General features: G+C 41.7%; 3 protein-coding genes and 1 long non-coding RNA gene across 4 annotated transcripts; 2 read left to right on the forward strand and 2 right to left on the reverse strand.

Annotated features, from left to right (window-relative positions):
- Positions 1–607: 607 nt before the first annotated feature.
- Positions 608–1,264, reverse strand: LOC139778460 (uncharacterized). The gene has a single exon (XM_071716393.1). The coding sequence runs from the start codon at positions 1,262–1,264 to the stop codon at positions 608–610; it is 657 nt and encodes a 218-aa protein (XP_071572494.1).
- A 1,039-nt stretch (positions 1,265–2,303) lies between these two features.
- Positions 2,304–6,025, reverse strand: LOC139778461 (uncharacterized). The gene is made up of 3 exons (XM_071716394.1): positions 5,770–6,025; positions 4,568–5,653; positions 2,304–4,321 (listed from the first exon to the last, which is right to left on the reverse strand). The coding sequence occupies exons 1-3, from the start codon at positions 6,023–6,025 to the stop codon at positions 2,304–2,306; spliced, it is 3,360 nt and encodes a 1,119-aa protein (XP_071572495.1).
- Positions 6,026–44,708: 38,683 nt separating this feature from the next.
- On the forward strand, positions 44,709–47,367 carry LOC139778462 (uncharacterized). Its single transcript, XM_071716396.1, has 3 exons — positions 44,709–44,857; positions 45,566–47,258; positions 47,350–47,367. The coding sequence occupies exons 1-3, from the start codon at positions 44,709–44,711 to the stop codon at positions 47,365–47,367; spliced, it is 1,860 nt and encodes a 619-aa protein (XP_071572497.1).
- A 13,096-nt stretch (positions 47,368–60,463) lies between these two features.
- On the forward strand, positions 60,464–63,314 carry LOC139778455 (uncharacterized). Its single transcript, XR_011719570.1, has 2 exons — positions 60,464–60,712; positions 62,906–63,314. It is a non-coding gene; the product is annotated as an uncharacterized lncRNA (long non-coding RNA).
- Positions 63,315–65,305: the final 1,991 nt, after the last annotated feature.

A 65,305-nucleotide genomic window follows, 5' to 3' on the forward strand; every position in this document is an offset into this window, starting at 1 on the left:
TATGAGGACATTAGGACCTTGGACGAATGGGGAGTCAGGGTGAGTGAAGATGGTAGAGTGGATGTGAGAGAAGTACTAGAGCGAAAGGAAAGATACGAGAGTCTGAGCAGGTTTGCGGCATGTGTGTTTCAGAGAAGAATGAATGCGAATGCGTGAGGTGGGTGAGTGCGGCCTACCAGTGCCGGGTCTGCAGGAGGCCCAACTGGGAGCAGCTTCGGCTGCGAAGATCCGACCAGTGATCCAGACTGGTACCACGGGGACCGGTGGCCCAGGGAGCTTGCTCCCGCCGGTCGCGGGTAGGACCATCGTGGTGGCAGTGGTTCACAGCCAAATGCTGGCTAGGATACCCGAGTCTTGTACTTGGGTGTCCGACGGGTGAGCTGCGTCCCAACAGCTCGGGTGCCAGCCTGCTTAGCTGGTAGAGCGGGGATAGTCGCTCGCCCCGACCAGTGGGGCTGCGGGATCCTGTAATCCCGCGGCATACTGGCAGTATCGACCTCGGTCGGTACGCGCTGATTGGGCGTATCCCAATCCCGCGCCCATGGGGGCCGTGTGGATAAGGCTCAACGAGCAGGTGCCGCACGTTAAACTCGCGACATTTATGTCCCTATCTACGTAGGTTAAGTTTAGTTGCTGAACACCATCCTAAGCAACACTGTTGCTGCAAAGCAGTTACTCTTGCGAGTGGCCATTTGCACGGTGGAGAGCGTTCGTCGGTGATCAGCACGATAGAACCCACCTTGATGTTGTTGTTAGGATGATGCCACTTGGATATCGCCTGCTGGCGTTGCAGATAATGAGCCGACCACTGTGCCCAAAAATGTTGAACATGCTGCTGGATGAGCTGCCACCGAGATAGTCGCGAGGTTGCCAGGTCGATCAGAGATGGCTCGGGTATGGTAGTGAGTGGACCTCCAATGAGAAAATGACCTGGGGTGAGCGCTGAGACGTCTTCAGGGTCGTCGCTCAACGGTTCCAAAGGCCTTGAGTTGAGAATGGCTTCTATTTGCGTAAGCAACGTTGTTAGTTCTTCCGTCGTGAGTGGAGCCTCCCTGATGGTCCGTCTCAAATGAAACTTCACGGACTTTACAACCGCCTCCCACTTGCCCCCCATGTGTGGAGCACCTGGTGGGTTGAACTCCCATTTCGTGCCGTCAAGTTGCAAGACTTGAGCAATCCGTTGATGTTCTTGAGCGCCTTGGACGAACATTTTCTTGAGCGCGGCGTCTGCTCCAATGAAAGTTGTCCCGCAGTCCGAGTACATGGTCTGAGCAATTCCCCTTCTCGCTGAAAATCTTCGGAAGGCTGCTAGGAATCCTTCTGATGAGTAGTCACTGACTACTTCGAGGTGAATTGCGGAGGTGGAGAAGCAGACGAACACACAGATCCATCCCTTGTATGTTTTGGCACCTCGTCCCTTCCATGTCTTGATGGTGAGCGGTCCGGCATAGTCGACTCCTGTATGAGCAAACGGACGTGACGGCGTAACCCGAGAGAGAGGTAGTTGGCCCATCAGTTGATGAGCACGGATCCCCCTCTGCCGAGCACACACGACACACCGTAAGATATGAGACTTCACCGGAGCCCGTGATCCAATATTGTTGCCTGACATGAGCCAATGTCAGCTGTGTTCCTCCATGTAGAGTACGCAAATGGGCGTGGGCGATGATTAAAGTTGAGAACCGTGAGTGGCGAGGTAGAATCGCCTGATGTTTGTTGTCTTGAGCTAGTGCTGAGTGGTTGAGGCGGCCGCCAACTCGGATAACCCCTTGAGCGTCTATGTACGCAGTCAATCGACTGAACGCGTGAGTAGGTGGTAGTCTCGAATTGGCCGTGAGCATCTTGATCTCATGCGTAAAGTATGCCGCTTGAGTAGCCTTAATCCAGAATAGTCTGGCCTTCTCCAAAGCTGAGTGCAAGTCCAGTGACTTGGCTCGGCGCTTTCTCAAGAGAGAGATAAACCTGAAACAGAGAGCTGTTACTTTCAATAATTTATTGAGGGTTGAGTACCTATATATGAGGTCCCAGTGGTAGTCCGACTGAGATGCCGCTGCATACAGCGCAATGCCAGGACGAGCCTCATGAGTGCTCAACTCGTTCGACAGCGCGGGTTGTGATGGCCATGCGTCAGGTGTGAGTATCCACGGTGGTCCCGTCCACCATAATGAGTGGCTTTGAAGTTGAGAAGTAGTCAATCCTCGTGATGCGCAATCGGCCGGATTGGATGTACCAGGTACGTATCTCCAGTGTGCCTTTGCAGTGAGATCTTGAATCTGAGAAACTCGGTTTCTCACAAAATCCTTTCAGCGCGATGCATGAGATTTGATCCACGTGAGTGTCACAACAGAGTCCGTCCACAGGTGAATTGCTGTAACGTTCAACTTCAAGGTGGCTTGAACGTATCGCATGAGCCTTGAGAGCAGCAGTGCTGCGGTGAGTTCAAGTTTCGGGATGGTGAGCCGTTTGAGCGGTGCTACCTTAGTTTTGGAGCACACCAATGAAATCGTGGCGCCGTTAGAGCTGCGGACGGTGATATATACGACTGCAGCCATTGCTAGTTGAGAAGCATCAGAAAAGCCGTGAAATTCCACTGACGAGGTACTCCATGTGTTATACCATCGAGGTATTGAGATTCTGCTTAAGCTGGTGAGTTCTTTTCTGATAGTGAGCCACCGTGATGAGAGCTGGGATGGCAGTGGTTCATCCCATCGGAGCTTATGAAGCCATAGCTCCTGCAAGAGCATCTTCGCCTTGATCACTACTGGTGATGCAAAGCCTAGTGGATCGAATATCTGAGCCACTTCAGACAAAACGAGGCGTTTGGTGAAATGATTGGTGTGCGATGAGATCCTTGTTGAGAATGTGAATGAATCTTCGTAAGGAAGCCATTTTAATCCGAGAATTTTGGTTGTGCAATCGTCAAATGCAATTTGTGAGCCCTGGTCCCTTTCTGCTTGAACCGCAGTGAGCACATCTTGATGAGTCGCGTGCCACTTTGATAATGGAAAACCGCCCGCCATGCACAAACTCTTTAGTTGCAATGCAATTTGTATCACCTGCTGAACTGTGTCGGCGCCTTCAAAAGTGTCGTCAACATATCGACCCTTAGTGAGTGGCGGCACTGCAAGGGGATACTTGTGGCCTTCATCCTTCACCAGTTGCAGCAGTGTTCGCACTGCTAAGAACGGGGCACCCTTGGTACCATACGTGACCGTTGTTAGATAATTTTCCACTTCCTTGAGTTGTTTGTCTATCCAGAGAACCCGTTGTAAATTCCAGTCATCCTTGTGTACGTTGATTTGCCTGTACATTTTGGTGATGTCAGTGGCCACTAAATGCCGAAATTGTCGAATCCAGAGCAAAACGTCTGTGACGTCTAAATGCAACTTGGCTCCAGTATACATGATATCATTGAGTGAGCGACCGGAAGTAGATGCACTCGAGCCATTAAACACCACACGTAATTTTGTGGTTGCACTGTCTGGTTTGAGCACGCCGTGATGTGGCAAGTAATATTGTGCGTGCTGGCTGGAAACGGGTGAAGCCTCCGTCATGTGATTGAGCTCTCGATATTCTGTCATGAACTGATGATACAGGCGTCGATAGTTGTCATCTCGTGCGAATCTTCTTAGTAAGCCCTGCAGGCATCGATGCGCAGTGTGATACGAATCCCCAAGAGTATCAGGTGATGATTTTAACGGAAGTCGAACCGTGTATCGACCTGTTGAGTCCCGCGAAACAGTGTTCTTGTAATATTCTTCACATCTTTGCTCGTCAGGCGTAAGATCATGAGTATTACTTGCAGGCACTTCTTCTTGTGTCCAGAATTTCGCCAGCAACTCGTCGAGAGCATCTTCTTTCTCCTGAATCGAGGCATGATACACTGCAGCAGATGCCGATGATGATGTGTCGACAGGTCCGAGAACGAGCCATCCAAAAATTGAGAGCTGCGCAATTGGCATCAATGGATCTTGTTTGATGATGTTGGGCTTGATGATCTGCCCATATGAATCAGCTCCAATGATGATATCCACTGGCCGTGGTGTAAGGAAATCTGGATCGGCCAAGGTTAACTTGGTGAGATGCGGCCATTCCTGTGGTGCAGCGTTGAATGATGGCAAGATGTTGGTTAACGTCTGCAGAATGTGAGCTTGAATGATGACGTCTGATCTTGAGTGAAGTGAGCGGAGCTGGAGTGAGGCAACTCCTCGAGTTTGAGTTGACTTTTCGCCCCCAATTCCAGTAATGATGATGACAGAATGATGACGAGGAATGTTGAGCTGACGAATGAGTGATTCAGAAACGAAGGTGAGTTCTGAACCTGAATCGATGAGAAGCCGTACGCGCTGAGTAGTCACAAATGAATTTATCTGAGCCAGGGCCGTAGCTAATAATGTTGAGTGTGATGAGCGGGCCAACGAGGAGTGAGCGACGATTGCACCATCTTCCTATTGAGCTGACGCAGCTGAGCTGGTGCTCGGCTTCGCTGATGAGTTCGCCTGATGAGCTTCATGCAGCATCGTGTGGTGTCGGCTGGTGCACTTCTTGCACCCCCGTGAGCTCTTACATGAGCGGACGTTGTGGCGGCCGAGGCAATTGAAACAGAGCCTCCGTGAGATGACGAGTTTCTGTCGGTCGACCGGTGAGAGATCCCTGAATTTGGTGCACGTCACAACGAAATGCGTGCCGTTGCAGCAGTCACACGGGTACACCGTGGAGCCGTCTGATGATTCCGTGCGGGCCGGTTGAACTGCCGCATGGTGAGCTGTCGAAGGGCGCCTGGATGCTGAGGCGACCGTGCTCCCTGAGCTGGCCGTGGACTCTATCCTCTCGAGTGCTCGTGCTCGAGAGGTGAGAAACCGCTCGAGCTGCTCGAATCGCGGATATTCGCGCGTGGCTCCTAGGGACGTCTCCCACTGCTCCTTCGTCTGGCGATCCAGCTGCCTGGACAGCTGGTACACCAGGATGCTATCTCCCAGATCCTGTGAGACGCCCAAGGCTTGCAGGCCCTTGATTCCTTCCTTGAAGGTGTTGAGCAGCTTGTCCAGTGATGCGGCGTTTCTCTGCACTGGTGTTGAGCTGGCAAAGAGTTGGTCCAGATACGACTGAATGAGCAGGCGTTTGTTTTCGTAGCGCTCGACGAGCATCTCCCATGACGGGTTGAGAGAATCTCCGGTGAGGGGCAGTCCGGAGATGAGCTGAGCAGGTGTACCTTCAAGCGAGAGTCGCAGATAGTGAAGTTTTTCCACGTCAGTGATTTGTCGGCTATCAAGGATAACGGCCTTGAATAGGTCGCGATACGTGGGCCATGCAGCGTAATCGCCCTTGAAGGACGGGATGTTTATGTCCGGCAGTCTCTGTTGAGACTGTGAGGGCTGCGCCGTTTCAATCACCGCCTTCGGAGCAAGCCTCTCCGCTAATGCGCCCTTGAGCTTCGCCAGAGAGCGACGAGCCGCCATGCACTCCTGTGCCTCCACGGCGAAGGCGTTCTTGGAGAAGTACTCATGAGTGATGAGCGCCGCCGGCCATGAGACTTCGAAATAGGCATGTTCCTTAAGGAACGCCTTGTGCACTTCCTCGAGCTGGATCGAGATCCGGTGGGAGTAGATATGACTATCGGAAGCACTTTGCAGGACGGTGCTCGCGTGTTTATCTGGAAAGCGCTAAGAAAGCGCTCAAGAGCGAAGGAGAAGGAGTCTCCGCGTGGCGGAGGGTTGTTGAGTACTGGGGCGGTACTCGGGTGACCGGATATGGTTGGTTGGCACTCGCCTGTGCCCCAATCATGCCGGTTCACCCGTGAACTACGGGCCGTCTCTAGGCGCGCTCGCATGTCTGTCCGGAGTTCCCGAAACGGGTAATCTGGGCTCAGAGTGGCTTCTGGGTGTCTCTCTTTGAGACGTGGCGTACCCGGTTGAGCTAGCTGGCCCGTCCCGACAGATGTTGCGAGTGAGAGGCGGTCCAAGGGCGTTCTGCTCTCCTGCTGTGTTGCGCCACGCGCGGCGGGAGAGTAGGGCGTTAGCGACATCTTGAGATGTTAATTTAGGCGTCAAAATAGACAGGTGGGTGATAACCCTCGACGCGTTTTTAGAAGCAACACGCCGCGAATATCTTGGCATCATAGGTCGTCGGTCTCGGGGTGACGCGCCGCGAGCGAACTTGGTCTCTCGTGGGTGTTGCCCTCGGCGGAAGCAACACGCGGCGTGAGTGCCCGCAAAGCAACACGTCGCTGAGCAGCACGCCGAGATAAGCAGCACGCCGCAGAAGACTTTAAGTTTAGTTGCTGAACACCATCCAAAGCAACACGCGGCGTTGATCTTCTGAGGTCGACCCCTAGTTTTTAATAAAAGTCATGATCTACAGGGCTGTTGAAGCGCAACACATGCTGTACCGCAGCACTCAGCCTATCACAGTCAAGTCAAACTCCACCTCCAGCGCTGGTTCCCACTGTAAACTACGAACAGGCTTTGCATTAAGTAGGCCAACGGAGTTAAGGCGATACGCGAGTTCCCTCGGCTCGCGGGCCTTCGGGCTGCTACCGGCTTTTTCCGGAGGGGGTGCGGGGGTCTTGGGGTGTGTGAGTGTGTGCGTGTCCATGTTTGTGATCGTCGGGTGATAGAGATGCGGTCGGGTGTCGATGGATATTTCTCGAAGACTAACCAAGCGGGGAGTAGTAGCCCCGCGACCGTAGGACGCGGATATGTTAGTACCTGACCTCTGCGGCGTAATAAATGGTAAGTTCTGGCCTAGCGCCAGTAAAGTCCATGTGAAACCGCATGTTTAATGTGGGAGAACCGCTGTCCGTGTCTGGGCGGAGCCTATTCGGGAGTTGAAGTCGGCTACCCGGGCGCATGTGTGGAGGATTAGCTGATCACTATTTCCTCATATCCTGCTAGTGGGAAGATACACTGGCAACGTCTAGCCTGAACTTTGAGTGAACGGTGCTCTCGGGGCATACGTGCTCATTTAGTAGGGGTGACGTTAAACCTTTAGCATCAAATACATAACCTTTTTATAGAGTCACGTCTGCATGGATAGGGCAGATCACCCGATAAGCTGCTTCTCAGCTTCCATGCAGTTTAACTAGGGCTTTGAAACGGCGGGGATAGATGCCCATACGCGTATGGGCTGCCATGATGGCCGAACCGTCGTAACAATAAAAAGACTGCCATATGAAGAACACAAAAACCCCAAACCCGGACAGCCATAAGAATGACAACAAGGCTAAATCTGAAACGGACAAAACGAGCACGGATACGGATAAAGTAGACGGACAAAAGACTGGGACGAAAACGGTGACAAACGTGGGCGACGGACACAAGGTGGTCACGAAGGCGGTGACAGTGACGCTGACTAAGATCAGCCAGAAGGGTTCGGAGAAGCCTGCTTCACAGGAAAGCCTGAAAAAGTTAGCTATTAAACAGGCCCTACGTGACACAAAAACGGACGATGATAGTTCGATCGGTGATCCATTCGAACGTAGTTTGAAGTTGGTTAGAAGCCCACTTAACCCCAGGACTCTTGCGAGGGATGAAAGGCTTGACTCGTGTGAGATAGCTGGGGAGAGTCTTGCCAGGGGGACTGATCAGCGGCGGGCGGCTTCAGAGCGGCCGCAGACAAGTGGTGGCCAAAATGAGGCCAATGTGAATAATGAGTCAGAGGATGAGGAGGTGTTCGAGAGTGACGATGCGACGACTCGAGAGGAGTCGGCCGCTGCAGCAATGCACATTGTTAGGTTGAAGTTGGATGGTATCCTCTCTGACCCGAATGCCAAGTTTACCAAGACGGCCGGGCAGAAAATTGCGGCGTTGTTTAGCGAAGCAAGCAAAATAATTATGCAGCTAGGTTGCGACAACGCATTTTTGAAGGGTCGTCTGGCGGAAAGGGTGGAGGTGAATCGCCCACCACCGACGGCACTGACGCCACCTGTAACCTTCGCGAAAGTGGTTGGAAGGCGAGAACCTGATCGTGGGACCGGTTTGGGAGTTGCTGCGGTATCGGCAACGAAAAGTAGAAACGTACCGCGAGATAGGGACTGTGCAGTCGTTGTGGCGAGCGGCGCCGATAAGAGGTCTGTCGAAGAGGTCAAAAAGACGCTACTGAGGGTGATAGACCCAGTAGCGTCAAACATTAGAGTCAGAAACCTAAGGAAAGCTAGGGATGGAAGGGTAATAATCCAGGCGCATTCGAAGGCGGATGCGGATAAATTAGTCGCCAACAAGGCAATTAGGAAAAAGGGTCTCACGGTGGCCCGTCTGGCTGCTAGGAGGCCGCGTCTAATTTTGTATGACGTGCCCAAGGACATAGATATCGATGGTGTCAAGCGGGCCATAGAAGTACAGAATCCCGAACTCTTGGTAGGGGTAGAAAAGAAAGCGTTCGAGGAAGAATGTGTGTGCCGTTTTAAGTTGGGAAAAGGAAACGAGGACACAGTAAATTGGGTGATTGAGGTGTCGCACGGTATGAGGGACAGATTGAAAAAGGTATCGAGAGTCTATATTGGTTGGAGAAGCTGTAGGGTTGCCGACTTCACATCGGTGACAAGATGCTTTAGATGTTTGGGTCTGGGCCACGTTGCGAGGCACTGTGGGGCGGCCGAGGAGGTTTGCGCCCACTGTGGCCTGCAGGGCCATCGGCGGGACAAATGCCCGAATACGGCTGGGCCGACTGTATGTGTGTTATGTAAGAGACGTGGTCTTTCGTTTAATCACGCGGTGAGCGATAAGGGATGTCCCTCATACGTGTTAGCCAGGAATAGGTACGCGGACGCCATCGATAATGGTTAGGCAGGATACACAGGGTGTCTCGGGTATGAATGTGGTACAGTGCAATTGTCAAAGAGCGTATGCGGTTATGTGTGATTTGGGTGAAATGTTGTGTGAACGTCGAGTGAGTGTGGCACTGCTGCAGGAACCGTGTGTGAAGGATGGAAGAGTAGTTGGACTCCCACTAAGAATGGATGTGATCGTGAGCGAGGGTGAATGCATTAAAGCAGCAGTGGTGGTGAATGATCCCAATCTCGATGTGCTGTGTGTAAGGGAGTGCTCGGACGAGTATGGCGTGTGTGTGTGGCTGAAGGGAGACTTCGGCGAAATGTATGTGGTGTCTGTGTACTGCCGGTTCGGTGAGGACATCGAGCCGTATCTGGCGTACATGGACAGGGTACGAATGGCAACTAGAGGAAAGCGTGTGCTGGTGGGTATGAATGCGAATGCCGTCTCTCCCTTATGGTACAGTAAGGGTAGAGGCGGCAGTAGAAAAAGTGAAATGCGTGGCAGAGTGCTTGAGGAGTGAATCGTTGCGAATGGTATGATTGTGTTGAATGAGCCGAGCGAGAGTTACACGTTTAGCGGACCCAATGGGGAAAGCGACATTGATGTGACTCTCGTGAGCGATGTATCTGAGGGATGCCGGTATGAATGGGAAGTCAAGAGTGACTGGGGTATCAGCGACCATAACGTGTTGCTGATACGTATGACCTATGGTGAGAATGTTGAGCAAATGGAAGGTAAATGGCCTAGATGGGTGTGTAAAAACGTGGACTGGGAGGGTTACGAGAGCGATCTGGTGGAGTATGCGTCTGAAGATGCTGTGAATGCGATGGATGACTGGAACGCCGATAGCTTGGCGGAGCGCGTCACATTATGGATCCTGAGGGCGAATGATAATAGAATGAAGAGGCAAACGTGTAGAGTTGCGAGGAAGCTTGTGTGGTGGACGAATGAACTTGAGTGAATGAAGAAGGATGTGAGGAAGCGTAGGCGTGCCTACCAGCGAATGAGAGGGAGAGATAGGGGACGCGTGGAAGGATGTCTGAATGCGTACAAACGTACTTTGAGTGAGTACAAGAGAATGATATGGAGAGTGAAAGAGGAGAACTGGAGACAGTTTGTGAGTGACAAGGGAAATCGGGATCCGTGGGGTGACGTGTACAAAGTGTGTATGGGAAAGTACGGACGAGACAGACTGAGTGCCATGAAGGTGGGTGACAGGACAACGAGTACGTGGAAAGAGAGTGCGAATGTGCTGCTAGATCGCTTCTTCCCGGACACGGGGATGGAAGATGTACGATTGGCAGAGAGAGAGAGATGACTGAAAGGACGTTCGAGTGGAAGGAAGTGGATGTGGTTGTGAAAGCAATGAAAGTGGGTAAGGCACCCGGGTTGGATGGAGTGACTGCGGAAATGTTGCGTGCCGTCTGGCGCGCAATTCCGGGATGGTTGAAGAGAGTGTACGATGTGTGCTTGAGCACCAATCGTTTTCCTTGGGCATGGAAGACAGCGAGAGTGGTTGTATTGTTGAAGTCTCCGGAGAAAGTGCGGTCGGACCCCGGGTCGTACAGACCGATCAGCCTGTTGTCTGTGCTTGGGAAAGTGTTGGAGCGATTGATGGTAAACAGGATTGAGCGATTGATGGATGGTAGAATGTGTGGGGCACAGCACGGGTTTGTGAAGGGACGTTCGACCGAGAGTGCGTGGAACAGCGTGCGTGAGTGCGTGAGTGGGTCCGAACACAAGTATGTATTGGGAATCTTTGTGGACTTCCAGGGTGCTTTCGACAACCTGGAATGGCCATGTGTGCTTGAGAAATTGCGTGAGGAAGGGTGTGACGAGATTGGGTTGTGGGAGAGTTACTTTGACGAAAGACAGGCATGTATGATGGGAATGAATGATGAAGTATGGAAGAGAGTCCGGCGGGGTGCACCGCAGGGGTCCATCGGCGGCCCAACTATTTGGGATCTGCAGATGGATAAGCTCCTGTGGGAGCTCCGCCGGCGAGGATGTGAGGCAACAGCGTATGCTGACGATCTGTTCGTGCCTGTCGAAGGAGAGAGCCGAGCAGATCTGGAGAGAAAGGGGAACGAGTGGATGAGGATAGTGAGCGAATGGGGTGCGAGTGTCGGTGTGAAAGTTTCAGAGAGCAAAACTGTAATGATGCTCCTGAAAGGGAATATGTCGGAAACGAGACACCCGAGTGTTAATGTGAATGAAAAGCATGTGAGGTACGTGAAGTGTGTGAGATATCTGGGTGTATGGGTGGGCGAGCGAATGAGTTTTAAGCCGCACCTGGAGTGTATGAGGCAAAAGTGTGTGAACGTGGTTGGGAAACTGAGACGGGTCCTAAGGAGCGAATGGGGATTGCGAAAGAAAGCATGGCGTGTGATCTACAAGGGACTGTTTGCTGCGTGTGTCATGTATGGTGCGAGCGTGTGGTACGAAGCCATGAAGTATGGGTACGCGCGTGACGCGATCAACAGGTGCCAAAGAGTGGCGATGGGCGCCTGTTTGAATGTCTGTAGAACGGTCTCCACGGAAGCCATGCAGGTAATAATGGGTGGTCTTCCGTGGGACCTGGAATCAGTGATGTGATACCGGCCCGGTTTTTGGCGCATGCGCCCCCCTCCACTACGCACACAGAGTGACGCTCGGTCTATCGGTGTGTTGGCAGCGCTCGGCAGTGCCGAGTGAGAGGGAGAATATTACTCCCTCCTTGTCGCTCTCACTTAGCTCGCGCGCTCGACTGTCTACAATGCGACCGTTGGGCGCAAAAGTCTCGGGTCTTGGCGCGAAAGTGACGGGTTCGTCGAAGGAGGTTAGAGACCAACAATACCTACACAAGGTAAGTTAATAAGTATAACACTTATTTATATATTTGTGCAAGCTGCATGATGGATTCTGTTAGTCAAGGAGCTATTAAGAAACGTAGAAGTAGAGAATTTCAAAATGCCTGGCTAGAGGAAGATATCTTTAAAGGATGGTTAGCTCCTCATCCTGCAGAAAATAAAGCATTTTGTATTGCATGCAATAAAACTATCAGATGTTGCAGAACAAATTTAGTTGAACATTCACAAACGGTCAGACATATCGATAACATAAAATCTTGTAATTATAAGACTGCTGATAATATTGATACCGAAAATAGCTTGTCACATAAAGATAACGTTAAACGCACAGAAATTAAATTATCAACTTTTTTTTCCGAGCATAATATAGCCTTTCAATTCGCGGATCATTTATCACCTTTGATAAAAGATATTTTTAAAGATCCCAAAGTTGTGCAAGATTTTTCACTAGGTCGAAATAAGTGCGCAAGTATTGCTAAAAATGTCACTGCAAAACGGGAAATTGAGACAATAGTAAAATATTTAAAAACTTGTAAATTTTCTATTCTAATAGATGAGAGTACGGATATCTCAGATACTAAATTAATGTGCCTTCTTGTTCGATATGTATCACCTTCGAATAAAAAAATTACAACTCAATTGTTAGAATTATTATCTTTAGATGCAAGAGATTGTTCCGCGAATAAAATTTTTGAAATATTTAAAAAATGCTTAGAAGAAAAACATATTCCTATAAAAAATATTGTTGGAATGGCATCCGATAATGCGTCAGTTATGATTGGACGTAAAAATTCTTTTATGAGTCGTCTTAAAGTAGAAGTTCCAAATTTAGTAACACTGAATTGTATTTGCCATTCATCCGCGATTGTAGCCAGTAAAGCTTGCAAAAAGTTACCTTCTTCTTGCGAAGATTTGATTAGAGGAGTTGCCACTTACATTTCGGGCAGTGCGAAGAGATGTGCAATATTGGGTGAATTCCAAGATTTTTTTGAACTTGAACGAAAAAAAATATTAAAATTGTCAGAAACTAGATGGCTTTGTTTACAAAAGTGCGTTGTTAGACTCTTAGAAAATTGGGAAGTCTTGAAAAATTATTTTTTGTTAGCAACAGTAGAAGATAAATTAAAATCCGCGGAAAATATATTACAATATTTAAATGATAATTCCATTAAAGCATATTTGTTGTTTCTCAAATACGCATTAAATTATTTTAATAATTTTAACGCACTATTTCAATCGCGTAACATTTTAATCCATAAATTATACGAAAGCAGTCAACAAGTAATTCGTCAATTAGCCGACAATTTTTTAAAGTACGATAATGTAGAAAATATTTCAATTTCAGAGTTAGATAATAATGTACAACATATAGATAACATACGTATAGGACCGGAATGTGAAAGTTTTTTAGAAACATTATCTTTGGAATGCGCGCAAGAAATTAAATTAAAATGTTTGGACTTCTATGTTACGGCAGTTCGAGAAATGCTAAAGCGTCTACCTTATAACGATGAATTTTTTAAACAGTTAAGTTTTCTAGATCCTAAAATTGCTCTTTATAAAGAAGGTAGAAATAAAATTAAATATCTAACTCATATTGCTAAGCAAGTAGAACATGTTAACATATCAGATTTAGCTTTCGAGTGGGACATATTACCATCAAGTTTTGACGAACAACAAAAAATACAGTTAGCTTCTTTACAAATAGATGAAATGTGGAATAATATATTACAATGTAAAAATTTTGACGGGATAAAGTTGTTTCCAAATTTAGAATTATTAATTGAAGTAGTCCTTTGTTATCCTCATTCCAATGCCGAGGCTGAAAGAATATTTTCTATTGTTACAGATGTAAAAAGTAAGAAAAGAAATCGATTGTGTAATAATACTCTTTCTTCAATTTGTGTAATTCGATCAAGTCTTCAAGCTAAAAACATTAATTGTATTAACTTTCAACCTGACGCGAGGCATTTTGAACTGCATAATGCGCAAAATTTATATAAAAATCAATGCACATCTGATAATGCTTAATATTTTTTGTATTATTTTGCACAATACTTTTGAATTTTTACATCTAGCCCATCTAGCCTATATTTTCTTTCTGCATGCTGCACATTATTATTAATTTTTATTTTATTTTTCAGCGTTTAATTACTATATACATATTAAATGTTTATTTTGTTTTTCAGAGTTTATTTTTCATATATTATCTATATATTTTTAATAAAATATGTGATAAAAATGTGATATAAAATAGTAATAAGTATGTGATTAAAAGCCAAAGATGCAATATTGTGTTTTGTAAATTATTCTTTATTTCTGTTATTAAACATGTTTTAAAAATTTATTGTAACATGTTGATTACAAATAATTTTTATTTTATTACTAAATGTGCTATTTCTCTGTATTAATTTGCAAATTTTTCTACTTATATTAATTTATGACAATATTTATAAAATATGTTTATTTTGTACAAGTAGTAGAAATGTATTTTTTTTTTATGAAAACTGGTAAGGTTTTTGGCAGTTTTCCTTACCCTTGCAACGAATGTTGGTTTTCTTTAATAATTCTGCCAAATTAAATATCCTATTTTGAGTCATTATTTGTTTTCTTGAAATTATTTCAGCTCCCTTTCCCTTCTTTCAGCGTATCTTTAAGTCTATTATTATTAAATATACATTATAATTTATAATAAAATATAAGTTGCAAATATATTAAAATTTTTGCTTTCGTGAAAAAAATTTGTTTTCAGGTATCTTTGGCAAAGTGTTTAGAATGTTCTAATCTAAAACGTCGAAAAATCACTTATGTACAAAATGTCCGTGTGTATGTATGTATGTGTGTGTGTGTGTGTGTGTGTGTGTGTGTGTGTGTGTGTGTGTGTGTGTGTGTGTGTGTGTGTGTGTGTGTGTGTGTGTGTGTGTGTGTGTGTGTGTGTGTGTGTGTGTGTGTGTGTGTGTGTGTGTGTGTGTGTGTGTGTGTGTGTGACGCTTTTGTTGTCCGTTTATGCTCTAACTTTCGTAATTTTTTAGATATCGGGATGCATTTTTTTTAATCGATAGAGTATCATGTAAGGAAGGTTGGGATTGAATTTGGCGATGATTGGTAAAACTGTTCTTTTCTAATAAAATTTAGAATTTTTGTTGAAATGTTTGTGGTTGCTCTAACTTCCGCAAATTTTAAGATATTGGGCTGTTTCTAATTTTATTATATTCTTCAGTCTTTTCTACCTCTATTTTATATACAATTTAAGATTTATATCAATTAGAAAAAAAGCCATGCGATCCAAGCCTAGGTCTTTTTGGCAGCCTTATATTAGTTTGTGTATACATATATACTAAATACTATATATATATATACACATAAATTTTCCAAACTACTGCGCGCCGATTAAATTTTCGGACTTAAAACACAGTAATTGTTAGAATTAAAAACCCTTCCCTCCCCGGAATTAAATCGACTCGATTTAATTAATCGGCGCGCAGTAGTTTGGAAAATTTATATGTGTATATATATAGTATATATGTATTCACAAACTAATATAAGGCTGCCAAAAAGACCTAGGCTTGGATCGCATGGCTTTATTTCTAATTGATATTATCGTTACGATCCTATTTTTCTTATTATAATTTAAGATTTAGTTGATTAGATTAAGTTTTATACGCCATCAAAAAGGTCCATATGCAAAAGTCCATATATGGACCATGTATCCTGAACTCCCAAAGTTAATATCGATTTAACATTGCGTCAATTGTTAAATTCCACTTGTGCTACTAAGCTGACCTTTTTTCAATTCATAAAAAGGTTAAATTTAAAATGAAAAAGAAATTGTGCAAATTAGAAATTTGCACTTTGCTTCTTCAACAAATTGAAGTGTGCGATTTGGAAATTTGCACATAGCAAAGTCACAATTTTGAAGTGAGAGAATAGGAAATTAGCAAATTGAATTCAATGTATTGTTACGCGTTTAAAGCTTCTTTCTGAGGAACCTTGTATTTTATTAGATGCATAATTTTTAGTTTGGCTTCCTCATAGAGGAACCTTTTTGCGCGTAACAATACGTTGTGGATTGAATTTGCTAATTTCCTACTCTCTCACTTCAAAATTGTGACTTTGCTATGTGCAAATTTCCAAATCGCACACCTCAATTTGTTGAGGAAGCAAAGTGCAAATTTCTAATTTGCACAATTTCTTTTTTAAAGTTTTTCATAAAGTTTACAGGCTGCATCTTCTTCTTGCTGTCTTCCTGTAAGTCTATCTGCCCCTGTCCTTCCTTAACTTTTTTTAATTATATTTTTTCGTTTATATTAATTTTATTCCGGAATAAACTAAATTTGACGAATTTTTTGCAATCATTTCTAATCAACCAAATCTTACAGAATTATATATGAAATAGGGGTAAAAAAGACTAAAGAATATAATAAAATTAGAAATACCCCCCGCGAATGCGCTGTTAGTTCGTTCCGGCCATCCATGTGAAGACACTGCGCTCTGCAAGATTTTCTGCTTATTCACTGTAATTTTGCTGGTAGTTTCGATAAGAGGTGAGTAATATAATATTTACATTACATAATTAAATTTGACGCATTTGATAGGCTAAAACACTATAAAATTAGATTGCAAAATGATTTTAGAAACACACGTTTCTTTTCTATATATTTTAAGGTTGTAAAGTGAAATGATTGAGTTTGATAATTTCGCGCCCAAAGTTGAAATTTTGAAACTGATTGAATTTTGGAGACTGATAAAATTTTAAAGTTGTTTTTGTAATTCATAGACAATAGGTATAACGATAACTGTGTGTTAAGAGTTACCAAGACTGTTTAGTTTACAATGTAAGGTGCTTGCAGAAAAAATCGTTGCTTAAGTTTTGATTTGAATTTATAATGATCGTTATTTGTTAACACATTCACTTATTTTTATATGTGGGTACTTACTAGAGTCTAGTAATTGCATTTGTCGGTAACTGTTACTTTTAAGTTAATTAATATCTTGCAAATATTTAATTTTATATATACGTATATATCAGGTTATTCGACATAAATAAATATATAAAATATAGTTTTTATATAAATATATTTGTTAACGAAAATACCTCATACGTATATATAAAATTAAATATTTGCAAGATATTAATTAACTTAAAAGTAACAGTTACCGACAAATGCAATTTCTTACAAATATTACACTCGGAAATATTAATTGTAGGCCAAACAAAAAAATACGTGTCTTCTCTTTTACGGAATTTTTTTCGGAAAGGAATTGTCAAAATAATAGGATCGTATAGGTCAAAGCATGAAAATTTCTGCAAGAGGGATCAACATAATTTTTTACTACAATTTTTTTTTGTTTATTAATTATTTTTACATCTTTACATTATTCCAAAGATCGTTCTTTGATTATCGTGCAACGGCAACTCAGATTCACGCCGAGATACCGAGGAAGCATTTCCAGCGTAAAAACATCGTCGATCGCGCGAGCTAAGTGAGAGCGACAAGGAGGGAGTAATATTCTCCCTCTCGCTCGGCACTGCCGAGCGCTGCCGACACACCGATAGACCGAGCGTCACTCTGTGTGCGTAGTAGAGGGGGGCGCATGCGCCAAAAACCGGGCCGGTATCACATCACTGCCTGGAATGCGTCAGAAGAGGTGTGAGTGCGAGAATGAAGAATGGTTGGAGATTGAGTGAGAGTGATATTATGAGCGAAGAGGAAGTGAGTGCAAAAGATATGGTTGAAAGTATGGAACTGGTGAGTGATAGGCTGTATGAAAGATGGCAGAGTAGATGGGATAATAGCGCGAATGAACGAGTGACGTATGGCTTCGTACAGAATGTGAGGTTTGCCGAGAACTGTTTGGGATTTGAGCCGAGCTTATGGCTCGGCTATATCCTGACAGGGCACGGTAGTTTGAATGAGTTCTTGTATAAAAGGGGATTGTCTGAGACCGAAAGATGTGCGTGTGGTGCTGAGTGCGAGGATTGGAAGCATGTGATGATTGAGTGCGAAATGTATGAGGACATTAGGACCTTGGACGAATGGGGAGTCAGGGTGAGTGAAGATGGTAGAGTGGATGTGAGCGAAGTACTAGAGCGAAAGGAAAGATACGAGAGTCTGAGCAGGTTTGCGGCATGTGTGTTTCAGAGAAGAATGAATGCGAATGCGTGAGGTGTGTGAGTGCGGCCTACCAGTGCCGGGTCTGCAGGAGGCCCAACTGGGAGCAGCTTCGGCTGCGAAGATCCGACCAGTGATCCAGACTGGTACCACGGGGACCGGTGGCCCAGGGAGCTTGCTCCCGCCGGTCGCGGGTAGGACCATCGTGGTGGCAGTGGTTTACAGCCAAATGCTGGCTAGGATACCCGAGTCTTGTACTTGGGTGTCCGACGGGTGAGCTGCGTCCCAACAGCTCGGGTGCCAGCCTGCTTAGCTGGTAGAGCGTGGATAGTCGCTCGCCCCGACCGGTGGGGCTGCGGGATCCTGTAATCCCGCGGCATACTGGCAGTATCGACCTCTGTCGGTACGCGCTGATTGGGCGTATCCCAATCCCGCGCCCATGGGGGCCGTGTGGATAAGGCTCTACGAGCAGGTGCCGCACGTTAAATAAAACGACAATTATTGTCCCTATCTACGTAGGTTAAGTTTAGTTGCTGAACACCATCCTAAGCAACACGCGGCGTTGATCTTTTGGGGCCGACCCCCTTCTCTTTTAAATAAAGTCATGATCTACAGCGCTGTTGAAGCGCAACACATGCTGTACCGCAGCACTTAGCCTATCACAGTCAAGTCGAACTCTACCTCCAGCGTGGTTCCCACTGGAAGCTACGAACAGGCTTAGCCTACGTAGGCTAACAGAGTTAAGGCGATACGCGGGTTCCCCCGGCTCGCGGGCCTTCGGGCTGCTACCGGCTTCTTCCGGAGGGGGTGCGGGGGTCTTGGGGGGTGTGTGAGTGTGTGCGTGTCCATGTCTGTGTTCGTCGGGTGATAGAGATGCGGTCGGGTGTCGATGGATATTTCTCGAAAACTAACCAAGCGGGGAGTAGTAGCCGCGCGACCGTAGGACGCGGATATGTTAGTACCTGACCTCTGCGGCGTAATAAATGGTAAGTTCTGGCCTAGCGCCAGTAAAGTCCATGTGAAACCGCATGTTTAATGTGGGAGAACCACTGTCCGTGTCTGGGCGGAGCCTATTCGGGAGTTGAAGTCGGCCCCCCGGGCGCATGTGTGGAGGATTAGCTGATCACTATTTCCTTATATCCTTCTAGTGGGAAAATACACTGGCAACGTCTAGCCTGAACTTTGAGTGAACGGTGCTCTCGGGGCATACGTGCTCATTTAGTAGGGGTGACGTTAAACCTTTAGCATCAAGTTACATAACATTTTTATAGAGTCACGTCTGCATGAATAGGGCGAATCACCCGACAAGCTGCTTCTCAGCTTTCATGCAGTTTAACTAGGGCTTTAAAACGGCGGGGATAGATGCCCATATGCGTATGGGCTGCCATGATGGCCGAACCGTCGTAACAATTACATCGACTACATATGAAAACCTCTAAAAACCCCCAAAAGAACCCGGACGGACAAAAGGCTGACGGAAAGGCGAAAACGGAAACGGACAAAGCGAATTCGGATGCGGACAAAACTGCGACTAAGACGGTGACAAGCGGTGACAAAGGGGACGGGCAAAAGGCGATCACTAAAATAGTGACGGTGGCATTGACCAAGATAAACCAGAAAGGCTCGGAGATGCCGTCCACGCAGGATGGACTGAAGAAGTGGGCGACAAAACAGATGTTGGACGATACAGGGACAGAACTGACGGACGAAGAGGGCTTGGTGGGTGATCCGCTTCAGCGTACGTTCCCACGTAGTGGGAAGTTGGCTAGGAGCCCGCCTGGCTCCCAAACACCCGCAAGGGACGCACAGAGTGAGTCGGGTGGGGCAGTAGGAGGGGATATGGCCCGGGGGACCAATCTGCTGCGGGCGAAATCGGTCCTGCCCCTGCTGGGCGATCATGAGGGCGAGGTCGATAGTGAATCTAGCGATGATGAGGTGTTCGTGCGGGATGGGGCGGCTAATAGAGAGGAGTTGGCTGCTGCCGCGATGCACGACATCCGGCTTAAGCTAGAGGGCATTTTGTCTGATCCCAATGCCAAAATTAATAAGTCGGCGGCGCAGAAGGTGGCTGCATTATTCAGCAAGACCAGTAAGCTGATGATGCAGCTTGGTTGCGAGAACTCGTTTCTGAGGGGCCGTCTGGCGGAGAGGGCAAAAATGAGCCGTGCACCACCGGTGACACTGCCCCCGCCTGCAACTTTTGCGAGGGCGGTCGGTAGGCGTGAACCTGGTTATGGAACCGGTTCGGGAGTTGCTGCGACATCGGCAACTAAGAAGGGAAACGGACCGCGAGATAGGGATTGCTCGGTCGTTGTGGCAAGCGGTGCTGATAAGGCTAAATCAGTTGATAAGATCAAAAGGACGCTACTGAAGGTAATAGACCCAGTAGCGTCAAATATAAGAGTTAGGAATGTAAGGAAAGCTGGGGATGGTAGGGTGATGATGCAAGCGCACTCGAAGGCGGATGCGGACAAAATAGTTGCCAATCAGGCAATCAAGGAAAAGTGTCTCACGGCGGCCCGTCCGGCTGCAAGGAGACCGCGTATAATACTGTACTATGTGCCTAGTGATATGGGAGTCGATGGTGTCAGACGTGCAATATCTAGACAGAACCCTGAACTCTTGCATGGGGTAGAAGCAAAGGCCTGTGATGAGGAATGCGTATTCCGATTTAAGCTAGGTAAAGGGAATGAGGAAACTGTTAACTGGGTGTTGGAGGTGACACCCGATATGCGTGGGAGGTTTATGAAAGCGTCAAGAATATATGTGGGTTGGCGAAGCTGCAGGGTCGCCGCATTTACAGCACCGACCAGGTGCTTTAGGTGCCTTGACTTAGGTCACGTTGCGAGGCACTGTAGGGCAACGGAAGAAGTATGCTCCCACTGTGGTCAGGGGGGTCATCGGCGGGATAGATGCCCAAATACAGCTGGGCCGAAAGTGTGTGCCGTCTGTAAAAGGCGAGGGCGGCCGGCTAGCCATATGGTGCGAGCGTGTGGTACGAGGCCATGAAGTATGGGTATGCGCGAGAGGCAATAAACAGGTGCCAGAGAGTGGCGATGAGCGCCTGTTTGAATGTCTGCAGAACGGTCTTCACGGAGGCCATGCAAGTGTTGGTGGGTGGCCTTCCGTGGGACCTGGAATGTGTGAGAAGAGGACTGAATGCGAGGATAAAGAATGGATGGGAACTGGGCGTGAACGATGTTATGAGTGAGCAGGAAATGAGTGAGAGAGGTATGGAAGAAAGCATGGAACTGGTGAGTGATAGGCTGTATGAAAGATGGCAGAGTAGATGGGACAACAGTGCGAAAGGACGTGTGACACATGGCTTCGTACAGAGTGTGAGGTTTGCCGAGGCGTGCCTGGGATTTGAGCCGAGCTTATGGCTCGGCTATATCCTGACGGGTCATGGCAGTCTAAATGAGTTCTTGTATAAAAGGGGATTGTCCGAGACTGAAAGTTGTGCGTGTGGAGCTGAGTGCGAGGATTGGAAGCACGTGCTGGTTGAATGTGAAATGTATGAGGATGTTAGGAACCTGGACGAATGAGGAGTCAGTGTGAGTGAGGACGGTAGAGTGGATGTGAGCGGAGTGTTGGAGCGCAAGGAAAAATACGAGAGTCTGAGCAGGTTTGCGGCATGTGTGTTTCAGAGAAGAATGAGTGGGAATGTGTGAAGTGTGCGTGATGAGTGTGGCTTACCAGTGCCAGGGTTTGCAGGAGACCCAACTGGGAGTAGTCTCGGCTACGAAGATCCGACCAGTGATCCAGTGTTGTTCCTCGGGCCGCTTTTTCTCGCGCATGCGCGCTGAGGCGCTGGCAGCTGATGCTTCAGTGCAGTAGAAATTCATGAAAATACGAGGTCCCGTTAGTAGTCCGTACGCCAGGTCGATTGAGCATTTTTATCGAGGTTGATGGCTTAATGTTTTTTTATGTTTTTTGGGTCGTAGAACAAGAATCTGTAAATAGTTTTTTCGTAAGTCGATGTAATAAAAAGTTATTAACAATTTATTTGTTTAAATTGCCCTAGCGATCAAACTATACATCCTATAAAAAAATGAACTAGAGAAAATTTGTTCCTCTTTTCACGACGAACAAAATGGCGTTTGAATTTTTCCAAAATCTTGATTATTGACAGAAATATGTCAATTTTTAGGTAATTACTGCCTACGCGTCGCGGAGTGCCCTAGGCGTGCGCGCTCGCGCTCAATTGTACCCCACGAGTTTTGCTCCTTTAATTTTAATTTAATTTATCTTTTTTGCTCCTTTTTTATTCCTTTTTGCTCCTAGAATACTCCGCGACGTGTAGGCAGTAATTACCTATAAATTGACATATTTCCGTCAATAATCAAGATTTTGGAACAGACAAAATATTATTCAAACCTATAGCAAATTAACACATTATTGAAAACAATTAAAAGAATAATTAAAAGAACGATTATCTCTTCCAAAAAAAGAGCAGACATGGTTAGATCGGTAAATAGGGATAGGGAGTTGACCGTGATTGTGGCCAGTAACGCTGATAAAACAAAGTCGGTGGATGAAATTAAAAGGACGTTGCTGGAGGCGATGGACCCGGTTGCGTCCAAAATAAGAATAAGGAACGTGCGAAAGGCTAGGGACGGCAAAGTCGTAGTACAGGCGTACTCTAAATCAGACGCTGACAAAATAGTTGCCAGTGAGGCGATCAAAAAGAAGGGTCTTACGGCGGCACTGCCGGCTGCCAAGAGACCACGTATAATCTTGTACGACGTGCCCAAGGGGTTGGAGGTCGATGGTGTCTGCCAAGCTATAGCTAGGCAAAACCCGGAGCTCCTCCAGGGGATGGAGGAGAGAGCCTATCTGGAAAAATTCGTATTTCGATTCAGGTTGGGTAAAGGGGACGAAGAGACGGTCAACTGGGTAATAGAGGTGACGCCTGGTATGCGGAATAGGTTTAAAGAGGCGTCGCGGATCTACATAGGCTGGAGGAGCTGTAGGGTCGCGGATTTTACGTCGCTGACCAGGTGCTTCAGATGTTTAGACCTGGGTCATGTCGCGAAGTACTGCAAGGCGACGGAGGAGACCTGCTCCCATTGCGGTCTCGGCGGTCATCGGCAGGATAAGTGCCCGAGCAAAGCTGGGCCGAAAATATGCGCGGTCTGTAAAAGACGAGGACGGCCGGCAAATCATGCGGTTAACGAAGGGGGGTGTCCCTCGTATAGAATAGCTAGGGATAGATATGCGGGCACCATCGACAATGGCTAGACAAAATGCGCAGGGTGTCTCGAGTATGAATGTGGTGCAGTGTAACTGTCAAAGAGCGTATGCGGTTATGTGTGATTTGGGTGAAATGTTGTGTGAACGTCGAGTGAGTGTGGCACTGCTGCAGGAACCGTGCGTGAAGAATGGAAGAGTAGTTGGACTCCCGCTAAGGATGGATGTGATCGTGAGTGAGAATGAATGTATCAAAGCAGCAGTGGTGGTGAATGATCCCAGTCTCGATGTGATGTGCGTCAGGGAGTGCTCGGACGAGTATGGCGTGTGCGTGTGGTTGAAGGGAGACTTCGGCGAAATGTATGTGGTGTCTGTGTACTGCCGGTTCGGTGAGGATATCGAGCCATATCTGGCGTACATGGACAGGGTGCGAATGGCAACCAGGGGAAAGCGTGTGTTGGTAGGAATGGATGCGAACGCCGTCTCTCCCTTATGGTACAGTAAGGGTGGGGGCGGCAGTAGAGAAAGTGAAATGCGTGGCAGAGTGCTTGAGGAGTGGATTGTTGCGAACGGGATGGATGTGTTGAATGAGCCAAGCGAGAGTTACACGTTTAGCGGACCCAATGGGGAAAGCGATATTGATGTGACTCTCGTGAGCAATGCGTCTGGGGGGTGTCGGTATGAATGGGAAGTCAAAAGTGACTGGGGTATCAGCGACCATAATGTGTTGCTGATACGTATGACCTTTGGTGAGAATGCTGAGCGGATGGAAGGTGCGCGTAGGTGGGTGTGCAAAAACGTGGACTGGGATGGCTACATGAGCGATCTGGTAGAGTATGCGTCTGAAGATGGTGTGAATGTGATGGATGACTGGGACGCGGATAGTTTGGCTGAGCGCGTCACATCATGGATCCTGAGGGCGAATGATAATAGAATGAAAAGGCGAGTGTGTGGGGTTGCGAGGAAGCTTGTGTGGTGGACAGATGAACTTGAGCGCATGAAGAAGGATGTGAGGAAGTGTAGGCGTGCCTACCAGCGAATGCGAGGGAGGGATAGGAGTCGAGTGGAAGGATGTCTGAGTACGTATAAACGTACTCTGAGAGAGTACAAGAAAATGATATGGAGAGTGAAAGAGGAAAACTGGAGACAGTTCGTGAGTGATAAGGGAAATTGGGATCCGTGGGGTGATGTGTACAAAGTGTGTATAAAAAGTATGGACGGGATAAGTTGAGTGCTATGAAAGTGGGTGACAGGACTACGAATACGTGGAAAGAGAGTGCGAATGTGCTGCTAGATCGCTTCTTCCCGGACACGGGGATGGAAGATGTGCGACTGGCAGAAAAAGAGATGGTTGAAAGGACGTTCGAGTGGAATAAAGTGGTTGTGGCTGTGAAGGCGATGAAAGTGGGTAAGGCACCCGGGTTGGATGGAGTAACTGCGGAAATGTTGCGTGCCGTTTGGCGTGCAATTCCGGAATGGTTGAAGAGAGTATATGATGTGTGTCTGAGTACCAATCGCTTTCCTAAGGTGTGGAAGATAGCGAGAGTGGTGTACTGTTAAAGTCCCCAGAGAAAGTGCGGTCGGACCCCGGGTCGTACAGACCGATCTGCCTGCTGTCTGTGCTTGGGAAAGTGTTGGAGCGACTGATGGTGAATAGGCTTGAGCGATTGATGAGTGGTAAAATGTGTGAGGCACAGAACGGGTTTGTGAAGGGACGTTCGACCGAAAGTGCGTGGAATAGCGTACGTGAGTGTGTGAGTGGGTCCGTGCACAAGTATGTGCTAAGAATCTTTGTGGACTTCCAGGGTGCCTTTGACAACCTGGAATGTCCGTGTGTGCTTGAGAGACTGCGTGAGGAAGGATGTGAGGAGATTTGGTTGTGGGAGAGCTTTTTCGATGAGAGAAGGGCATGTATGATAGGAACGAATGAGGAAGTGTGGAAGAAAGTTCTGCGGGGTGCACCGCAGGGGTCCATCGGTGACCCGGCTATCTGGGACCTACAAATGGACAAACTCCTGTGGGAGCTCCGCAGACGAGGATGCATGGCAACGGCGTATGCTGACGATCTGTTCGTGCCTGTCGAAGAACAGAGCCGAGCAGATCTGAAGAGAATGGGGAACGAGTGGATGAGAATAGTTAGTGAATGGGGTGCGAGTGTCGGAGTGAAAGTTTCAGAGAGCCAAACAGTGATGATGCTCCTGAAAGGTAGTTTGTCTGGAGCGAGACACCCGAGCGTTAGTGTGAATGGGAAGCATGTGAGGTATGTGAAGTGTGTGAGGTATCTGGGTGTATGGGTGAGCGAGCGAATGAATTTCAAGCCGCACCTGGAGTGTATGAGACAAAAGTGTGTGAGTGTGGTGGGAAGGCTGAGACGAGTGATGAGGAGCGAATGGGGATTGCGAAAGAGAGCTTGGCGTGTAATTTATAAGGGTTTGTTTGCTGCGTGTGTCATGTATGGTGCGAGCGTGTGGTATGAAGCCATGAAGTATGGGCATGCGCGTGAGGCGATCAATAGATGCCAAAGAGTGGCGATGAGCGCCTGCTTGAATGTCTGCAGAACGGTCTCCACGGAGGCCATGCAGGTATTCCGTGGGATCTGGAATGTGTGAGAAGAGGCGTGAATGCGAGAATTAAGAATGGTTGGAGACTGGGTAAAAGTGATATTGTGAGTGAAGAGGAAGTGAGTGCGAGAGGCGTGGATGAGAGTTTGGAACTGATGAGTGCTAGGTTGTATGAAAGATGGCAGAGTAGATGGGACGACAGTGTGAAAGGACGTGTGACATATGGCTTCATACAGAGTGTGAGGTTTGCCGAGGAATGCCTGGGATTTGATCCGAGCTTATGGCTCGGGTATATCCTGACGGGCCACGGCAGTTTGAATGAGTTTCTGTATAAAAAAGTATTGTCTGAGACCGAATGCTGTATGTGTGGTGCAGAGTGCGAGGACTGGAAGCATGTGCTGGTTGAATGTGAAATGTATGAGAATGTCAGGAACCTGAGCAAATGAGGAGTCAGGGTGAGTAAGGATGGCAGAGTGGATGTAAGTAGTGTGTTGGAATGCAAAGAAAGATATGAGAGTCTGAGCAGGTTTGCGGCATGTGTGTTTCAGAGAAGAATGAGTGGGAATGTGTGAGGTGTGCATGATGAGTGCGGCTAACCAGTGCCGGGTCTGCAGGAGACCCAACTGGGAGTAGTCTCGGCTACGAAGATCCGACCAGTGATCTAGACTGGTACCACTGGGACCGGTGGCCCAGGGAGCTCGCTCCCGCCGGTCGCGGGTAGGACCATCGTGTTGGCAGTGGTTTACAGCCGCATGCTGGTTAGGATACTCGAGTTACGTACTTGGGTGTCCGACGGGTGAGCTGCGTCCCAACAGCTCGGGTACCAACCTGCACAGCTGGTAGAGCGTGGATAGTCGCTCGCCCCAACCAGTGGGTTGCTGCCGGATCCTGTAGTCCTGCAGCGTACTGGTAGTACCGGACTTCGGTCGGTACGCGCTGATTGGGCGTATCCCAATCTCACGCCCATGAGGGCCGTGTGGATTAGGCTCCACGAGCAGGTGCCGCACGTAAAACTCGCGACAATTTTGTCCCTATCTACTTGGGCGTATCCCAATCTCACGCCCATGAGGGCCGTGTGGATTAGGCTCTACGAGCAGGTGCCGCACGTAAAACTTACGACAAATCTGTCCCTATCTACTGTGTGTGAGTGTGTGAGTGGGTCCGTGCACAAGTATGTGTTGGGAATTTTTGTGGACTTTCAGGGTGCCTTTGACAACCTGGAATGGCCGTGTGTTGCTTGAGAGATTGCGCGAGGAAGGATGTAAAGAGATTGGGTTGTGGGAGAGCTACTTCGATGAGAGATGGGCATGTATGATTGGAACGAATGAGGAAGTGTGGAAAAAGGTTATGCGGAGTGCACCACAGGGGTCCATCGGTTCGGGGGGCGTTCCGGATGCATAGTAACTGTTCCCGGGCGCCCCCCAGAACAATGCAAGTAAGGACACCCGTGTGGTTTTAGTGGGTAGGCTGCGCCTGTCGCAATGCGGCAGGCGTGGAATCCCACACCCCCCTCGTTTCCCTCCCAGGAGGGCGAGGGGGTCTTCCCCTCTTCGGAGGGGCTATTGGGCAAACCGGGCTTCGGCCCCGGATCCCAATAGTCGAAGATTTCCACACGTAAAAAAAATAAACGTGCACAGTAACAACTGTGCCGCAAACAACGTAGAACTACGTCAACTGTCACTATTTCATGTTAAAGTATTTAGCGAAGGAAAGTAGACGTAGGGCTACGTCAATTGTCACTATTATTTAGCGAAAGACAGTTGACGTAGCCCTACGTCTACTTTCCTTCGCTGAATACTTTAACATGAAATAGTGACAGTTGACGTAGTTCTACGTTGTTTGCGGCACAGTTGTTACTGTGCCCGTTTATTTTTTTTTAAATTTAGCTTTGTTTTCTAAAAAAAATTTAGTACTGGTTTCATAAAAATAGGGTAAAGAGGATACCGATTTATGCTTAAATAAAGTATAAGTTATACATGTACTCTTATATATCATCATTAAAGGAAGGTTGGTATTGAAATTGGCGAAGATCGTTGAAGGGGTAACCGATTTACTTTGGCGAGAATCGGGAAAGGGGTTACCGATTTTTGCAAGAAAAATATACTTAACACTAATAACAACTTATTTATTACTCTACGATTACACAGGCACACAAAATAAAAAAAGTGGTCTGTACTTTTGACCAGACCCACCTATCTTTATGTATTTTGACGCGCTGAATCCGAATCTGAAGTCCTTTTAGCCCAAACACCCTCAAAATTTCGAGTAAATCGCAAAAAATAGCTAAAAATAGCCAAAAATCACGTTAACCAGTGCGAGAAAATTCGGAAAAATTTTTTCTGACCCATATCAAGTGTGTTTCTTTTGTATTTTAATGCGCTGATTCCGAATCTGAAGTCTGTTGAGCTCCATTACTAAAAAATTTGGCAAAATCACAAATAAAAAAAAATTGAAATTCGTGAATAGTAAAAAATCCATTAAGGAAATGTCATGGATATGAATTACTTCAAAACAAATTGTACGGAATCAGGTTTACTTTGATGTTCTTCTTATACTGTTCTTCTATTGTAACGAACTCTTTTCTCTTCGAATGACCTATGCAGTGGGTTTCTCTTTCTCTTCTTCCCATTCTGATTCGTTTCTCTCTTTAGTGTCCAACAGTAATCTGCCATCATGTTGATATCCCATCTTCCTTGGTATCGAAATTGAGTGAGTCTCGATTGCGCACATTACAAATCAGACACGACAATATTTCCCGATCGGACACATTCCCGATCGGACACGGTAACGATCGGACACGGTGCCGATCGGACACGGTGTCGATCGGACACGGTGCCGATTGGACACGGTGTCGATCGGACACGGTGCCGATCGGACACGGTGCCGATCGGACACAGTTACTATCGGACACATTTAGTTGCATTCGGACACGGTGTCGATTGCACACGGTGCCGATCGGACACGGTAACGATTGCACACGGTGCCGATTGCACACGGTAACAATTGCACACGGTGTCGATTGCACACGGTGCCGATCGGACACGGTAACGATTGCACACGGTAACGATTGCACACGGTAACGATTGCACACGGTGTCGATCGGACACGGTAACGATTGCACACGGTGTCGATCGGACACGGTAACGATTGCACACGGTAACGATTGCACACGGTAACGATTGCACACGGTAACGATTGCACACGGTAACGATTGCACACGGTAACGATTGCACACGGTAACGATCGGACACGGTGTCGATCGGACACGGTAACGATTGCACACGGTAACGATTGCACACGGTAACGATTGCACACGGTAACGATTGCACACGGTAACGATTGCACACGGTACGATTGCACACGGTGTACGATCGACACGGTAACGATTGCACACGGTAACGATTGCACACGGTAACGATTGCACACGGTGTCGATCGGACACGGTAACGATTGCACACGGTAACGATTGCACACGGTAACGATTGCACACGGTGTCGATCGGACACGGTAACGATTGCACACGGTAACGATTGCACACGGTGTCGATCGGACACGGTAACGATTGCACACGGTAACGATTGCACACGGTGTCGATCGGACACGGTAACGATTGCACACGGTAACGATTGCACACGGTGTCGATCGGACACGGTGTCGATTGCACACGGTAACGATTGCACACGGTGTCGATCGGACACGGTAACGATCGGACACGGTCCCGTTTGGAAATAAAATACGAAAGTTTATATATATATGTTTGAGATTGTAAAACAATAAGAAACTAAAAAACTGTAGCATTACGCGAGGTTAAAAAATCTGTGATCGTATTATGTATTTATATTAATTATTTACAGATAGCACATTAAGCGGTAGGCAGGTTAAAAATCTATATAAGGATACGTATTATACTCTAATGTCGTATACTTCAAGTATGAAGTCGATTGACATATTTCCTAACCTCAAGCCGTCCTCTCATTAGAGTGCTTCATTATATTGCTTTTACAGTCTCGAACAGTACATAAAATTTCGAAATATTTGTTCTCTTTTAGACTAAGTGACGTTAAGTGAGTATACTTTTGTCAAATAAAAATAACTTGTTTATCTTAATAATTTGAAGTTAATTCTTCCTCTTTATACATAATAAGATACACTAGTGTTACTTATTAATAATGTGAGATTGCAGTTTACTGATTTACAGCAATGTTTTAGCAATGATTTAATAGAGATTTAGCTCCTTTTTCTTTCAGTGTAGCGCAATAAATAATTATTTTACTGTCAGAAATGACGTATCTCTGTATCTACGTAATTTACAGGAGCACTGTAAAGGCATGCATTTACAGTGAGAACTCCAATTTCAAATCTGAACATTATTTGCTGTTTGCTAACCTTTAATGTGTTATGTTTAGCAGCTGGTAAAGGTACATACTATTGTTGACATTTCTATTAAAATTACTTGTGTACGAAACTCTAATTTATAATGTTTTTAATTTAGATTATTAAGTATCACTTTCCTTCAACTTGATAGGAGCTGGGGATGAGATATTCTATGCATCTATAGTAATTACATAAGCCTGGAATATCCTCAGATATTAAAGAAAAAATCCATTTACAAACCATAAGATTCCGTTAAGCGAGAGTTGATTATTATTGTCTCCGTTTTCAGAATCTTGTGAAATGTTATGGAATCATCTACTGTGATTAACTTGGTTGCTGTGTTTATCATGGAAGGATCAATGTGCTTCTAATCTTTACACATGTTTGCAGAATGTATAAAGCGTTTATATTTTTAGGCAGGTAAAACCTGTGTATACTTTATTAATCATCTTTAACGAATTATCCACAGAATGCAGCGTAATATATTATCTATGCCGTGGTATTTAAATAATGTATGTGTCGTGCATGTATGAGCATATTCTCACAAATACATATAAATTGGTAAGTAAAATTTGGTAAAATTAAGCTTATAGTTATAGTTGTAATATATATATAAATCCCGTAATATGTATATCAGTACAAAATTACCTTTTTCAAAAAAGGTAAAAAAAGTGCCAAGTACACGCAATGTATTTTGTAAATTCAATCGAAAAATTATCTCACAAAATTGTCTCACAAAATTATTAAATTACAAAATTGTTATTTTATTCAATCCAAGTGATATCTACCTCGAAAAAACCTAAATAACAAGTGGTATCTATTTAAAAAAAAATACGTGAAATCATTTAATACTGCGCCAATTACAAAGAGAGAATATATATATATATATATTCTCTCTTTGTAATTGGCGCAGTATTAAATGATTTCACGTATTTTTTTTTTAATAGATATTACTTGTTATTTAGGTTTTTTCGAGGTAGATATCACTTGGATTGAATAAAATAACAATTTGTAATTTAATAATTTTGTGAGACAATTTTTGTGAGATAATTTTGTGAGACAATTTTTGTGAGACAATTTTGTGAGATAATTTTTCGATTGAATTTACAAAATACATTGCGTGTACTTGGCACTTTTTTTTACCTTTTTTGAAAAAGGTAATTTTGTACTGATATCACCTATTTTGTAGTGTTAAGCAAGGATCTGCAAAACATTTTTATTTTTTATTTTTTAATTATTCACAAAATTAGCAATAACAACAAATACATAAAAATTAATAATATTTAAGTAAAAGTAAATTATACATTTCTCACAAAAATTGAAGGAACACTAAATTTATCTTAAAAAATAGGCAAAACTCGAGCAGCGGTAACTTTGTTAAAAATGAATAAAATTTAAATTTCAAGCTTAAAACCTCTACTTTCGAAAGGTACTATTATTCGTCCAATTTCTATTATGTCTAGACATAATTTTAATTCAGCGGATTTTTATTATGTCATGACATAATTTTAATTCTGCCGCTAGGGAATTTTTAAGTCGATTCTTATGAATCAAGCTTGAATTTGATGTCTAGGTGTCCCAGGTTGCCGATAACGAGGTCCACATAGTGCGCTCCATAATTTTCGGTGTCCAGGTGTATTAATACCTTGAATTCGATGTCCACGTGTTTCAGGTTGCCGATGACGGGTTCCAGATAGTGCGCTCCATAGTTTTCGGTGTCCAGGTGTAATAATACGTTGAATTCGATGTCTAGGTGCCCCACGTTGCCGATGACGAGGTCCACATAGTGCGCTCCGTAGTTTTCGGTGTCTACGTGTATTAATACCTTGAATTCGATATCTACGTGTCCTACATTCAGATTTAAAGTTATTAATACACCGAGACACCAAAAACTACAAAGCGCACTATGTGAACCTCGTCATCGGCAACCTGAGACACGTAGACATCAAATTCGAGGTATTATTACACCTAGACACCGAAAACTACGGAGCGCGCTATCTGGACCTCGTCATCAGCAACCTGGGACACCTAGACATCAATTTCAAGGTATTAATACACATAGACACCGAAAACTACGGAGCGCACTATGTGGACCTCGTCATCGGCAACCTGGGACACCTAGACATCGAATTCAAGGTATTAATACACGTAGACCCCGAAAAACTACGGAGCGCACTATCTGGATCCCGTCATCGGCAACCTGGGACACGTGGACATCGAATTCAAGGTATTAATACACGTAGACACCGAAACTACGGAGCGCACTATGTGGACCTCGTCATCGGCAACCTGGAACACCTAGACATCAATTCAAGTATTAATACACATAGGACACCGAAAACTACGGAAGCGCACTATGTGGACCTCGTCATCGGCAACCTGGGATACCTAGACATCGAATTCAAGGTATTAATACACGTAGACACCGAAAACTACGGAAGCGCACTATCTGGATCCCGTCATCGGCAACCTGGGACACGTGGACATCGAATTCAAGGTATTAATACACGTAGACACCGAAAACTACGGAGCGCACTATGTGGACCTCGTCATCGGCAACCTGGAACACCTAGACATCGCATTCAACGTATTATTACACCTGGACACCGAAAACTACGAAGCGCACTATGTGGACCTCGTCATCGGCAACCTGGGATACCTAGACATCGAATTCAACGTACGATTACACCTGGACACCGAAAACTATGAAGCGCACTATCTGGATCCCGTCATCGGCAACCTGGGACACGTGGACATCGAATTCAAGGTATTAATACACGTAGACACCGAAAACTACGGAGCGCACTATGTGGACCTCGTCATCGGCAACCTGGAACACCTAGACATCGAATTCAACGTACGATTACACCTGGACACCGAAAACTATGAAACGCACTATCTGGATCCCGCAATCGGCAACCTGGGACACGTGGACATCAAATTCAAAGTATTAATACACGTAAACACCGAATACTACGGAGCGCACTATGTGGACCTCGTCATCGGCAACCTGGGACACGTAGACATCGAATTCAACGTATTATTACACCTGGACACCGAAAACTATGAAGCGCACTATCTGGACCTCGTCATCGGCAACCTGGGATACCTAGACATCGAATTCAACGTACGATTACACCTGGACACCGAAAACTATGAAGCGCACTATCTGGATCCCGTCATCGGCAACCTGGGACACGTGGATATCGAATTCAAGGTATTAATACACGTAGACACCGAAAACTACGGAGCGCATACTATGTGGAACTCGTCATCGGCAACCTGGAACACCTAGACATCGAATTCAACGTACGATTACACCTGGACACCGAAAACTATGAAACGCACTATCTGGATCCCGCAATCGGCAACCTGGGACACGTGGACATCAAATTCAAAGTATTAATACACGTAAACACCGAATACTACGGAGCGCACTATGTGGACCTCGTCATCGGCAACCTGGGACACGTAGACATCGAATTCAACGTATTATTACACCTGGACACCGAAAACTATGAAGCGCACTATCTGGACCTCGTCATCGGCAACCTAGGATACCTAGACATCGAATTCAAGCTTGATTCATAAGAATCGACTTAAAAATTCCCTAGCGGCACTTTCTGCCAAGCGTAGGGTTCCTTCTTTTCCGGCAGCGGTGGTAATACGATGTAAGGATACGAAATCTCTCCAGATAAACATGAAGCAATTGACTAAATATGTATTATATATGTACCTAATTTACCTAAATAGAAATCTTCCTCCTGACCGATAAGTCTATCGACCTAATTTAATTTACCTACTAGATCGATCGAAATACGCGCGCGATATCGAAACTGGCGATACCTGCGCCGCCAGCGTCGAAAAAGTGAAAGTGACGCGACTCCAGCCAATGAAATGATGGCATGGCATGATGAGAAACGGTCGACGTATCTGAACGACGTATCTTAAAAATAAATTTTCACATTTGGACTTTGCGTCGCAATATCTCCGCTCGTAGGGCACGTAGCGGAATATTATGAGAGAAACCCCCCCCTTTTCGACCCCAAACTATCGATCAAGCCTACTTAGAACTTGATCCGTTCACTCGTTATCGAGATCTCAACATCTCGGGTACTCGCAACCCGTCGCGTCGCGTAAAAGAGTCACGGTCGGTCTCGCTCCGCGTGTACTTGGCACGAGACACTACCGTGTCTCTTGATATATTTACATTTTCGACCTATTGTTTGAGTGTAAGGGCTCGGACACACACTTCTGCACAACGTATAATGCGTAAGCATAAGAAAATTGATTGGTCTATTTCCTTATGCACATGTGTATGGACCAATCAATTTTTTTATGCTTACGCATTATGCGTTGTGCAGAAGTGTGTGCTCCCCGTTTTAAGAGCTTTCGCACATGAATAGCCATAGCCATACATGTAAAACGTAAACATAAGCTGAAGAACCAATTAGTATATTGCTTTAGCTTTATGTATTCTAGAAAATGATTGAAATGATGATACAGTTGGCCGTAAGCAGAAGGAAGTAGAATTTCAATTCTGTATCGTCTTGTAGAATACATAAAGCTAAAGCAATATTTTGATTGGATTTCAGCTTACGTTTACGTTTTATGTTTATGGTTATGGCAATTTGTGTGTAGAAGCCTTTAAAGCCTTGTGCCACGATGCTAGAAATCGCTCCAAGATCATGGACGGAGAAAGAATTAACCAAAGCATTGGTCAATTGCCGAATTGTTTAAATGTGATTGATCAATTTTTTCTCCGTCCGAGATCTTGGAGCAACTTCTAGTATTGTGGATACAAGGCTTTATCAGCCGTGATCAGACTACGGATTGGGATTGAGATTGGATTGAAATTTAATCAATCAGAATAAAGAAAACTAACTTCAAGTTAAATTTTTATATTAATCGCGACACCGAAAAGCGGATTGACGTTTACAAAAACATAACCTTTCACATTCCATTGGAAGAAAAATGGCGGACGAGTATACCTACTTTTTTAGAGATCTAATTCAACTATGAATACCGGCCTATTAGGGCCTGTCCTTTTCAGCTGAATTTGTGAACGGTTTATCTTTCATCTTTTTCTTTTCACGTTGGAGAGAAAAAGAGAAAAGATGAACCGTGCAAAAAGTTCAGCTGAAAAGAACAGGCCTTAGGTCTGCTTTCTATGTTGAACTAGTGCAGCCATGCAGTATATATACTACATCTATAGATTGACATGACATATTTCCTAACCTCACGCTGTCAGATTTCAGTGCTTTAACATTACTTCTGTCTCCAAACACATAAAATATTTTAATGTTTTTTGTCTTTCACATAAAGTTGTGTTGAATGAGCATACTTTCGTCCAGATATGAGGTCAGTTGCTTATCTTAATAATTAAAAGTACATTCTTCCTCTTTATACGTAATAAGTTACATTACAGTTGCTTATTGCATTTAAATATTTGTTAATAATCTGAGATTGCAGTTTACTGATTTATAGCAATGTGTTAGCAATGATTTAATAGTTAATTAGCTTCCTTTTCTTTCAGTGGCACAACAGATCATTATTTTACTGAGAAATGACGTATCTCTGTATCTACGCAATACACAGGAGTACCGTAAAAGCATGCATTTACAGTGTGGACTCTAATTTTAAATTTGAACATTATTTGCTGTTTGCTAACCTTTAATGAGATATGTTTAGTAGCTGGCAATGGTACGATATTGCTGACAACATTTCTACTAAAATTACTTGTATACAAAATTTATGTTTTTAATTTAGATTATTAATTATCAATTTTCTTCAACTTTTATAGGAGCTGGGGAGAGATGTTCTGTGCATCTATAGTAATTACACAGCAGGCCTTGGATGTCTAGATATTAAACAAAAATCCATTTACAAACCATGAGATTCTGTTAAGCGAGAGTTCATTATTATTGTCTCCGCTTTCAGAATCTTGTGAAATGTTATGGAATCATCCACTATCACTAATTTAGTTGCTGTATCTATCGAAGGATCAATGCACTTCTAGTGTCACATGTTTGCAGAATACATATCATTTATATTATTTGCCAGGTAATATCTGTGTATGTATCTGTACACTTTAAAATAATCTTTAATATGATCTTAATGATTTATCTACAGAATGCAGCATATAAATTATCTGTATCACGGTATTTAAATAATGTATGTGTCATGTCTGTTACCAGCGTATTCTCACAAATATATAAATTGGTAAGTAAAATTTGATAAAATTAAGCTTCTAGTCATAGTTGTGACACATATATTATACATAATAATATTGCTTTCCAATTGCCATATGTTAAAATATGTATTTCACTTTGATTTGTATATGTTACCTATAGTAATATAACATAAAAGCCAATCTACAAATATTCCTTCAGGATAGAGAACTAGTTTTCTAAAACCTCCATAGGCTACACGGAAATATGTTGATACTTCCATAACATTCCACAAATATTAAATGCTATTCTGCAAATGTTCTTTCAGGGTAAAGGACTGGTTTTTTAAAACTTTCAAACGCTACATGGATGTATGTTGATACTCCCATAATGTTCCACAGGACTCTAATAGAGGATACATGATCATGAATTGTGTAAAAAATTCTCGTGCATTCTATGTATATATATATTTTATATATACAGCAAATAATCTTGAGATTAAAAACACGACATCTTACACTGTAAGTGTATCTCTTTTATAACTGATGGATAACCTTCTATTAATAAGACGTATTTGGATGCAGCACATAACACATATTCAAAATAGTAATGTATGTAATTATTTATTAATGGAATTTAAAAGGTCAAGAGTTCGTAAGCAGATAAAAATTATATCTTATTAAACTTTTTAAATAAATTATTTGTGCCATGCAGGTAATACAGTATTCAGGATTTTAGTATTAATGCTAAAATACTATTTTCTAGTACATACATTAATTGAACAGCAATATAAACATTTAATCAATCTAACATGCAAGTTGACAGTACAGAATCATTGTTTCTTCAATAAACACATCAATTTTACTAATAAGAGTTGATGATACTATTCTATAAAGTTCAACATTATGGTCTCTACTATTGAATCATGTGATATATGACAATATCATCATCACTCTATTAAATTTCCGTGTTTATTCAAGAAGCAATAATTCTGTGCTGTCAATGTGTATAATAAAAGATTGGTTAATGTTTATGTTGCTATTCAGTCCATATATGTATCAGAAAATAGTATATTAATACATATAAATACCCAAAATATTATAGGTATACTGCATTATATGCGTCACAAATATTTTACTTAAAAAGTCTAATAATATACAGTTCCTATCTGCAATACCATATTTACGAATGCATTTATATGTATAATAAAACAAACTATGGATTTTTTGGCCCTTTAAATTCACTTTATATGTAATTAGGTACATCACAATTTTGACTAAGTGTTATTTAGTGTATCTAAATATTTATTAATATAACATTATGTATCGGTGCTTTAAGAGATGCGTTTAGAACACTGCTTTTTAATTTCAAAATTATTTGCTATTTACTGGATTTTAATAAGATATTGTACAATTTTAACGTAATGTTTTGAATTAAGATTGTTAAATATTTATTTTATACTTGAAAAGGCTGAAAAAATATCCTATGCGTCCGTAGTAACTTGTAGGGTAAGCTATCAAATGTTTTTAGGTATCAAAAGAAAATTCACTTACAATGTCCGAGAGTCCATTAAGCGGGAGTTTATGATTATATCCTTTACTAGAATCTTGTGCAACGTTATATACAGAAGTATCAACATTTATGTATCATACATCCTTGTAGCCATTGGAGTTTTTGGGAAAGCAAACCTTTATCTTGAAAGAATTTTTGTAGAATGGCATTTATGTTTGATCATAAGATAGTGTATATATACGAGTCGAAGTAAAATGTCGGAAAGCAATATTATATATATATATATATATATATATATATATATATTATATATTACAACTATAATTATAAGCTTAATTTTACCAAATTTTACTTACCAATTTATATGTATTTGTGAGAATATGCTCATAACATGCACGACACGTACATTATTTAAATACCACGGCTTAGATAATATATTACGCTGCATTCTGTGGATAATTCGTTAAAGATGATTAATAAAGTATACACAGGTTTTACCTGCCTAAAAATATAAACGCTTTATACATTCTGCAAACATGTGTAAAGATTAGAAGCACATTGATCCTTCCATGATAAACACAGCAACCAAGTTAATCACAGTAGATGATTCCACAACATTTCACAAGATTCTGAAAACGGAGACAATAATAATCAACTCTCGCTTAACGGAATCTTATGGTTTGTAAATGGATTTTTTCTTTAATATCTGAGGATATTCCAGGCTTATGTAATTAATATAGATGCATAGAATATCTCATCCCCAGCTTCTATCAAGTTGAAGGAAAGTGATACTTAATAATCTAAATTAAAAACATTATAAATTAGAGTTTCGTACACAAGTAATTTTAATAGAAATGTCAACAATAGTATGTACCTTTACCAGCTGCTAAACATAACACATTAAAGGTTAGCAAACAGCAAATAATGTTCAGATTTGAAATTGGAGTCCTCACTGTAAATGCATGCCTTTACAGTGCTCCTGTAAATTACGTAGATACAGAGATACGTCATTTCTGACAGTAAATAATTATTTATTGCGCTACACTGAAAGAAAAAGGAGCTAAATCTCTATTAAATCATTGCTAAAACATTGCTGTAAATCAGTAAACTGCAATCTCACATTATTAATAAGTAACACTAGTGTATCTTATTATGTATAAAGAGGAAGAATTAACTTCAAATTATTAAGATAAACAAGTTATTTTTTATTTGACAAAAGTATACTCACTTAACGCCACTTAGTCTAAAAAAGAACAAATATTTCGAAATTTTATGTAGGGGAGACCGGGGCTAAAAGGTCAACGGGGTTGAAGTGTCAAATCAAATATCTCGGAACCTGTATATTGTGCGAACTCGCTATTAACATTGTAAACGCTGCTTATGGTACCCATGTGACCAACGGAGTTTCGGCAGGTTACCTGCCGTGTTATGATTTTTACGAGGGCAAACGTGTTTTCGGAAGGTGAAAGTGAAATTTTCTGCGCGTGGAAATATTGTAATATCTGCAATAATATTTGCTCTCCAAATCTCGCGGTACGTGATTATAAAGAGTAATGCATGCTGAACACGAATCCAGTGTAGTTTTTTCATTATCGTTGATGTCTAATATTTCGTGGGCGATCAAACCTGAAACTTGTGTTTGGGGCTAATCAGTCAGTAAGCACCCGGGGCTGGTCAGTCACTGTGGCGCGCCGGGCGCACGACTTCAGCTCACGGCGAATTCGCCAATTTCAGGTTAGGTTTCCCTTGAGCGTGATTCTGTCTTCCCTTGCACGTGCGTCAGTTTGTATAGGAGGGAAATAGTACGCACGTATCGTCGCAAAACGGGTGTTTTGGCCGACCGAAAAGATGGCGGACCGTTGTTTTTGAGATCGCTCGCGCTCACGGCACGTCGGCGAGGTACGGCGAGGCACGGCACGGCTCTGAGATCCCGCGATTTCCGCGCGAGAGTTGACATGCCGCGCGCGCGGTAGATCGTCGTTGTTGGTCGTTGTGTCAGTGACAGTCGCGCGTGCGACCGCATCGTCCAGCGTTCGCCGCATCGTCTCGGCGTCATTGTCGCCGGCGTTGTAGTGGTGGTGGTGTCGGTGGTGGTCATCGTCGTCGTCGTCGTCGTCGTCGTGGTGGTCATCGTCGTCGTCGTCGTCGTGGTGGTCATCGTCGTCGTCGTCGTCGTCGTCGTCGTCATCGTCGTCGTCGTGGTGGTCGTGGCCGTCGTCGTCGTGGTGGTCGTGGCCGTCGTCGTCGTCGTCGTCGTCGTCGTCGTCGTCGGCGCGTCGAGGAATCGGCGCGAGGACGCCGTCGAGTCGGTAAAATGGTCGCGCTCCACCGCGAGCTTTTCTAACCCCCCTGTCGCTATTTATCGCTCCCCCGCGAGAAACGCGGCTTGGTTAGGTTGCTCGAGGGTCCGCGCTGATCCTATGGCACCGGAACTCCGTCACGCGTGTTCCCCGTGGTTGCCCGCGTTGACAATATGACGTGCCGTTGGGGAGTTTACGATTTGGTTAACCTCTGTATTCACGTGCCTAAATTGTTTTATGGAATAGGTCTAGGTAAAACAATTATTTTTTAATGTTTCGCATAAAAATTTTAAATAAATTTTTATATTTTTCTCTTAAAAAACAATTATTAAAATGTATCCTATATTTTTCAGGATTAGCTGTACGTATATGTATTGAAAATGCAGTGTGACTGATCAGCCCTGGGGGGGTGACGCTTAAACCCCGGCATTTTTGAGATTTCAATTTTTGCACCGTTGTCGTTTTTGCTCTATACCGGTTAAACAAAGCGACGTAGATAAAAATTTCCTTAATAAATTTTGTAGCTAAAGGTTCACTCTTTACAGTGGTATACCACATTTAACTTCAATTATTTATTTTGTTGTTAAAAATCGGCTCCGAAAAAAAACTGACCTTTTAGCCCCGGTCTCCCCTACTACACCCCAAAAAAGTATTTTACGTTCGAAGTAATTTTTCCTCTAATCTCCCAGATAGGAAACTTTTGCAATAAATGCACAATTATTACATCTTTCCATTTACCGCATTTCGCAATAATTGTCTCAAGATGATTCTGCAAAACGCATATCTTTTGCTGAAATAGAATTTTACAATTATAAGTTCTAAATATTGACAAAATAATGACGCAAAGTTATGTAAAAATAAAAAGTAAAAAGAATTTTTTACTATTACTTGAATAATAATAATTGTACAATTTTATGCTGCAACGATTTTTACAATAATTACAAAATTAATTTCTGAAATGTATTCAGTAATAATTGTGCTAAGATGATTCTCACTAATGTTACAATGTTATTATTTTTTTTGGGGTGTATATTATAAAAAATGAATTATAAGGTTTGAAACCTGAAGAAATAGATGGAACTATCAATGAAATATTTTGCATTAGCCAACTCTCATATTTCTTTAAAAACCTTTCTCTTTTTCTGTTACATTGTCCCATCTCTTTTTCACAGTTCCACAATGATTGTGAATTTTCTCTCTCACTAATTTCCACACTTCATCAGATGTATTCTCGCCTAAAGCAGTCCTAACATGGCAGTCAACCTGCTCGTATCGTATAGGCCACGCTTCCAAAGATTTTTCCATTAATAACTCAAACAGATCACGCCTGGATATTTTAAACGACATGTTAATAAAGCTGATATACTCGTATTATGCACTAATATACGTTTTTGCAATGGAAAATGAGATTCAAGCTCGAACTCGCTGCGTGTTCAGCCGAGTGTAGGAAGTCGAGGCTAGAGTGTAGGGAGTCGAGGCTATAGTGTACGGAGTCGAGGCTAGAGGATAGAAGAGAAGACAGAATAGTAATAATGGCGGAAGAGCATGTAACGAAAGCGCGCGAAGTCTGTGCAATAAAGCGAATTATAGATCGATATTCATTGTGAGCATTCATTTAGATCCAAAAACAACCAGTATGATTGCGTTTTTGTTTTTAAACAAAAGCGCAAGCAGCCGCAGATAATATTTTTTTCAGATTCAAGCTCGTGGTTTAGGTCTTCAATTTATACAAATATTTTAGTGTTGGCTTACGTTGGGTCTTTTGTATGACACGAGACACTTATTGAATAGCTTTATAAATATAAGAAATAATTACTGAATGACTAGATTAATATTAATTCATTAAGAAGTAAATGTAAACGGTTGTATGAAGCATATATTAATAAAACTAAAATATATTAATAAAACTAAAAATAGAAAATAACTTATTTGCTTTATTTTTAAGGTTTTCATTAAAATTGAGAACTATGCAAATAGAGTATAATGCACTGGATATTTTCACTGCTTTTGGAACGCTCACGTTTTAACCACGAAACAAAGACACGCAGGCTATATATGCAATAAGAATACATTCTTTCATAATGTTTGGACATTTTTGAATGTAAAAAATGTTAATATACTTTCGAATATAACATTTTATTTTTGATCTTTTGTCCGGCTTAAACGGCATTTCCTCCCACTGTGCGCCATAGCCCACGATCTGTTCGGGTCGTTTACACATGGCCTGATCTAATTTTATTTTGAACATATATATATATATAGGACAATCCACGTCACTTTTACTCTAGGAGATGAATTTCTACCACGTCCACGCCGTCATCTCTGGGTAACGCTAAGAGTAGAATTTCAATTAACACGGTTTTTCTGTTGTTTTTTAACAAATTAGCTACAAATTCGTGATCAGCGACCCAAAAAACCCTCCAGTAAGAGTTTTCAGATCATTTACTGGAATTTTCGTCCGTTTCTCATATTTGCATCCGCCATTTTGAATTTCACAATTTTACGTTCAGATTCGTAATCAGCGACCCCAAAATCCCCCAAATACTGAGTTTCACGTGAATTTAGTTACTTTTCACCGTTTTATCTGCCCATGTTGGATCTGAAATTTTGAATTTATCCCTTTAAGCAGCCATAACTATGACGCCATGTTGAATTGCGCATATATGCCACACGCCTTTCGAAAGCTCTTTTCAAGACGAACATTTTCCGCCCTTAGTCATTAAAATCCGTCCATACCAATTTTGGACAGATGGGGGGTAAAAGTGACGTGGATTGTCCCATATATATCCACGAATATAGAAGACGGGCTAGTTTTTTAAATTTTTATTTTACATATTTTCCAACCTTGACTGCGCGCCGACTAAATTATATATACAGGGTGTCCCTGAATGTTTGGTACTTTTCTCATATTTAGATAGAGCGAGCCAAACTGAGTCGAAAAGTCCTGTACCATTTTGCAATTTTCGCAATAGTTGATGAGTTATTAATGATTAAAAATTGCCGTATTGGCCCGGCCCACCGCCAAATCCAAGCGCAGTTCAGGGCAGTTGTTTACTACAAGCGGCACGAGCGGCGCGTAACGCCGGGCCCCCGTCCTGAGCGATGATAGTTTCTCGCCTTTTTTAAATAGAAATAAAATTTTCTAACAACATAGAAAAATTTTTTGTGCGTACGTATGTACATACGTGTGTACATGCATACACAGGAAAATATCAATTGTACTGCTTAAAAAAGCGATTACTCAATTTACTTTTTTTCTTTTAGTAAGTAACGGTTGTCTTTAAGAAAGAATATTTTCTTGATAATAGTCTTAAAATGTACAAATTTTAGAAAGAGTCTTTATCATGTACTCGAAAGAAGAATTTATACTCCTTCAAAGAACATAATAAAATTTTATTAAAGAAAAGTCAAAATAATAAATAAAGTAATATGAGGACCCTCGAGATTAAAATAGGAGAAGTCAAGGCTATGAGGGTCAGACGCAGATCACAGTGCGTAATATCAGAAATAACTGATTTATTCGTCGTTTTGATACATTACATCGATCCGTACGTTTCGGCTCAGCTTTGAGCCATCTTCAGCGGTAGTTACAAAAGTTAAGGTAGTTCGATGATGAAGGGCCGAAGTCAAAACAATGTTTATGATTTTTTTATCAAATCATTTATATGATTATAAAAAAATAGGATAATGCATCGCAAAGCTTCGTAACGACGTAAAAAGACCATTAGTAAGTAATTTTTACGTTGTAGAATAATATTTTGCCTGAAATAGATTAAAATGAAGTGTGTGTTAACGCGTCGCTTGACTAATTTTTAACTTGTGCCAACTCTTGAGTGCTCTACTTCGGATATTATTTCGATTAAATTATTGGCGATTTACTGAAGTACAGTAATTTCGCATTAATATTTTCGATGGAAAAAGTCGATATGATATCACAAGGTGCATGTAATTTTTTACACAAACAATTTTCCGCATGCACGAGATGAGGGCAGCGGCTTGGCAACGCCGCGCAGTTCGTGCGGTTGGTACACTTGGTACTTGTGATATAACCTAATCTAAGTGTCAGAGCTCGGCACAAACATTCAAATTTCCAAAATGAACCAACTCAGGATCGGTGGTAAATTTGCTAAATAGCAAGACGTGGAACGAAGGAAGCGAAGTATTGAACACCTGGAAAAAGCTAGAGAAGCAAAAGTACGCAAAATACATCAAGAAGAATTTATGGAATCAATAAACCCTAAATGTGAAGTGCATGGATACAGATTAATAAAAATTGCTGAAATTTCCAAGCTAATAAAGTGCGATTCATGTGCCACAATACTCTCCTTTGATTTCGTACAGTCTGAAAAGAGATACGGCTTGGCTTCAGTGTTCGCAATCAAGTGCCACAACTGCTTGTGTATAAAGGAAGTTCACACATCGAGTAGGACAGCAGTAGAAAAAGGAAGATCATTGTACGAAATCAATGCTGCAGTTGCTCTTGGTAAGCTATTACATTTGTAATATAATAGTATTTTTTATGACTTTTTATCCTTAAAGCTTGTTGTAAGCTAAAATTGCTTACAGAGCAAGTTTCTCATCTTGTCGTAAGCTTAGCAGGCTTTCAAAAACAGATTCATACTGTGTCTCCAGCTACGTTAGATTTTATAGAATATTTCATGCTTCGCCAGAACCTACGCTGGCTTTCAAAGAATATTTTTTGCTTTGTTACAAGCTATGCTAGTTTTCAGAACAAGTTTCATAATAATACGTAATCTTAATGGACATTAAATATTTAAATGTTCATCGTTTAATACCATTTTTTTATTTTCCAAGGTTGCATAGATTCCGGTGTTGGACACGAGCAATTGACAACACTACTCACAGCAATGGATGTTCCACCGATAACCCACCAAGTGCTAAAGAAATGCGAAGAACAATTTGGAGAAGCATTTATTAGAGTTGCGGATAGATCCTGCTGGAGTGCTATCATAGAAGAAAAGGCTCTTACCCTTGCTGATGAATGTCCCTCGACGCAGTGAGTTTTATATAACAATATTTTGTATTTCAAAAACCGTACCTTCGCTATATTAAATTTGTTGTTTTTGCAGAATCAATAGTACCAGCAAGAGAAATCCTCGATTCCAACAGCGAAAAACTATTCTGATGCTTAAGAAATCCCTGAATAAATAATGATAATAATAGAATAAATAATGATAATAATGTGCCTTACTATAATTGGATTTTTATTATTTAGGTTTTTAGATTTCGTCTAGTACGCATCCAGAATGTTCCAGCAGGTTGTACGTGCTTTACTTTAAATATTCCCCATCCTAATTTGTTCTTGAATGGGCTTTGGCAGTTTTCCTGTTTTTGATTGATTACCAGCTTTTCTCTATTTTTCATTACTAGCATGGTTCTTCTAAACGGGGCAGATTTTAATAAATTATAATTTTCTGTAATTTTTATTACAGCCGTTGTCTTCAAATGGTTGTCTAACTTTTCCTGCATCTGATGTTTACTTGCATACTCTAACTCATTTTGCATTTCTAGCCCTGACCCTAAAAGTCGCCGAGATCTTATACATGCTACTATTTTCTACTATGTTCTAATATGTTTATAATGATTTTATTTCTATTTCTCTCTAAGCACTATTTGTTGGAAGACTAAAAAAAAGTTTTGCACGCTTTCTATTTGTTTGTTTTCAACTACTTGTGTGTATATATGTTATTAATAATTTACACAGTTACATTCCAAGCGGTGACTCTTATTCGCAAGATTCTGCAGCGTCCGTAGTCGACGTGACAGTCTCGTACGACTTTGGCTGGCAGAAACGAGGAAACGGTCGAACATACGATAGTAAGAGCGGTCAGGGTTCTGTTGGCGGCTTCCGCTCTAAGAAACTCTTGGCTTATGGCGTGAAGAGCACATGCTGTGCCATGTGCCGAAAGGGCCACTCACCTAACAGCCACAAGTGTACCAAAAATTGGTCGGGGAGTGCGAAATCCATGGAGGCAGATACAGCGGTTCAAATAATGGTGAAAAATCCAGATTTTAAAAAAGCTGGAATCCGAATAGGAACACTTATTGGGGATGAAGATTCGTCCACAATCGCAGCAGTCCAACGAGAAACTTCACATCGAGTCGTCAAGTGGTCGGATTCCAATCATGTGCGTAAAAAGTTCACGGGGAAACTTTATAAGTTGGCCAGCACCCATCGAGAGCTTGACAGAGGATCTGTCATCCCATATTTGAAGCGATGCTTCAATTATGCCTTGGACCAAAATAAAGGAAATACTGAAGCTACGACGAAAGCTCTATTAAGCATTGCCGAGCATATATTTGGGAGCCATAGCAACTGCGGCACTTGGTGTGAGGCCAAAGACAATCCGGAGTACGTGTTTAAAAGTTTACCGAAGGGAAAACCTCTTTTCAGTAAAAGTCTGCAAACTGCACTTCATGGGGTCTTGATGGAGTTCACATCTCGGGTGTTGAAAGTTGCGCCAGGGGGATCGTCTCAACTCAATGAATCATTTAACCATATGGTGGCCACCAGAGCACCGAAGTCCAGACATTACTCATCTTCGCGTTCTATCCTTCTGCGAGTGGCAGCAGCAGTCTGTCAGAAAAATGTTGGAGCTAAACACATCATCGATGTAAGAGTCGAAGCTGGATTACCGCCAGGAACGATAGCTGAAGAATACCGCCTACGAAGAGAAGTCTTGCAACGAGCAATAGCTGTAAAACGTACCACACTCGAAGCAAAACGCCGTCGATGTTATTTGAAAAATAAAAGGCAACGTATCACCATAGCACGAGAGAGCAGGGAAGGGATTACTTATCAATCGGGTATGGGACTGGATCTTCCTATCGAAACAACTTGTGAAATTGATGAACCTCTCCGTGAAGACAGTCCGCAAGTCATCGTTGACATCGAAACTACTGGTCTGGCATCTACTGCAGACATCGTTCAAATAGCAGCGAAGTGTGGCGATCAGGAGTTCGCACGGTACATGTTACCTTCCCAATCTATAAATTGTCATGCAGCAGAAAAAACTGGATTATCAGTGGTTGGAGGAGAGCTACATCATTACAGTAAGGTAGTGACGACGATTCCACCACGAGAAGTAGGAGAAGAATTTATACGCTTCCTCGGAGAATGTGGTCCACAGGCGCTGCTGCTCGGACATAATATCGTACGCTTCGATGCACCGCGGATCATGCGTTGGCTACAAGGACTCGGTCTCTTGGAAAGTTTTGTCAAAGGTGTTTATGGAGTGTGCGATACAATTCCACTCATCGGACAAGGAAAAGTTAAAAAACAAGAAGAGCTCGCAAAGTTATATTTGAAGGGCGAGGAATGGGAAAGAATTATAGCTGGTTCTCACAATGCCTTAACTGACTGCCAGATCCTGTACGGCTTACTAGCTCATTTAAAAGTAAGCGATACAGCAATTACGGCTGGGGCTTTGAGATTGCAGACTTTACTGCAACGGCCAGCAATCGCAAAGAAGAAAGCGCAATTTCTAGAAACTCTTCAGTGCCTAAGAGATCATATTTCGAAGAACATGATGTCGAAAATCGCTGCTGCCGGTATCAATATGAACAGCCTTCGTGATGCGTTCAATGGATCTGGCGCTGACGGTGTCAAACTATGTTTGGCCGTAAGTGTCAATGGAAAACCCCGAGTAACATCGAACAAAAAGATTATCGATAAAGTCATCGATTTCCTTGCTTCGTCGAACGAGGAGAGAGGGATGGAAGTAAGGCCATCTTCTGCATCGGAGTCTAACAATCATTCGCGTTTGCCACATACTGGGTGTGCTGCCTCGACTGGCTAGTGTATGCTATATCTATTATACGTAAGAATGGCCAGTTAGCTTTTTCAAATAATTGGGCTGTCTGATAATAACGTCAAAAATGTATACATAGTGACAAAAATTAATGACCAAAAATTGAATATATTACACATTGAAATTATAGTGATATTATATGTATACAATTTATTTTCACTTTTTATTTTATAGGTGCAGCCAAGAGATGTACACCGTTCGATGCTCGACAACTGCCTACCTGCTGCTGGACAGCCGTCTTTCATACTAATCTTTCGCTAATCATACTCGCCTCTTCACCGGCTTTCGCAGTGTCGTGTCCATTCCCAGAGATGAGATTTTTATAGCTATCTTGATTGTTAGGACAATAAATTTGAAAAAATTGAGTATAAAAATATAAATATAAATTACTGTTAAATTACATTTAAACAGTAAAAACTAATAAATAAAATATTTTGACGAATTTGACATTACATTACCGACTATATTGATTCCACCCCCGCATCCTGTTCTTTATTTCCCTTTTCTCTGCGTTATGCACGTTTTAAAATTAATTTTCTATACAAAAATGTGATATATAACAAGGTTTTAATCGGGTAAGATTCCTCATCTCGTGTTAACCAAATAAAATTCGAGTAGCTAGAATAAATTAGACGCAAAAATGGTATAACAATTTACTTGTACTTCGAACATTCATGTTAGAAATCACAAATACGATAAAATTACATTACCTCTAACTGATTTAATGTATGTACTACACCCCTGATTTTTCCCATTTAGTTTTATTTTCGATTTTCCCACAGTAATATTATCACTGTTTCCGGATAATCTATTTCGGCAATACCGTTTCGCTGATAATTTAATTATCAGTTAATTTATAGCATAATTTATAGCAGCACTTTATATTTCGTCAAAGCCGTCGTATATACACATTTGTCTTTGCGAGCACTCACACCTAACCTTACGCCGACGATCCCAGCATGCAGCGTTGCCACGTCGCCACGCTCGAGTTGTGAAAGTCAGCGCTTGAGCACCGGAAACCAAACTTTAATTATTAATTTAAAAAAAACTGTACGGTGGATCGTGTTCACCTTCAACTATAGGCTTCCTCACAGTGTCCTCTTTCCATCGATATATATTGTTCGGACATTTTTGGCAAAAGATTTTTCGCAAACTCGTGTTATTCATAGGAAAATACCTCTTTTCCTATTAGACCAATGTTAAAATTACCTAATTTTGAAATTAAATATCTTGAGAATGGGACGGTAAATTATCTTTTTTTTGGGCTTAATCGATTCAGGAGAGTTCCTTCTTTCGATATAAAAAATAAAACCTATCACTTTTGGCAAAAGTCGTTCATCATCGAACTACCTTAAGTTACACGTTCTCCGTGCCGTATGGTGAGTTTACTGATTCAAAGTATCAGAAACATAGACCAATTGATCCATATCTGTAAATTTGTTCAATTAATGTTGAGATATTAAAAAGATCCCTTAGGAAACTCACCATTCGATCTGAAAAACGTGGAATACAGAGCCATGTACATAATGAATACTCTCTGCGAGAAGACTTGACTAGTTATAATCCTCGCCGGTGTGTTGACCTACGACATGCCTCTTCTTGCAAGACCTTTCATATCATTGTGTGTCGTGTCGACAAGATCGTCAAGTCCTAAGTCGTCTACAGACGATTCCGAGTCTCGACATCGTACTCGCGAAACTCATGTTCGACCGTTAGACGCCGTGCCGTCGTAAGCGGTGAGATCCCGACGACGGGCAGAGGCGCCGTACGGCAAACCGGGCTCGTGCGACGACCGGCCCGCGAGGACCGGCCGCCTAGTAGTGTGTCACATTGTTTTGAGCCTTTCGACTCACGAGACTCCTAGAGATATCATTGCCACCTTTGACTAGAGAGGATACGGCCTTAGAGGCGTTCAGGCATAATCCCACGGATGGTAGCTTCGCACCACCGGCCGCTCGACCGAGTGCGTGAACCAAATGTCCGAACCTGCGGTTCCTCTCGTACTGAGCAGGATTAGTATCGCAATGACTGGTCATCAGTAGGGTAAAACTAACCTGTGACCCGTGACGGATCCCGCGAACGTCCCGAGAGCGATACGCGAGAGCGACGAATTTTTACAGTCGAAGCGTCTTCGCGGAGGATCTGAACGCCATCGAGTTCCGCAGACTCGAGGTGAGGTTGAACAAACCCATCTACGCCGGTATGTCCATTCTCGAGATATCCAAGACGCGCGTCTACGATTATCATTACGACTACATGGTGCCGCTGCATCGCGAAAGGTGTAAGATAATGTACACGGACAGTCTCATACATTTTTCTCGAGTTCGACGACGCGTACGAGAATATGAAACGCGACATTGCAAGATTCGACACGAACGGCTATCCCGAAAACAACGCGTACCGCAAAGATACCCAGTTTGATGAAGGACGAGAACGACGGCGCGGTCATGACGGAATTCGTTGGACTGACAATGAGGGTGAAGATGTATGCCTTGAGGGTCGAGGTAAAGAGCGACACGAAGAGCATAAAGGGCGTCAAGAGAAACGTGGTTGCGAGAACGATAATGTTCGACGATTACATGCGTTGCCTGAACGACTAGCTCTTAATATGAAAAAATGGAAGAATTATGAATTTTTGAGTAAAAATAGTCCTATTTTCGTTTTTTTACGTTCTCCAATTTTTTTTATACTCAATATTACATAAATTACATGTTTTCAAAATAACCTACAGTGTATTCATTCGACGTTACACGAGGTGCACACCGTGTCCGAGTTGATTTCTACCCCATAGTGTCTGTCGGGGGTCGGGGTGAGGAAGTGGAACTCATAGGGAATGCCGTAAGCGGTGGGCGAGGGGATGGCGTCGGCAGAGGGGCGCCGCGACGTCGGCCGACATGCCCGAGACGCGTGACCGTACGTCGTCGCGACTACTTTCCTCCCTAGGGCGGAAAGTGGGTCGGTTCCCATCTGCTGACGCCATCCCCTCACCCACCGCTTACGGCATTTCCCACGCATTCCACTTTATCACCCCGACCCCCGACAGACACTCCATGAGGTAGAACCCCTATAGTTATGCTACTGCCTTCTTTTGTTCACAAATGCTCATAGTAGGAATATAAGGGGATTTCTAACTCGGGAGCTCCGAGGGAGGAGCGGGGGGGGGGACTCAAGGGCGTTGGGGACATGTTGTTATCAAGTGTTTATAAACATATCGGTGACAAAAAGGCTAGCGCCGCACAGTGGTCTAAACGCCTGATTTTGTGGCAAAAAATCAATTTTTCCAATTCGTCTAAATGTCAGTAAGAATTATTGTAATTTCAAGAAAAATACACAAAAAAGAATGTCCTGTAATTTAAATGCTTGTATGTTGCCTTGAACGCATAATATAGGTACATAAAAATGAAGAATTTTTAGTATGCTTGATATAGTCGCTTTCTGCAGTTCCATTACTTTATTTATATTAGTTTTCAAATTACTCAGAATGGTTTAATAAAATGTCTTAATACGATTTATTGTTATTTGGCATGTGTACTTTAAGTTTTATTCATAAAATTGACAAAAGAACTTAACCTAGCGGATATATCCGATGTGGTTTTTAACCTCGTGTGACGCTTCGTGTAAATCGGTACTCCAACTTTATTATGCAATATAAAACTTTAGCCGCCTTTAGCCAAAAAGGTATTGTAGTAAGATTGAACAGAATATCGTACTCTTGAAGAATGTGAAGAAAGAAATTGCTACTTTTTGCTGACTTCGTTGCTATGATAAAAAAATCAGGCTGTATTTAGAGACATGTAACTTTTTAAAAGTTGGCATCATGGTAGAGACATGTAACTTTTTAAAAGTTGGCATTATGGGCCACGTCAGCTTGATTACTTTTTTGTCATTTTTGTTTGCTGTTTGTAGAAAGTGAATTGTTTGCATAATTTGCACGAGAGAAAAATTATAAATCATATAATATTTTAAGATTTGTTGAATTGTGTTTCTTTGTTATATGAGGTATTATTTGATACATTGGGCTATACTAATTTAATGTAATTTTAGTGTTAAACCTTAACATATAAATACAATATACAATATAATACTTAACGAACGGTTAAGATTAGGTTAAGATTTAATTAGATTAGAAAGAGATTAAGACTAAATATATTGTATATGTGTGCGTGTGCGTGTGTGTGTGTGTGTATGCACACGGAGAGAAATATCCTGTCTTTCCTTTTTCCCTCCAGAATACCTCAAGTATTTTTATCATGGATATTATCACTTTCAAGAAAATTGATCTTTATGAAGTGCTCAAACAGAAAGCTGGTGGTAGAAATGCTCAGAAGAAGCATCTTCAAAATTTTATTGAAACCCGTTTAAGTTGCACTTTCGCAGACGAGGCTAAACAATCTTTGAAGAATTCTATATCGTATTTTTGCTCAAAATTCTTCTCTCGCTGGGATAAATGCTGTCGCGTTGAGAAAATCTTTTTAAAAAAGAACGATTCGTGGCTGCAAAGTAGTATAACATTCAGTGTTGCAGTTTCATCCAAGTAAGCAAACTGTTAGTTAATAGTTACAGTTACAGTTACTAACAGTTCAGATACTTCAGATATAAATTCTGTTTCTGTCATTTAAATTGATTACGTGCAAAACGTATCTATCTTTGTTATTTTTTTGCACCTACAAAATTTTTACTGCAGTTGCAAGATCATTTTTTTCAGTGTTTGCAAAATCTGTTTTCACAGATTTGACTATCCCAAAAATCAACGCGTTATTGGTAATGTAGGACGTCCAAAACTTTGTTTTGAAGATTGTACCCCACGAACAAAACGATTGCGAACACAAAATGTACAAGCTGAGAATTCCTTGGAGATTCTCACTTATGCTGCAGCCATGAAATTCAGAAAAGAAGGGAAACAAAGTGCAGCTAAACTTTTACAGATGTTGGCATCAAACCCTGACATGGCAGACAAAATTTTAGTAGAAATTCAGAATTCTGAGCAGGAACAAAATCCTTTATCGGCTGATGAGGCTGTGTCACTTATTGTTGAGGCTGATCTGAGCAAAGCATAGTACCTTTATATTAGAAATATCGTGAATGGTAATAGAAGAAGGAGTCATATGCTACCCTCGTATTCAACCGTTTTAGAGGCTAAAACTCGTTGCTATCCACTCCCTGGCTCAGTGACTGTCACAGAGAAAAGCGCAGAGGTGCAGCTGCAAGCCCTCCTAGATCATACAATTCAGCGTTTAATATTTTTTCTCAAAGAAATCTTAGAGAGATTAAGTCCGCTAGAATCCGAACATGTATTCTTAGATTTTAAATGGGGTTCAGATGGAAGCAGTGGTCACGATCAATATAAACAGAGAATAAACAGCGAGATCATAGATGATAATTATATGTTCTTTACAGCCACTGTTCCCTTACAACTATATATTCTTCTGCCAAGATCAACTGAGAGGAAAATTCTTTGGCAAAACCCAAGACCATCCTCAACAAGATTCTGTCGTCCAATCCGTTTCCAAATGAGACATGAAACAAAGAACTTAATAATTGATGTAAAAAAATATATAACTGAACAAATTGAGTCTCTCCAGCCAACTAAAATTATTTTAGAGAGCGGGCAAATCATTGTTATAACACAAAAACTAAAAATGACTATGATTGACGGCAAGGCTCGCAGTGCTATTACTGACTCTTCAGTTCAGACATGCTGTGCTTGTGGTGCAAAACCCTCCCAAACAGACGTTGAATCGGTTCTGAAAAGGCCTGTCAATAATTCTGTATTTGCTTATGGAATATCAGTCCTTCATGCTCGTTTAAGATGCCTTGAATATATGTTAAGTGTTGCGTACAAGATGGAACTTCAAAAATGGAGAGTAAATGAGGCAGCTTATAAGATTAGGAAGAGCATCATTCAGGAGCAGTTACGAAAAGATGTGGTCCTGATAGTCGATGTTGTTAAACAAGGATTTGGCACTACAAATGACGGAAACACTGCAAGGCGTTTTTTTTGAGAACTACGAGTTAGTGTCGGCTATTACTGGTGTTAACAGAGATTTGCTATTTAGGTTTCATATAATTCTTACCACTCTTGCTTGTGGATACACGATAAACGTAGAAAAATTCAGAACTTATGCCCTAGATACGGCAAAACTCTGTCAACAGCTTTACCCATGGTATTATATGCCCGCCTCCGTTCATTTTATTCTGATTCATGGAGCAGATATCATGTTATCAATGGAATTACCTATAGGACTTTACTCTGAAGCACTTGAAGCTAAAAATAAGAATATCAGATACTTTAAAGAAAACAGAACACGAAAGATATCAAGAATTGCTACAAACACTGATCTATTCAACAGATTGTTACTTTCTTCAGACCCATACTTAGCATCTGTTAGAAAACTTCCACGTAAGAGTAGCTGCACCTTTCCCCCTGATGTACTTACTCTCTTGAATTCCTATAAGTTCAATACGATTGCTTAAAGATTTAAAATTTTTTCGTCATCTCAATCTAGTATTATATGTTTAATAACTAGTATATCTATGTTTATGTAATACATTTTTATTTTTTTAAATATAGATATATATATATTTTTCAAGTTAAAATAAGATTACGTAATATAATATATGATAATATTTTAAAAAAGGAATTTATTTGTGTTTCAACGAGTAGATAGTTTATCTTACAATATATTTTCTTAACTAAAATCTGACATACTAACAGATTTTCTTTCAATAAAATTGTCTTTTTCTGTAATTCAATATTCTATTTATCGACTTATAGTCATAATTTCGAATATATTGTTTTAAAAAATATATCGGTACCTTTAAATTTCGAAAAATATAAGTTTAAAACAGTAATGTTGGTAATAATAATATTTGTCCCCATGTGTCATTTAATTAGAAAAAAATCGAAGTCGCTAACTTCAACAATTGCAACACTTTAAATGCCCCTTGTATATAATAACCTTCTTTCATATTAGTAATAATTCTTTAAGCTGTAACAAATATCATTTATATCTTATGCGACTTATCGTTACTAAGGTATTAGTTTTTGCCACAAAATCAGGCGTTTAGACCACTGTGCGCCGCCGTCCGGCCGAGGGGTCCGCGGAGGGGGGATCCGCGTTCTTGGTCGAGGGGTCCGCGGGGGAGAGGGGGGATCCGTGTTCCTGGCCGAGGGGTCCGCGGGGAGAGGGGAGGGTGTCCGCGTTCTAGGGCGAGGGGTCCGCGGGGAGGGGGACGCGCGTTTTGGGCACCGGGAGGAGACCCGCGCGCACCGGCAGCGTTTATTCGCGCTAAGGGGGGACGTGTCAGGACGCGTTTTGCGATACCGATCGGTATGGCGCAGGGTATTACAAAGGCTAGCGGGTGCCGTCCGGCTGCTGGAATTTTATCGGCAAATATAAACAAAATAGAGTTAGATTGAGCAATGATCTCATCCTTCTAGAACATGCGATCCGCCATTCGGTTATGGCGTCTCACACTACAAAAGCGAGCGCCGATGGTCCGACGACGGTTTAAAGATAAAATAACCGAGGTAAACAATTGATAAAATTTGTCGCCGATGACGATTTAACCGTCGCGGAGTCCTCTTTATGTTTTTTTCTAGGAAGAGCCGCTGCCGATGACGATTTAACCGTCGCGGCGGTATTCGGTTATAGCGCGGCATATTACAAAAGCGAGCGCCGATATCCGGCTGCTGGAATGTATAAACAAAATATGTCTAACGGTAATTATACAAATGCATAGACATCCATTGTCGCCAGGATGATTATGGATCCGCATCTTGCGGATCAGTCTTCGGCTAACTTTCGCAACGCAAACGTTTATACTCGGGGGTGAAGTTTTTTGTGTTAAGTGGGCGGTATAAAGAAAAAAAGTTTTTTCGTAACAGTGAGCATGAAAAAAAATGGAGATAGACAATAATTTCGATATGGATGTAGATTCATCCGACGAGGATCGTCTGTTGTCACCGGACAGCAATTATAACAGCGATGAAAACGATAATCGTAAAGAAGTTATTGATAAAATAGTGTCGCGTTCGGAAATTATGGCGCTAAATGGACGTACGAAATGTTGCGCCATGTATTTCTATTATTCCACGGGTGGTTCATATGTCGTGTGTGCTTCGTGTATGATATCTTTAGCGGACACTGAATTTAAGTACATGTATGCTATTCGAAAGCATATAACCGAGTTGCACGATGTAATAAATGGCCGATCCTGCAAAAATGGTAAAAATCCATTAGTCTAAATATTGCCGTGCAATATGTGTCCAATTTGCACGAAGTGAAAAAACACATTAGCTTTCGCGACGTGAACGTTTTTTCGTAACAGTAAGCAAGAAAAAATAAAAATAGACAATAATTTCGATATGAATGCGGATTCATCCGACGAGGATCACCCGTTGTCATCGGACAGTGACTATAAAGGTGATGAAAACAATGACTTTAAGGAAGTTACCCACAAAACAGTGCCTCGTTCGGAAATCGTTGCGATAAATTTACGTACGAAACAATGCGTAATATACTTTTACTATTCAACGGGTGGTGCACTTGCAGTATGTTCTTCGTGCATGATAGCTCTATCGGACATTGATATCGGGCATATGTATGCTGTCCAAAAACACATGGTTCAGGTACACGGTGCGATGCATGGCCGGTTCTGCTCAAAGTGTGGAAAAGCATTGTACATGAGATTTCCGTGCAACATGTGTCCAATTTGCACGAAATGATGATAATGTGCGCAACATGGAACGGATAAGTGACGAGAACTCTATAAACTTTATAGGCACTATGGACTATACAGACTACTACACATACAAAAAGTGTATCGACGGCTGCGGGACGAGTGCGTTAGCGAGGAAAAATCACGTGCAGCTCGCTGTGCTGACGTTGTGCCATATTATATTAAACTGGACTATCGCTATTGGGCGACTGAAATTATTGATAAGCTCAAGTATGACTGTGAAGCTCTGTACATTAAGATTCGTACAGGTATTGGAAAGTACGTCGAATTGGCGGTGATGAACAACTTGAATCTGTCAATCTATAACCCTATCAATGATCCTAGCCATACATTGATGCTTAAAAGAACTCATGAACGTGAACTTGATGATTTTTATAATTGGCACTTTCTTGTCCCCTTCTTCAGTCTTCATCATTTTATGCTTATGCACTATTGCGTTCAACATTGCGAACGATATTGTTCAGCGCGTGATCGAGTTACGTGCAAGTGCTCTTCCGAAAAATGTGACGTGATTTAAAAATAGTGTGTGAAAAAGACAGTATTGAAAAAACATGGAATATCCCGAGGAAACGGAACGCGACCTGTTGGAACGATCCAGCCAAATCGCTACCTTGGGCGAATATTTTGTATAGGCACAGCGATGCGAAAAATTTATTGAGCAGCTCGAAGAACGCTGTCGTGCCAAGCGTCCGCGGCTCTCAATCGGACACAGACAATCTTTAGTGGCAAGAATCGCGCGACTCGATGGTGCGAAGACTCGATTACAGAGACATTTCATACATATTGGTGGTGAGTACGCGGCGGGCAGTAGTAGTGACGATAACGCAGAAAGACTCGTTTGACAAGAGATCGATACCGCGTTCGAAAGCCGTGTATTAACCGGTGCGGTAATAAATTCCAAACACATCGAACCTCGTCAATTTTTCGAAGATGCGAGAGACATCGTGCTCGATCGTGCGGAACGTCATGCAAAGACATGAAAGTGTAAAGATAAACACTGTGTTCAACGGCGAGTTTGTGACGGGTGACAAAAGTGCGAACAAAAGTGTCAACACGAGAAACTGCGAACTCTTTCGTACTCTTTTTCCGATCTGCGCGAGTAGTACGATTTGCGCGTTATCGAGCGTACTTTATCATCCCTGGAGGAATTTCAGGAACGCGACAGCGGGTGGGCGTTGTAGCGTATACTCAATTTGACAGTGAACGTGAACAAGTACAATCCTTTGCGCGCGGGGTGTCACCTAAAATTGCCTCAGGAAATTAAAATGAAAAAAGCTGTGATCAACGTGCAATCGATGAACAATGCGTGTTTCGCGTGGTCAGTGGTCGCTGTCCTGCATCCAACCAAAAGAAATTCAGAACGGAAATTCTTGTACCCCCATTATACAGCAGTATTAAATTTACAAGACATTGAGTTTCTAATGACGTTGAGTCAAATTAAAAAGTTCGAACGACTCAACGATATATCCATCAATGTGTGTACCATCGAGGGACAGAAGACGCAAAACGTTCTCCTGATACGACTTACCGATCGGAAGATGGACAAACACGTAAATCTGCTGTACGTGCAGGACTCGCGAGACGACAACGTGGGGCATTTCGCGTGGATCAAGAACCTATCGCGTCTCGTTAGCTCGCAATTGAGCATGCACCATGGTCGGAAATACTTTTGCGATCGATGAGTACTTATACTCCTTTTAATAAAATTATAGAATATTTTATTTTTATATAAAAATTTACAAAATTGTATAAATAAAGGCTCACAAGATTAAAAATCAATTACTGCAAAAGGAGCATCGGGCCGTAACAAGGTGTTAATGTTCACGAATTCTATATTAATTAAAAATTACAGACGTTTCGGTCACATACATGTTTACATTATTTTAGTTTAAGCGAGAAATTGGAAGCCCACGGAGTAGACTGCCGAGAGATAAACAACTGTGCCATCCGATTCGACTACCGAGCGAGGACGACAAGTGGCTTAGTTTCAAGAATCATAGCAGGAAGGAACGAGTTCCATATGTCGTGTACGCCGACCTGGAATGTACCCTCGAGAAGACGGATGCGGATGCGGATCCGAGAACGTTCACGTTCAGGTCTCAACATCATCGGGTATTTAGTATAGGATACTACGTGCGGTGCTCGTACGACGACTCGTTATCCGCGTATCGGTTTCGTCGCGATAAGGATTGCGTCGCGTGGTTCGCCGAGGAACTAAGACGTTTAGCACACGACGTAAAGACTATCTTGTCTGGTAATGTTCGCATGACAGAATTAACGCGAGACGAGTGGGAGATATTTGACAGCGCGACGCACTGCCACATTTGTGAAAAACCGTTCGCGCCGGACAACGTGCGAGTACGCGATCATTGTCATCTGACCGGTCGTTATAGAGGTCCCGCACATTCCAACTGTAATCTACAAAGATTCGCATTGCATTCCCATAATTTTTCACAATTTATCCGGCTACGACGCGCATTTTATCATAAAAGAAATAGCTACCGCGTTCGAAGGCTCGATCGACGTACTGCCGATAATGAAAAAAAAATACATCTCGTTCACGAAACACGTTAAAGATACCGCTGAAAAATCAGATTCGCGAAGCGACATAAAGTTACGGTTTATCGATTTATATAAATTTCTGAGTAGCAGTATCGATAAATTAGCATCATTTCTATGCAGAGATAAGTTAAAAATTGTACGTTCTCAATTTTCACAATTATCGATCGAGGATTTTGATCTTTTGACGCGAAAAGGTGTATTTGCATACAAATACGTGGATTGCGTGGACAAGCTGCAGGACCCATGCTTACCGCCACGCGAATCGTTTTATAGTTCCTTGACCGGTGACACCGTATCCGAGAGCGATTACGCACACGCCGCAAACGTTTGGCGGCAGTTCTCCGTTCAAACCTTGGGCGAATACAGCGATCTATATTTAAAGACGGATGTCTTGTTATTGGCCGACGTTTTTGAAAATTTCCGCGACAGTTGTATCGCGAGTTACGGACTTGATCCCGCGTATTACTATATTTTGCCAGGTTTTACATGGGACGCCATGTTGAAGCATACTCGCGTAAATTTCGAACTGCTCACCGACATTGATATGATTATGTTCATCGAACGCGGTATACCCGGTGGCCTGAATCAATGTTCCGGCAGATACGCGCGGGCTAATAACAAGTACATGCAATCTTACGACCCTTTACATATTTGTAAAATATGTAAAATAAAAATAAAAATAAAAACTTTTGCGCATCATTTACCGCGCTTGGTTCTTAGTTAGCCCGTTTTCTATGTTCGTGTATTTCCATTGGAGCCTATACTTTGAATTTTAAATCACGCTGGCTGAAAGTACGCGTAACATTACAACTAATAATAGGTTATTGCGATGAATATTGCCACATGCCTCAGTGGTCGAATTGGTACGACACCTTCACGGAGTGAAGGGGGTTCCAGGTTCGAACCCTGGCTGAGGTAATATTTTTCGCAATGATTTCTTTACATTTATTTAGACGCATATAGCATCAAAAATTAAATCAAACCGATTTAATTAGAGGAAGGGGGGATTTTACTACTCCAGCCGGAGCTGTGTTTCAAGTCTGACAAATTTAGTCGGCGCGCAGTCAAGGTTGGAAAATATGTAAAATAAAAATTAAAATAGTGCGTTTGGTTCACCGCGCTTGGTTTGGCCATTTACCGCGCTTGGTTCTTAGTTAGCCCGTTTTCTTTATTTAAGTTTTATATTCGAGTTCAGCAGACCTAAAAACATAAAGATAGGCAGATTTCATACGTTTCCCTTACAAGCAAATTTTGGCCCTAAATGGCACCGTTCTTTAATAAAAAAAAAAGCAGGTAACGAGCAACGATATGAAGGCTCACTGCAAGTTCTGCAAATGCGACTTATTGTTAGCGGCAAAATACATGGATTTAATTAATCACAGCGAAACAAAAAACACACTCAAGCTGCAAAGCCATTCTCTTCACAACGGCAACAAAAATTGTCTTTTCGCGAACAATCGCTAAGCTCGTCAGCTCAGTGATGTGATACCGGCCCGGTTTTTGGCGCATGCGCCCCCCTCCACTACGCACACAGAGTGACGCTCGGTCTATCGGTGTGTCGGCAGCGCTCGGCAGTGCCGAGCGAGAGGGAGAATATTACTCCCTCCTTGTCGCTCTCACTTAGCTCGCGCGCTCGACTGTCTACAATGCGACCGTTGGGCGCAAAAGTCTCGGGTCTTGGCGCGAAAGTGACGGGTTCGTCGAAGGAGGTTAGAGACCAACAATACCTACACAAGGTAAGTTAATAAGTATAACACTTATTTATATATTTGTGCAAGCTGCATGATGGATTCTGTTAGTCAAGGAGCTATTAAGAAACGTAGAAGTAGAGAATTTCAAAATGCCTGGCTAGATGAAGATATCTTTAAAGGATGGTTAGCTCCTCATCCTGCAGAAAATAAAGCATTTTGTATTGCATGCAATAAAACTATCAGATGTTGCAGAACAAATTTAGTTGAACATTCACAAACGGTCAGACATATCGATAACATAAAATCTTGTAATTATAAGACTGCTGATAATATTGATACCGAAAATAGTTTGTCACATAAAGATAACGTTAAACGCACAGAAATTAAATTATCAACTTTTTTTGCCGAGCATAATATAGCCTTTCAACTCGCGGATCATTTATCACCTTTGATAAAAGATACTTGTAAAGATCCCAAAGTTGTGCAAGATTTTTCACTAGGTCGAAATAAGTGCGCAAGTATTGTTAAAAATGTCACTGCAAAACGGGAAATTGAGACAATAGTAAAATATTTAAAAACTTGTAAATTTTCTATTCTAATAGATGAGAGTACGGATATCTCAGATACTAAATTAATGTGCCTTCTTGTTAGATATGTATCACCTTCAAATAAAAAAATTACAACTCAATTATTAGAATTATTATCTTTAGATGCAAGAGATTGTTCCGCGAATAAAATTTTTGAAATATTTAAAAAATGCTTAGAAGAAAAACATATTCCTATAAAAAATATTGTTGGAATGGCATCCGATAATGCGTCAGTTATGATTGGACGTAAAAATTCTTTTATGAGTCGTCTTAAAGTAGAAGTTCCAAATTTAGTAACACTGAATTGTATTTGCCATTCATCCGCGATTGTAGCCAGTAAAGCTTGCAAAAAGTTACCTTCTTCTTGCGAAGATTTGATTAGAGGAGTTGCCACTTACATTTCGGGCAGTGCGAAGAGATGTGCAATATTGGGTGAATTCCAAGATTTTTTTGAAATTGAACGAAAAAAAATATTAAAATTGTCAGAAACTAGATGGCTTTGTTTACAAAAGTGCGTTGTTAGACTCTTAGAAAATTGGGAAGTCTTGAAAAATTATTTTTTGTTAGCAACAGTAGAAGATAAATTAAAATCCGCGGAAAATATATTACAATATTTAAATGATAATTCCATTAAAGCATATTTGTTGTTTCTCAAATACGCATTAAATTATTTTAATAATTTTAACGCACTATTTCAATCGCGTAACATTTTAATCCATAAATTATACGAAAGCAGTCAACGAGTAATTCGTCAATTAGCCGACAATTTTTTAAAGTACGATAATGTCGAAAATATTTCAATTTCAGAGTTAGATAATAATGTACAACATATAGATAACATACGTATAGGACCGGAATGTGACAGTTTTTTAGAAACATTATCTTTGGAATGCGCGCAAGAAATTAAATTGAAATGTTTGGACTTCTATGTTACGGCAGTTCGAGAAATGCTAAAGCGTCTACCTTATAACGATGAATTTTTTAAACAGTTAAGTTTTCTAGATCCTAAAATTGCTCTTTATAAAGAAGGTAGAAATAAAATTAAATATCTAACTCATATTGCTAAGCAAGTAGAACATGTTAACATATCAGATTTAGCTTTCGAGTGGGACATATTACCATCAAGTTTTGACGAACAACAAAAAATACAGTTAGCTTCTTTACAAATAGATGAAATGTGGAATAATATATTACAATGTAAAAATTTTGACGGGAAAAAGTTGTTTCCAAATTTAGAATTATTAATTGAAGTAGTCCTTTGTTATCCTCATTCCAATGCCGAGGCTGAAAGAATATTTTCTATCGTTACAGATGTAAAAAGTAAGAAAAGAAATCGATTGTGTAATAATACTCTTTCTTCAATTTGTGTAATTCGATCAAGTTTTCAAGCTAATAACTTTAATTGTATTAACTTTCAACCTGACGCGAGGCATTTTGAACTGCATAATGCGCAAAATTTATATAACAATCAATGCACATCTGATAATGCTTAATATTTTTTGTATTATTTTGCATAATACTTTTGAATTTTTACATCTAGCCCATCTAGCCTATATTTTCTTTCTGCATGCTGCACATTATTATTAATTTTTATTTTATTTTTCAGCGTTTAATTACTATATACATATTAAATGTTTATTTTGTTTTTCAGAGTTTATTTTTCATATATTATCTATATATTTTTAATAAAATATGTGATAAAAATGTGATATAAAATAGTAATAAGTATGTGATTAAAAGCCAAAGATGCAATATTGTGTTTTGTAAATTATTCTTTATTTCTGTTATTAAACATGTTTTAAAAATTTATTGTAACATGTTGATTACAAATAATTTTTATTTTATTACTAAATGTGCTATTTCTCTGTATTAATTTGCAAATTTTTCTACTTATATTAATTTATGACAATATTTATAAAATATGTTTATTTTGTACTTTAAAAATGTATTTTTTTTTAATGAAAACTGGTAAGGTTTTTGGCAGTTTTCCTTACCCTTGCAACGAATGTTGGTTTTCTTTAATAATTCTGCCAAATAAAATATCCTATTTTGAGTCATTATTTGTTTTCTTTAAATTATTTCAGCTCCCTTTCCCTTCCTTCAGCGTATCTTTAAGTCTATTATTATTCAATATACATTATAATTTATAATAAAATATAAGTTGCAAATATATTAAACTTTTTGCTTTCGTGAAAAAAATTTGTTTTCAGGTATCTTTGGCAAAGTGTTTAGAATGTTCTAATCTAAAACGTCGAAAAATCACTTATGTACAAAATGTTCGTGTGTATGTATGTGTGTGTGTGTGTGTGTGTGTGTGTGTGTGACGCTTTTGTTGTCCGTTTAGGCTCTAACTTTCGTAATTTTTTAGATACTAGCACCACAGACGCGCGCTTCGCGCGCGCTATTTAGCTTTAACATTATGCTATTACTATTACACTATTAATTTCTTGATACACACAACTGTCAAAATATACGATGACAGCTGCAAATGAAGTAAGCGCAGCGAGAAAACCAATCAGCATCGCGGAAAAGCGGCAACAATAAATTCGACTATCGACTTAACATGCCTTTTTTTAGAAAGGATCGGGATGCATTTTTTTTAATCGATAGAGTATCATGTAAGGAAGGTTGGGATTGAATTTGGCGATGATTGGTAAAACTTTTCTTTTCTAATAAAATTTAGAATTTTTGTTGAAATGTTTGTGGTTGCTCTAACTTCCGCAAATTTTAAGATATTGGGCTGTTTCTAATTTTATTATATTCTTCAGTCTTTTCTACCTCTATTTTATATACAATTTAAGATTTATATCAATTAGAAACAAAGCCATGCGATCCAAGCCTAGGTTTTTTTGGCAGCCTTATATTAGTTTGTGTATACATATATACTATATACTATATATATATACACATAAATTTTCCAAACTACTGCGCGCCGATTAAATTTTTGGACTTAAAACACAGTAATTGTTAGAATTAAAAACCCTTCCCTCCCCGGAATTAAATCGACTCGATTTAATTAATCGGCGCGCAGTAGTTTGGAAAATTTATATGTGTATATATATAGTCTATATGTATTCACAAACTAATATAAGGCTGCCAAAAAGACCTAGGCTTGGATCGCATGGCTTTATTTCTAATTGATATTATCGTTAAGATCCTATTTTTCTTATTATAATTTAAGATTTAGTTGATTAGATTCAGTTTTATACGCGATCAAAAAGGTCCATATGCAAAAGTCCATATATGGACCATGTATCCTGAACTCCCAAAGTTAATATCGATTTAACATTGCGTCAATTGTTAAATTCCACTTGTGCTACTAAGCTGACCTTTTTTCAATTCATAAAAAGGTTAAATTTAAAATGAAAAAGAAATTGTGCTAATTAGAAATTTGCACTTTGCTTCTTCAACAAATTGAAGTGTGCGATTTGGAAATTTGCACATAGCAAAGTCACAATTTTGAAGTGAGAGAATAGGAAATTAGCAAATTGAATTCAATGTATTGTTACGCGTTTAAAGCTTCTTTCTGAGGAACCTTGTATTTTATTAGATGCATAATTTTTAGTTTGGCTTCCTCATAGAGGAACCTTTTTGCGCGTAACAATACGTTGTGGATTCAATTTGCTAATTTCCTACTCTCTCACTTCAAAATTGTGACTTTGCTATGTGCAAATTTCCAAATCGCACACCTCAATTTGTTGAGGAAGCAAAGTGCAAATTTCTAATTTGCACAATTTCTTTTTTAAAGTTTTTCATAAAGTTTACAGGCTGCATCTTCTTCTTGCTGTCTTCCTGTAAGTCTATCTGCCCCTGTCCTTCCTTAACTTTTTTAAATTATATTTTTTCGTTTATATTAATTTTATTCCGGAATAAACCAAATTTGACGAATTTTTTGCAATTATTTCTAATCAACCAAATCTTAAGGAATTATATATGAAATAGGGGTAAAAAAGACTGAAGAATATAATAAAATTAGAAATACCCCCCGCGAATGCGCTGTTAGTTCGTTCCGGCCATCCATGTGAAGACACTGCGCTCTGCAAGATTTTCT

The sequence above is a fragment of the Temnothorax nylanderi genome, unplaced genomic scaffold (genome assembly GCF_030848795.1).
Source record: "Temnothorax nylanderi isolate EJ_2023f unplaced genomic scaffold, tnyl_v1.0 TNYL_tig0184_pilon, whole genome shotgun sequence".
Classification (NCBI taxonomy): domain Eukaryota; kingdom Metazoa; phylum Arthropoda; class Insecta; order Hymenoptera; family Formicidae; genus Temnothorax; species Temnothorax nylanderi.

Bases quoted from the DNA above. Each gene is read 5' to 3' on its own strand.
- LOC139778460 (XM_071716393.1), bottom strand. From the start codon at position 1,264: ATGTACTCGGACTGCGGGACAACTTTCATTGGAGCAGACGCCGCGCTC.
- LOC139778461 (XM_071716394.1), bottom strand. From the start codon at position 6,025: ATGTCGCTAACGCCCTACTCTCCCGCCGCGCGTGGCGCAACACAGCAG. The intron at 5,654-5,769 runs GCGAGTGCCAAC...AGCGCTTTCCAG, and splicing joins CCGGCATGATTGGGGCACAG to ATAAACACGCGAGCACCGTC. The intron at 4,322-4,567 runs GTAAGAGCTCAC...TCATCGATTCAG, and splicing joins CCGCCACAACGTCCGCTCAT to GTTCAGAACTCACCTTCGTT.
- LOC139778462 (XM_071716396.1), top strand. From the start codon at position 44,709: ATGGATGTTCCACCGATAACCCACCAAGTGCTAAAGAAATGCGAAGAA. The intron at 44,858-45,565 runs GTGAGTTTTATA...TAATTTACACAG, and splicing joins GATGAATGTCCCTCGACGCA to TTACATTCCAAGCGGTGACT.